Source organism: Gossypium hirsutum, chromosome A05 (genome assembly GCF_007990345.1).
Source record: "Gossypium hirsutum isolate 1008001.06 chromosome A05, Gossypium_hirsutum_v2.1, whole genome shotgun sequence".
Taxonomy (NCBI): Eukaryota; Viridiplantae; Streptophyta; class Magnoliopsida; order Malvales; family Malvaceae; genus Gossypium; species Gossypium hirsutum.
Genome location: NC_053428.1, coordinates 5,354,324 through 5,411,199, shown reverse-complemented (window position 1 = coordinate 5,411,199; position 56,876 = coordinate 5,354,324). Strand labels below are relative to the sequence as shown.

Sequence of the window (56,876 nt, the reverse complement as noted above, 5' to 3'; positions counted from 1 at the left end):
TTTCTTTTTTCCAATTTGACTCTTATTCTTTTTTTTTAGCTAAGTTTAGTTATTTATCTTTTTAAAAATAGTTAAATGTTTTTTTTATAATAAAAATGCTAACTAAAACATTAAATTTTTAACGATATTAGCATGATAATTCACATGATAATTTTTATGGCACATTCATATTGTGGGTGAAAAAATTATGTAATAAATATATTTATTAAAAATTATCATAAAATTAATTGATGCTCTAGCTACAATAATAATATTAATTGTTTATCACGCATAGTGTTCTCAACTTAAATTTTATTATAATAAATTTTTTATTGATTTATTATATATAAAAAAGCATTCTAATAAAAATATTAAACTTAATTTGTAAAGGACATTTAAATAATTTCATAACTTTTGCATCGTAAATCTAATATATTTTTATAAATTTAAAATACTTCCTTTTTAAAAAAAATTGATTTCTTTAACCACAAAAAAACTACCCGTATTAATGAGATTGAGAATAAAAGTGAAAAGTTTTCCATTGACATAGGCTGGCTGTCGGCAAAAATGAATACATTAGGGTAGCTTGCCACCGATGGGGATTTTGCATGGACATATACAAGGATGTTGATACTATGTCTCGAATCTCGAAGGATGATCAATGTAGCCACACGGCAAATAAACATCATTTCATGGGTATCTCACATGGACATACTGCTCTCATCTTCCAACCAATCTTACTTTTGGGTTTTCCTTGAATTTAGACATCAACTCGGGACTGGAAACACAGCAGTTGCTTTAAGTTGAGTTGCATGGGTTTTTGTCTTTTGCAGAGTTTAAGGTTAAAAATGCGTCATATATCACATGCACTCGGCTGATCGTGCATGTATATGGCAGCTTGTTGGGAATCCAATAAATTACCATGTGATGTATTCTCATCATATGTTTAAGTCCAATAACGGCATATTAAAAGTAAGTTATGGAGAAGAGTCAGGTTAATCGGTATAAACACCAATTAAGGAGGATGACTAAATAACTGGTTTTTCGAAATCGAAATCCAATTATTTGTTGTTTTTTATTTTATTTTATTTATTATGGACATGCAAATCTTTGACAACTCTTTTCTCAAAGATTTTACAACCAGTCAAACATCAAGAGAAATAGTCTTCTAAAACCGGACAGAAACATAGCACGTGAATAATCTCTCTTTAATTTATATTTAGAACCACCATGAAAATCCTTCTAGAATCTCAAATGAAGTCATACATAATTACTCATTGAATCATTTTATTTCTTTTTCTTTATCTGTTAATTTATATTCAAAACGAAAGGTTGATTGAATAATACAACATTATGATTTTGTTGTAATTTCAATATTTAGTTTTGAGTAACACAAAAATTCCATACCTCCGGAAACATATTTTCCATTTAAATTAAAAAAAAAATTGCATGGATCATGGTCGTGTCAAAATGACATCACAACTTGATCTAGAAAACTTTTAATGTAATTCAAACTAACAATGGGCCCAGTTATATTTTAAATCATCAGCACAACTAAAATAAAGATAAGTAAAACCCAGAAGATATATTTTATCTCATATATATACATAAAATATTCAATAGATGCAGAGCTAGTAGCGTTGAACCAGGCATGATTAGAAGGTCATACCGTTGGGGACTGAGGAGGGTGGGCTGATGGTAAACATATTGTTTTACTTGTCTTCAAAGAAAAGACTTTACCCCTCTTTTTTCCGTAGTGGATGTGTTTGAAAAAAATTAAAATAGAGATGGTACCATCAAAAAAAGTTATTGCATAAAAATAAGCATTAGGTAACCTTTTGAAACTTTCAAGTTTCAACTAATAGGATTATAAGTGTCCAGTTAACAACTATTAGCACTAATTTAACCCGGTTTTATAGTAGTGATCATCATAATGATCATATATGTATGTGTGTTGAATTTTGGTGTCAATTAGGTAAGGAAAATGTTAGTGGAACATCGTCTCAAATAGTTTACCTTTCGTTTTCAATTGAAAATGCTCTAATTTTATATGGTATGTTTGTTTAATTGAAAATAGTGTCCGAAAAATAATTTTTAAAAAATAATTTATTTTTTAAAAAAAGTTAATACTTTTTGGTGCTTTGATAAATTTTTGTAAAATATTTTTTGTTGTTTAACAGATTTCTTAAAAATATTTCATAAAACTGTTTTTAATGAAACAAACATACATTTGATATTTTCTTATTTTTTTCATTATTTAATTGAGTTTATTTTATATCTATAAGTTTATATTTCACATTGTTTAGGTTCTTTACAACGTCATTTTTTAGTTACATGACTTCCAAGTAAGTATTTTTTTAGTTAAAAGTGTGACATCAATAAAATTGACAAAAAAATTTAACAATGTCAACAATTGGACTTGATTTTCAAATATGAAAAGTAAACGGACTAAATTCTTGAAAGTAAAAAGTACAGAAACTAAATTAAATTTTTTTGAAGAGTACATAAAGTTATGATATATTTTAACTTTTATACTACAAAACATTTATTATTAATATATTTATAATTGAAATAAATATTTATTATTAAAATATTAATATTGAATATTTTCAATAATATGTAAAGAATATTAATTAAAATTATTATTTTTAAAATTTATTATTAAAATAAAATTAAAATATTAAATAATTTATTATATGACTAAATATTGAAAAATATAATATTTTATATTAATATTTTAATAATTTTAAATATTTTTAAAAGTAAAAATAAAATTTATTATCAATATAATAATATAAAATTTGATTTAAGTAATTTTACAAGAAAAGAAACTTATTTTATGTTGATCTATAAGTAATTTTCTATTAAACAAACTATTTTTTATAAAACAAACACAATAATAATAAAAATAATTTGAAACCTCTTCCATTAAGTTGAATATGTTTGATGTGTGGCCCAATGATTAAAAACGCCCAGACCTACTGACTCTTACTTAAGAGTTTGTTGCAAAGCCCAGTGCCCATAATTGAAGCACGTGACCGCAAGGTATCATTTGCGGAACTTAAAGCAAACATTTTCTTGAAGGCACGTGGATTCATCGTCAAACAAGGCTTAGCTTCTCTGTTGAATTGGTTACAAAAGACTAAACCGTGATTCGTGAATGGATATATGTTTTGATTGTAGTTAGTTTAACTCAGGGGTCGGATTCGCTGTCCGTGTTTGACGTGGCAATTAGGCTTTCTCAACTTCGTCTCCAATGAAAACTAGACAAGTAAGCCAAAAAAACCTACATCACGTGTCTACAAGACGGATTTATTTTCTTTCTTGACCGGCGACTGCGGCTTGATTAATTTTTCATTATAATAGCTTTTTTCTTTCCTTCCCCCTTACTCTCCAGACTCTGATACTATACTTAAATGTGTCGAATAACACGGATACAGTATTTGGTAAAAAAGAAATGATCATACATAGAGCAGCAAATTATGAAGATGTCCCCTCTACCAGCACCAACTCAGAACTGGATCAAACATGTTCCATCATAAATAAGATAGTCAAATGCATGAGACTTCTGAACCAAGTGTCCTCTGAATAAAGAGGCAAAGCAGGGAAATAAATAGCACTTTCCTTTGATGACATGTTGAGACACTCAAAATCTACCTGTTGAACTCCCAGCAAATCCCACTAAGGAAGTTTGATCTTTACTCAAAGGTTCAATCTTTGATCAACAGCTACTCTCATGAAAAAAATAAAGAAGCAAAAAGGTGGCAAATTTTACCTTGAAAGATGCCCAAGGTTCCTAATTGCAGACTCACATAGATTAAGCGACAAGAGTCGGTCGTTTTAAACCATGACGTTGAGAGAACCTCTGTTCCTAAACTTTTTAAAGACAAATTTAGATAAACAGAAAGGTTCATATTCTCCACCACATTCAAGGTTTTTAAACTTGAAACCAAGAAAAAAAGATTAGAATCTGACCCCACCATTGGCAGGAGACAGTAAACATCCTTCACAAACAGTAGCCACAAACCCACTACTTAATCCAAAGAAAAGGCAAAAGCAGTGCTCATCAGTCATCCATTCGTGATTTCGAGCCTTCCTAATTAGACCAAGTATGAAGGGTCCACATAACAGCCATCAAGAATATCGACCCCAAAATAATACTGGTTAGATTTTTGAACAGAGACCTTTGTCCCCTATTCATACAAACACTTTTTTCTTCAGATTTACATTTATTAGCATTTGGCCTACTTCTTAAATCAAATAAAATCAGGCATGTTGGCCACTGATAAGATTTTGCTTCTGCTAATAGATAAGTTTAAGAACTGGTGTTTAGAGAAAAACAGCCACTTTTCCTCCAGGATAATATTAAAGTCGACGTGTCACAACCACAACTAAGCAGAATTGATTACACAAATATTCTTAAGCTTTTTCCAGTTAACTGTTTTCAAGGGTGTGATTTTGCCGTATATATCATGGAGCAGACAGATGGAAAGATACATCAAAAGTGAACATCATAGGGTTATATTTCTACAAGCAGCAACATGGAAGACAACATTCTTTGTACGTTGCAGTTTCAAGAGTCTTGTCGGTCAGTTTGTTGGTGATTCCCTCATTTAACTCAACTCATTCAATATTGCAACTTACATTCTTGCAACATTTTAACACACTGCTCATTAACATATAACTTCAACTACAAAAAGATGGCGAAAATAAAAGGGGAAAGAGCTTCAGCAGATCATACTCACCAAGACAATGTCAATGGTCTAAAGGACGCTCTAGGATCCTACACGCTTCATTCTTCCAGTTAATTCGCTGCAAGGAAGCTTTGGTGACAAACAAAATTGCTGATCGACTGGTGAACCATAAATTGTCTTTCGCTTGCTCAATGTTGCATCTACATTCATATGTCCACCTTCAAGATTCCGTTCATTTGAATACGGGTTCAAGGGGGCATCTCTGTTGCTCCTGGGTAAGGAAGATAAACTTTCATCAATTGGGGGTGTCAGATAACTGATCTTGTTCCACTCTAGAAAGGTGGAATCGGTGTTTTCAATTTCCTTGTGCCTACTGTTTCCAGCACTCAGGCAAGGAGTTGAGAGAGGGCCCAGCCGCAGTGATAGGTCACAGGGAATTTCATGTGGGTTGTTAGAAGTATTTCTAACATCTGTTTGGTTCATCTTATTTGAGGAGTCCACATCAGGAGAGAAGAGACTATGAATGACACCCATCATGGCAGGCTCTATTTTGTTAGAAAATGACTTTGGTGAGATTCCATAACCATGCCGCTGTTCTTCAACTTTAAGGTGGTTTCCATAGAAAAGAGGATAAACTGAATAGGTATTTGGAGGATGCTTCTCTACATTACTAGCAAGAGGACTAGTGTTTGATGCAAAAGGAAACTTGTCAGTGCCACGGTTACTGTTCTGAGCAATGTGTTTCTGAGCTTCAGAGCCCATATCCGTCATGTTCATGGTTGTGTGTTTTAGGAAGCTGGAATAACTAGCCATGCAATGTGAATTAGTTATGAGATTTCCTTGAGTAGTGCCCTCTGCTTTTTGGTTAAGATAAGACCTTGGACTACAATTCCGTTGGCTCCGCAAAGTCCTTCTCGCAGTGCAGCCCAAATTAAGAGCAGCTAACCAACAATAAATAAATCACATATCAGGAAAAAAAGTACAATTTCTGAAGCAAGTGATGTTCATGATTGAAGTCATAAATTACCCCATAAGCAACAAAGAACCAATTGTAAATGTGCATATTTGGACTCAAACAGGGGAAATTAATCACAAAAGTGAAAGGGTACCTTCAATACAAGGTTGAAGAAGCTCTCCAGTTTCAGTGCTCTCATCACGTCTAATGATTGTGTTAATGGCATCATTTGTTCGATCCCAGAGGGTTTTAATGTCCATGTACTCAGCCTATGCAATAAGACAGATAAACAAAACCAATCTCATCCCCTCCCCTAAAGAAAAATAGTAATATGACATGTTTGGTTGGCTTCCTAAATATACAGCTAACTTGAAGGTGACGTATTATGAACGTTTTAACTCATCAATTAGCAAAACAACAGAAAATATCATGATCAAGGCTTGTACTTTTCATTTAAAACTTAACATAGCAGAGCATAGGAGGATATAAACAGTGGCCAAAAGGTGAAAAAATTTACCTCAGAATTGGCTTTGGAATACATAATTTCTTCTGCTTTTAAGACAACAACAGGGAGCTTCTCTTGCCATTCCTTGTTCTTCTTTGTTGCTGAGCTATGAATCTCATTTACAACTCTAAATAAATCAAATACATACATATAACACAAAAAACCAGTCACGACCGAAGTCTATAGAGCAGAAATACATTTAAATGAAAGAAAAACAAAGTAAGAGAGGGGAAAGACCTGAAAATTTCCCGAATGAGAGAACCCCTCATGGGTTGGTGTCTATCACTGTGCCAAGCTCTTCTCTCACAGACATAAGGTCTTGGACCAGGTCTAGGCATCTTCAATGATGAAGAAGAGAGAAAGAAGAATAAAAAAGAAACCCTTGGCTTCTTCGAAGAGAAGTAAAACAAAGGCTTTGCCAAGTCGGGCTGTATAGAAAAACTTGTTGGTAGCTCAACTGAAGCTCATGCTTTTTGGTTTTCCTTTTTCATTCACTGACCCCCAAAGCAAAATGCAGTACTGTAGCAACCAAAAACAACAGCAGTGAAAGAAAGAGAGAGAAATAAAAGAGACTGGGAGAGGGCTTCCTTTTTTTTATTTTCTTTTTTTTCTCCCTTCTGTCACAAACTCAATCATTTCAAGGAGGGTTTAATTGATGAGTCTTGGTGTGTCCCCCACTCATCCACATGCCTGCTTCCCCCAGCCCCAAGAGTCTCTCTCTCTTTCTTTCTTTCTTCCATTTTTTTTTTATAAATTGCTTTCTAATTGTTTTTTTTTGGCTCCTTTTTACTGTATCTGCTTGTCCTGACCATACATACAAATACAATGGTAGTGGTAGGGGGGTAGTAGAATTGATAAACATTGTCACTGTCGGTGGCATATATCTATGTAACCCCAACCTCTTGCACCCTTTGTCCTCCCTCTGTAAACATTTGCCTATCAACAGTCTGGCAAAATTTCCATCACAATTCACACGCCCTCAACACCAAAAAGATGGTGGCCTGCCCCTGGAGTCTGGACCCATACATAACCCTGCAAACATGTCTGCCCATTGTCGTGTCTCATGCTAGGCTTTGACCCCCCTCACTTCACCTAATCCATACAAAGTATGTAATTAACATGATATCCTTTTTGAGATAGTAATCTAGAACATTTCATGCCACTCAAACAATGATCACGTGTTTTCAGTCTCACCTTGCATACTTTTAACCTTTCTTGAGGTTTATAAATATAAATGGAAGTAACATGCGCCGGCAGACTTAACCATCAAAATATGCTGGTGAAAATCTTTAAAGAAACTTTATTCACCAAGGGCACCCACCTTCCACAAAAGTATTAACTATCATATTCATTTATGCTTTTCTTGGCAAACTAAAACTTTCAACCGGATAATTAAATTAAGGGCACTGTACCTTTCAACAACTTTATACTCAAATTATACATACATACATATATACATACATACATACATACATGACATATCTTGACATACTTATATATATATTCAACTATGTGCATGTTTTCTTTTTCTGTGAAGATGTAAAAACTAGTATAGGAAAGTGGTAAAGGAACCCACACTGTATAAAAGGATGAGGAGATCGATGTTTACTTTAAAATAGCTGATAAATGTCTCTGTTGCTGAAGGTAAAGGCACCTTCTATTTTTAGCTTTGTACTTTTGTAGTAGCAGTTACTGCCACCAGCACTTGTCGGCTCGACCCACTCCATCACCCCCTTTTGTTCCCTTTCCTTTACAATGGATTACTATTACCGTCCATAAAGCTTCTCAAGTGTGTGAAATGAAACCCATCATATTTCAGGATCAACATGTCGCATGTTTCAGGAGATGAATATTTATATTAGATATGCAAATTTCGCATCTCTTTGCTTATCTCAGACTTACAAATTGTAAGCTTTATCCAATCAACCAACATCGTCACAATCACTTTATTCATTCAAGAAGCTAAAAATCTTCTTGCCATGTCTCCGTCTCTCAAAAACAAAAAACAAAACATATTTTTCCAATTTCTGTCGAGTTTCATGTTTTCCGAAGTTGAACCCATTAGTATCAAAGTTCTTGGGCCTGGCTGTTAAAAGTACGAAATGGTAAAACAATATGGAAATTCACTCTGCTGCTTCTCCGGTTGAAATCCCATTGCATTGCGTTATTTTTTTTGTTCTTTTTTGGCAAAAATATCCATTTGATTCAAGAAATTAGGAAACGGAATTAAGGTCAGAGTTCGCTGAAAGTTTCTGTTTGTGAATGATCTTCCAAAATGTTGAAAGATGCTATGTTTATTGGGTGCCATTAAGTGGGAAAAATCACGTGTCCTTTAGTCCCAAAAGACCCACACACAACAAGAGCTGATTTCTACGTGTCTGATTAAGACAGGGTAAGTTAAAAGATGCCAATGAAATGGTGATTTTGCCTGGCTCTATTCTAAAGATTGTGGAAAATGCGGGTCATGCTCTTTAATGGGGGTGGGGGGGGGGTTAGGGAGAATATGTGGACTTGGTACCCTGGCTCGTCCTTTTCTACTGACCGTCCCAAACAAGGACAACATAGTTCTTTTCCAATGCTATTAACATCATGATTCTTGACTTCAACCACTGTTTTGATTTCAACTCCATTAGCTTGGCGGATGTTTGATTGCTGCTTTATTCACTTGATTTTTTGTTTATAAGCTCACGTTAACCATGGTCCCATGGAGCACCTAGGACACAACGGTCGACGGTGATGCCTCAATTCTGCGTGGACCAACACGTAAGTGTCAAATTTTGATTCCCCTCGATGATACTCAAACACAGGAGAATTTTACAAGTCAATGGGGGCTTAAAAGTTAAAAACTGTTTATATGCATTTAATGCCTCCCCTACTCCAAGATTTCCTCAGCTCCAAAGCCAGCACAACTAAGCAGTTGCAGTGAAAGGGAATGTTCCAGGTAGAACAAAGTCCTATCTATATTATAAATAACTACAACTACAACAGCCTTTTAACTACCAGGAGGAGGAGAAAACCCAGAATTCTAATTTACATTTCAATATATCATTGGGGATTTCAGGTCCTTTTCATTTTCTCTCTCACAATTATTGCCATGGTGACAATTTGTAAGGCTTGACTTCTACAATCAATTACCGGATTCTCATCACATGTCAATAGGATTTCCGGGCAGCTTAAGTTTAAATATTACTTACTTAAACAGAACATCTAAATTACAAAGTATTGAACTAAAAGCGATTAATATGGTCAACCATATCATCAGTCGAGTGTTAATCTAAGACAAACATATTCTACCAGCATAGCTTGTCATGTAAATGTATATGAAATTAGATGAAACATGAAAGCTGAGGAGTAGTATAGACAAGAATGTAAAGCCCACAAATACAAGCAGTAATCCAAAATAGCTTCCAGGATCAACAAATCAGGTATTCTGGTTTAGAAGCTTAAATATTGGTATAACGCATTACAAAACACAGATCTTCCGGATCCACAAAGAGGGCCATAAACAGATGCATGCATTAACATTGCAATAAACCCAAACCTCTCTCCCTCTTTTTTGGGTCAATTCACCAACTAAATTGAAACCAATGGCAGACCTAACCAGGAAGAAATGTTAAAAGTGGACATCATAATCTACAAACAGTGAGGAAGAGGAAAACATTTTGGTTAATCAAGCCCAACAAAGTTGAACAAGTTTTAAATTCAATTAATATCAAGTTATTTCAAATGTCTTAAGAAGAGAAAAAAAACATTAAAGACATGAATGTCAATAATATTCTAATATTACAAAGCAAAAAGAGACATTGTAGTCGGATCATGAATCTCCCCGCATCAAAAATCCCACAATAAGTATTTGAACCCAAGTCACCTCTCTCTTTTCTTCTGATTTTTTTGCACAACTTAAGGAACATCATATCATTTCAAAAGAAAAGCAGAGAAAGAAAACTAGAAAAGATAATACCAAAGTAGGCAAAGAACAGTCATTGTAAGAAAATCAGTAAGGTGTGTAGTAATACCCGGGCGGTGGCCCCATTCCATTAACAGGTGGCATTCCATAAGGCGTCACTGGCATCGGTCCAGGTCCATAATATCCAGGGTTGTTAATCTTGGCCAAACTAGATTGACCTTGCATTCCATCCTTTGAATATTGCTGCCATACCTGCTGTTCCTGGACAAGTAAATGTTGCTTCTTTTCCATGTCAGCCATTTGCACATATGAAGGAGGTGGAATGCTCAATGACGCAGCAAATGGGTCTTGATTGACATTCTGAACTGTTCCATCTGGTGCAGGAAGAGCTAAAACCGGTGTCTTCCCCGGCCCTGGCAATGCCACACTACTGGCACTCCCCCCACTTAACTGACCAGAGCTAACATGCTGCCTTACCATTCCCTGATCATACATGCCATTCAACAATAATGGATCAAGCCCACCACCCAAAGCTGCTTTTTGCCTCGACAAGTTACTAGCTGACTCAACCAAAGCCAATTCCCAATCTGCCTTCCCTGGTTCAGCAGCTGGGGTTTGCCAAGCAGATGTCACTTCAGGCTGCCCATTTGATGGGAATGCTTCCCATGATCCATTACCATTATTTGCTGCAGGACCACTAAACAAAGCCAAAGCAAATTTGTTTCCCTGATCATCGGCTGTGACAACATCATCCCTCAAATTCACTAAATCCTCCTGGGGTTCTGCAGGTTTAACAGGCTCCGGCTCTGATGGTGGCGGTGGTGGAGCATAATTCTCAGGTGCAGGTAGCGCCTTTATTTCATTCATATTTGGTTCAAGCTCTTCCTCTTTAGGTGGAGGAGGAAGCTCCTTTCTCTCTGGACTCGTTGGCTTTTTAGCTCTATCCCTCACAAATTCCTCCAATGTCTCCAACAACTTATCTGTAATCCTCTGCACCTCAGGATACTCCGATGACCTAGCCACACCGATATCCTTACACCAATTATAAAATGCAATCAACTCATCAATCTGCTTCGCTGCACTCGCATATGCATCAAATGCCTTAACACAATCTGGGTACTCCATATCAAAAAATCTATCAAGCAACACAGCCAAAACCTCACAAATATCTGCATATAACTGAAAACTTTCTTTCACAACAGGATACAAAGCAATCAAGATCATCCTACTATTCTTAGCCAACCCTGTAGGCCTACAAGACAAGAACCGATCCAACAACCTCTGTAAGTGACCCATCTTCCCAAAAATCCTCTCAGGCTTCATTTCCCTCAATGGGGTCACTGTTTTCTTCTCTTCTCTCCCATCTCTCCCAACTGCCTCATTCATGTCACCAAAAGACCTCGTTCTCCTGGTCATCCCATAATCACCATACCCGTTATTATCACCTCTGAAATCCCCATAATCATACTCATACTGCCTTGGTGGCGGTGACCGGAAATTGTCTCTCACGCTGTATCTATCATCACCATTTCCATGACTACTTCCCGCAGAACCACTGCCACTGCCTCTTTTCCTATCGAAAAGCATCAATTCAAGTATTTGATCTAAATACATAGCATAGGTTCTTACAAAAGCAGAATGATCCCAAGAACTCGAGTGAGCCTCATCTCTAAAATCCGACATATTCAACAACCTCGTACCTTTCCTTGTAGCATACAAGATCTCTTCTTGAAACACCGGATCTCCATCATTCATCAGCCTGTGAACAAGCACCAGTGCTTTGAGTGCCACGATCCAGTCACGTGTCTTCCCTAGCCTTTTCGACACAGCCGACACGCAAGCGTGAACGTATCCGCGTGAGTACGAGGTCAAATTCAAGATTTCTCGTATGTATTTCTCGTCAGCTGGATCGTCGTCGTGGCTCGTCGCCTTCACGACCGCCACCTCGAGGTCCGGCGCCATGTTGCTCGCTACCTTGGCTATTCCAATGCTCGTTTGGTCCTTAACGGCCCCGATCGCTTTCCGAATCGTGCTCGACGACATCTTTATCGTTTGGTTTCAACCAAAATCACCTCCCTCAAACTGATCTAGCGGTAAGTTTAGTTATATTTTCAACTTTCAACTCCAAAAGTTAAAAAAAAAATTCTAAACAAAATTAATTAACAAACTCTAATAAAGATTAATTAAACCGTCAATGAAGTCTAACTATAAACGAGAACTATAAACGAGGAAAAAAAGACGTTGTTTTACATAAAATACCTCCTAGATCTGCGGTGTAAGGAGAAGAAGAAAGCCGGTCAGTCAAAACGGCGACGAAGCAGTTGACTTCGTTCAGAGAAGAAGCACCAGAAAATCGGTGATGGATTCTTCTTATTGTAAGAAGAAGCAGTGGAGAGATGAAGACCGTTGAGATGGAAGTAATGGAAGAGATCTGGCCTCTATCTCGGCATCACGTCTAGTCTCGTATCTTGTGTGTGGTTGAACTTGGAGAGAAAACCGCAACGAGAGATTGGGTTTCGATTTTTAGATGGTTTTGCGGGAAATTATTTAACATTTGCAATTTGCAAATACTGTCTACGCGTACAGTTTACGGTGATACCGACATTTTTCCTTTTAAAGAAACTGTTGCTCCTTGGGAAGTGTCAAGTCGGGATCCGTATGGGTGTATATGGGAATTTCTTTATTTTGGTTCTGAACCCTGGAAGGGATTTGAATTTTGCAGAAACTTATCACTATGTTCATTCTATTTTGGTTTTCTAAAATGTGATCCAAATTTAATTAATAATCACAGTAAATGTATTATAAATTGGGAATTTAAAGATGTTCCATCCGCACTTTACTACTTTATTAAATAATTGGTGGAACCAACCATCTTTTCCTCTTTTTTTCTTTTTTTGTTGGAATACCAACAATTTTCTTTATAAAAACCATTGTTCCAATGAAAATGACAAGATAGATTTAAGTGCATCTAACATGCACTGTTTGGTGCATATACTTTTTAGTGAAAGAATTTATATTGATTCTTTAAAAATATAAAAAGAAATTATGGGTGATATCAATAGAGTAGTAATCTAACTTTTGTTGTTGGGCGTCCAAGGGGAGTTATACTTATGACCAAACTCAATCATTTCTTTTTCTCCATGTCGAATTGTTCATGAAAATAAGTAGTTTGCCCGGCCCAGTACTGTGATGATTCAAACACTTCATTTAAATTCAATTATAATTTATATATTGATAAAATATATTTTAATTTTATTTATTGAATACAATAATGAGATATATTTCTTTTTTTTTAAATAAATTTAAATATTAAAAATAATATTTTTAAAAAAATTATCACGAACCTTGAACATAAATCTATTAAATAATTATAAAAAATATCAAAATTTTTAATATTAGATAAATATTGAATTTAATAGAATTCAACTAAAAAGGTATATGATAAGGAAATAATGAAATCAAATCGCGATGCGGATAGATATATATATACACATCGGTTTAAAGTATTATTTGATAAGTTAGAAAAATTGAAAAGATAAAATTTTATAAATTTTAAATTTATATTATAAAATTGTTTTGTGTATCAATACTAATTTATGTTTCATACTTTACATTTTATTAATATAATATTTTATATTATTTTAAATAATTTTAAATAAAAGTTAAATATCATAATTTTAATATTTATTTAAAAATAAAATAATATGATTATTAAACGTATTTAGAAAATTAAATGACTGAAAAATTTTCAACAAAAATTATACTTTTATTTTTTAACATATTTATTTTTTTAAATATTAAATTATCTGACATTCATTGCAGACCTAAAATATAATTTTACTCTCACTTTATGATAATCAGAATATGGATCATCATTTACATTATCTTCTTTTAATTACCATATACAACGACACAAGGAATCTGTTGGAAAAAAATGAATTTTTTTCGAAACTTTGAATAATAGTAAATGTGGAGATTTGAATAATAAAATTATTATTTTATATTTTATTCTGTGAGATCTTTATAATAGTATATTATAAGCTTAAAATAATTGAGTGGTGAATGAAAAATAGATGCTTAAAGTAAACACTTATGAATTATGTTGAGGAAAATAGAAAACTTAATCCCACGTTAGTTAGATATTAAGTGTAAAATATGATTATACATGTGAACCAACTTAATAATTATTGAATGATTGGATTAATATTTTAGGGTGGTGCAAAACTAAACTTGTTGTAATAGCAATTATGAGTATAATATTTCAATCTAATTTTATTTTCTATTTTTTAATTTTTATATATATACATGCCTATATATTTATTCTGGTTGGATGTTATGATTTAAATAAATCTTTTATATAACTGTCATTTTACTAAGCAACACAATCCTCTTTGTTGTTAGTAGCAAAAACTTGTGTATCAGCTTGCCTAGAGAAAAGGCAAAAAGAATGTATATATATTAAAGAAGTGAAAATATAAAAAGCTTTCTTTAGATTTTTATGGAAGCTTCTGGTTTAAAACTTTAAATCCTTTAAAAGCAAAAGGAATTTAAAGGACCACCATTGTTAAAGTGAAAGACAAGACAAAAGGAGGGGCCCAAATATAAAACACGAAGCTAAACCCAGAAGTCTTATTTTGATTTTATTTTATTTACTTAAACAATATAAAAGTAATTAGGATATTTATTTTATACTAAACTACATCTAAAGTCATTAAATTATTAGTAAATTTATATTTTGATCATTTAATTTTAAAATGTTACAAATGATCATAAAATTATTCGAAACTTTTCATTTAAGCTACTAACTATTTGAAATTTTTTATCTTAGTTTTTTTTAAAGTCCATCTAACAAGGTCTAAGTGACAATTTGACAATTAATACGGTGAATTATTTCCCGTCAACAAGTAGAACATAACATAGATCAAAGTCGATCTAGTGATCAGTGTTGAAGATTGTAGAATAAAACTATTTGAATTTTGACTCATATATTCGTAACATACAAAATTATTTAATGAAAAAAAAACTAAACTGAAGAAGAGAATGGAAAGTCAGCTTTCGATTGGTGCAAATGGTATGAACAAAGAAGGTCATACAACAGTAATTTTAACAGTCTAGTAACTTAAATGAAAGCTTTTGAATAGTTCATTGCCCATTTTGTAATTTTTTGAAGTTGAGTGACCAAAACATAAATTTACTAATAGTTACCCAATAAGAAATTTCTTTATTAATATTCTTAAAAAAACAATTAGGGATGGCAATGGGGTAGGGTAGGGCGAGTTTTTTTGCCCGTCCTGATCCCGATCCCTACTCTTAAGAAAAAAATCCATCCCGAACCCGAATTCAAAATTTAATTAGATGACTCGATTCTGCCCCTAGCTCGAATTTAATTTAATTATTTTATTTTGAAGCAAATAGGATTAATTAATACATCATAACTTGATTTATTGAAAGCAAAAACTTAATATATATTAAGAGTATTTTTATAAAAATATAGGAACAGGACGAATTTACCTCAAACCCGACCCACTTACTTTTCTAATTTCATCTTACCCAATTTACCCCGAATACGATCTTTCAAAAAAAACAATTTATCATTTACTAAGGGTTTAAAATTATTCAATTTTAGCATAAAATGTATGCCCGAACTCAAGCATTTGATTCTATAAGCATTCCACTCTTGAAATGTGTAGGACTAAAGTAAATTCCTCCTCTTTTAAAAAGAACCCAAAAGACAAAGGAGAAAAGAAAAAAAAAAAAAAGAAGCACTCAAATAAAGATTCTAGTGGTACCCTTTTGAACAAACAAAGTGAGGATACAATCTTAATTAACATGAAATCTTGCTTAAGCTAAGCTCAATTAATACATCAAGTAAAAGCAAGCTAATTGGAATTAATTATTATGCTTCAATCATATCTTTGTTCTGCCTTGGCTAGCTTAGACTATTACAGTGATATATATATATGCTTTCACACTTCACTCATTTTACATGTTTTTTTCTTTTTTTTTTACAAACTACGTACTTATTAGAAAGAACAATTGATATTCAAAGTACTAAAGTTGGTATAAACTAGTAAATTTTGCTTATAAAAGTAGACTGCAAATCCCATCAAACTCCAATGTTCAACCCCAGTTTTTCACTATCTCCATTCGCTGCACACTCCTAACAAAATTTCTGCAAAACCAACATTAATTCATCCAAATTTAGACACCCTATTCATATATTCAATTTTAACCTTAACTTGCGTATGTATTTAAAATTCGGTCTAATATGTTGAGTTGATTAAAGTTATTTTTTATGTGAAGATAATATAAAGGATTGTAAATGTTTATAAATGCCACATAAATTTATGTTTTTTTTTCTTGTACTCCTTCCATGATTACTATTATTCGCAAAGGTTGCTTGTAGTAAGAAAACTAGAGTAAGGGACCAAGAAAAGGATGGAAAAATATTCTTACTGCCATGGAATATCGCCTGCAATCAGCCAATCTCCTTCTTTGTCCTGGTAGGTGAGAATATAATCATCTTCATTACATTTTTTGTCTGTTCATGACAGGAAAAAGAAAAAAAGCAAGCTGAATATTGAGATTTTTGGTGTTCTTTTATCTTTTGAGGAATTTATGTATATAATCAATGACTTTACCTTTGGTAAACATGGTGATCAAGGAGTTGGTAAGTGATTGATAAGAGTGATAAACCTTTATATCAATCTTTCTTGTTATTGCTACTCCTTCCATCTTCACCTTTACATAAATGGATCTACCATTTTCATTCTCTGCAACCCTGTTGTTCTCAGCCCTTCCAACTCGGGGCTGCTGCTGCTGCTGGAATATTTTCTTCCTCCATGTTTTAATGGGTGGCCACCCCACAACTTGATCATCTTCCTCTGCGTCGTTCCTAGTACAATCCAACACCCAAACTTAATTAATTAACTATTGATATAGTTCATGTCTTTTTGGGCGGTGGGAATCAATTAAAATAGATACTTACTCATCCGTGGTTGAAAAAGTTGCTTTCTTTTGATCCTTGTGATCTTCTTCTTCGTTTGGCTGACCACTCCAAAGAAGCAAAGGCTTTGTTCTACACTCTTCTGTAAAGTTTCCAAAAGCCTGCTCGAAACTGCGTTTACTTTTAACACAATCTTTGTCAGCGAAACAACCAGCAGCCTTGTTCCAAGCTTCCAAACCCCCCATTTCTTTGAGCTGATCAAGTCCGTGGTTGTTCAAGTCGAACCCCTTTAGCATGTTTGGAGTTGGGAGAGCAAGACCAAGTTGAAGCTCCATTTTGATATTGGATTCGGAAAATTTTAAAAAAAGAGAGAGTACAAATTAACAATGTTAAACCTATTAAAATATCAACAAAAGCTAGAGAGATGGGACTTAAAAGCGAATGGAGTTCCTGCTTCAAACTGGGGATGTATTTATATATATGGGAATGAGAGAAAAAGAAATTGACCTGTGTCTTGTGGAAGAGAGGAAGTTAGTGACAGCATGGAAGTTGGGTCGGCAAAAAGCCTAACATTGATCCGGACAGGTAAGGAAAGGATGCACCAACGTGCCAGAACCACCTAGCCCAATAGGTTACTTCCAAGTTTTCACCCTTTGTTTATGTCCCCACCAATTACCAAACTGACCTACCCTTCTCTCTGCATCTAACTGCTTAATTAACTGTAATCTAAACAGTGTTAAACCTAAAATTAAGTAGCATTTGCAGCATTGAAAGCCTTTAACCAGAGGAAACTATATATGCCTGTTGATTATTACCAATAAATTAATGATCCTTGATGATGATGTCTTTCAGATTAGAGCTCTTAATTCTTGGATTATGTCTCTTAACAGAATCACATTAAACCAGGCAATTTTGCAATCATTGTCATGTCTTTTATTAATATTATATTAGTAATTTTCTCAGTTCTGGTGAGATCATGTGCTTTTTTTTTTCTTTTTTTTTTTAATATTGAAGTGAACTTGAGAGTGGTTCATTTCTAAAATATAGTCCGTGCACATGAGTTCAGTTTCCAAGCATGTACCAACATGTCGGCAGACGATCCTGAAACATATCATGATGCATGAACTCTCTCATTTTCAAGAACATCCATGATAATGGGGGTGTTTTAAAACATTCTATTCATCGTCTTCTTGGTAATGATTTTGATATTAAACTCTTCTTCCCATTAAAATAATCTCGATTCTTTTTGTCGGAGTTTCATTCTACAATCGTAGATCAATAATAGGAGAGAGAGAGGAATGAACTTAGACAAGTTTGCCAACAGCATATTATACGTTTGGTATGTGTTTTTTTCATTTTCTTCGATCACATTTAGCCCATGGTGGGGTTGGAAAATGGGGGTGTGAAGGGCTTGTTTGCGGAACATATGGAAAGGGTTCCCTTGTGAAGTTCACGTGACGGCTACCATAGCGGCTCGACAAGTTAGCCCCCGCCACTGCTGTGCACAATACTTTGGCCTAATTTTAACACACTTCAAACCAGCTGCAATCCTATTTCTTCATGATCAGTCCCATCATGATTCAATCCCGTTTGGATCATGATGCTCGTGTGGTGGAACCCAAACCACCATATTGTACACCTAATTTACTGTCCCTTTAGCTGGCACATATATTCTCCTATAAATTTAAACGCGTTGTATTTCTAAACTCGGTGAAATTGTGTAGGATTTTGACCACCTTATGTTGGTTTTAGTTCATCAAAACCAAAAATATGTGCTGAACTGATTGGATGTTGTTTGAGCAAGTGGATTACAAAATGGTCAATGGCAAGCATCAACAAAAGTTTATTTAAACTCGCTTAACTAATAGTACTTTGTCAAGTCGATTGATTTGGTTAAATTAAGTTAAATCAGCCCCTTGTTCGTTATAAATTTTTATAAATATGCAGATTAATTGAACTGATTTTTTTTAATATATAATAAATAAATTTTTAATTCACTACTACTCATGATTTATTTTTCATACTTGCAACGAATTTAAGAGGGATAAATAGAGGTCTTAACTTCCCTCCTCAAATGAAAAAAATTATCATATAAGTACCTATTAAATGAGTAAATTAAAATTTAATTTATGATAAAATTACACTTAACCCTCTAAAATGAAGAAAATTATGTTTAATCCCTTAAAAAAATAATAAAATCATAAATTAATATATTGTAAAATTATGTTTTTTTCTCTCAAAATCTTATTACTCAATTCCATCTCCTAAAAATGGTTTTGGATTCACTCTTGCATACTCGAATGGAAACTAAAGGGAAAAGATCGGTTTAACCGGCTAAAATTACTAATGTTAAATCAATTTAATTAGATTGATTAAAGTAGACTAATTAATCAAAATACAAAGTTAATTTGTTAAATTTATTTTTTAATTGAACCAGTAAATTGCTCTCGTGAAAGAGCAAGTTTGGATTCCACCATTTGTGCAGCTTGCAGTCACTTAAACATCTACGATAAGAGTTAAGAGTTTACGTGAAAGAGTATAATTAATATTATATCAAGATATCAGAATAATTGTTTATCGAACTGTCCAATAAAATTATAAACACAATGAAATCGAGAAGAGGCAAAGGTCCACACGCTAGGAAAGCAACCATTTATGTTTGCTCATCACTCAAACAAGGTCCCCCTGCGAGAGATCAAAGCATCCCCTAACCAATAACAGCTATTTAAAGGAGAGAGACAAACCCTTTCATTTCATTTCGCTGTTCATAGTCACTCCAAGAAACCATGTCCCCTAATTTCCCTTCTAGACTCAACTATTTCGAAGGCACACGTGGGGGACGGCGGGGTCGCATTATCACCTTATCTTAAAGGGTACATTTCCATTGTTAAGGGTTAGTACTAGTGCCATTATCCATGCAGGCTGTAAGCATCCAATGTGCTATAAATGTGAAAGCGACCCTGCCTCTAGTCTTTACACTAGGTTTCGACTCACCCTTTTCTTAGCTCTGTTTAATTCAAAGTCAAGATTCAAAAAGATTAGGCAGTAAAAGAAAATTTTGAACTTCAATTTGCATCATTAGGGTGTTTGATCTTCGACAAGCAGCCGCAAAGAATGTCAATTCCTTGTGGGGGTGTTGGGATACAAAGCAAGAACAACATCATTCCATTTTTGTTTTTGAGTATGATTTGGTCCGTTTAGATTAATTTCGTGTTAATCTTGTTTACATTTACCCCTAATTACACTCCATCCTGCTTGGCTGCGCGAAAATATGAAAGAATGGAAATAGTATAAAGTATTAAGGAAAATAAATAAATTTTGAGTATCATCTAAAATTGAAAATTAAATAGGAAATTTTTCATTTCAATACACTAAAAATTTAAATGAGGAGAAGAAACGAAATGAAAAATATAAAAGTATGTAATTATAATATTATATAATTTTTAAAAAATTATTTTTTCCTCTCATTTTTTCAGTTCTACCAAATAAAAAAGAAATATACACTTTACATCTTTCCTACCAACAACCAAACAAATAACAATAAATTTTAAAAATCTTTTAATTCTTTTCCACTTCTTTTAATTTTTCATCTTTCAATTATTTTGATCAAACCTAAAAGTCAAATTTCTATTATAATTAGTGATCATTGATCATTCATTTTTTAAATATTCGATTAAATGCTCATATTCTGTGAATTTTCTGTTTTATTTTTCAGAAATTTAAACTTTTAATAGAATTGAAAAATAATTGGAGGTCAAAATTAAATTTTATATTTTTTTAATAATAAAAATATAATTCTATCATTTTAATAGTCTATAATTTTATAATTTTTTTAAATAAATTAAATTTTTATTATTTTTAAATGTCAAAATATAATTTTATCATTACTAATTTAAAATTTTATAATTTATAAAAAAATTAAAATGAAAAATTTTCGATTTTACAAGTATCCATCCAACCAGCCCTAACTTCGCCACTAAATTTTATTTATTTATTTAGTCAAGCAAGGCCAAAAGTTTGGAGGAGATAGGAAGGTAAGATTTCAAAGTAGAATGGCAATATAGGATGAATACAAGAGAAATGTTGTGAGATGCCTATTAGAACCCATGATCCATGAGAAAAAGTGGGTACATGTGGCTTCAATTCTAAGTTTTAGAACATTATGAGTTGACCAAAGGACTGCAGTCACAATGTAGATCTCTAATATATGTTTCCTGTATCATCCAGTTCCCTGTTAATAGATAATGGATATACAGAAAACAGAAGATATAACCTAGAGTGCCACTCATGAAAACTTTCCAAGTGGTCTCTAGCAAGTTCCCTTTAAAAAAAAAATGTTTTGGAAAGATTATTCAATGCAAAACCACAAATAAACTTAGCCACCTTCTAATTATTGATGTTTCATACGAATGCAATTATTTGTTGTAGTATAAACAAGCATATCCTCCAAAATATCACATAACAGAATCCACTGCTATTTTCTTTTTATTATTTTGTATCTCTTGATCAGCAGTTAGGAGGAATATGTTTACACACCTCAAATTCTGTAGACCCCACCACAAACAGTAAAAGTATTTGGAAAAGAATTTCGTTGATGAAACAATGCCAGATGATAAAGCCTGGGTGAAGATTCCAAAATCAAATGGAGGATTATCATCATTTTCATCAGCTGGGCACTTTTCATTAAGAACAGAATCTCGCATGCCCTTCCATATGTTGTAACCTTTCATTTGCTGATTCCCACAATACAAGAAATCTTTATTGCAGTCACTACCAATATCCTTGCATGCATTCTGCCAGCATGTATCATTTCGCTCTACAGCTACCAAGTACCAGAATGCCCCTACTATCTGAATCATTCATCCAACAAAAATACAGATCAAAACATGATTCTACAAGTAAGATTCATTGCCGAAGAACAAGGTTCAGACAGCATCATAACAAATAGGGAAGAGAATAGTTAACTAGTTCAATAAAGACACAAACACTTACATGACTGCAAAGCATATATAATAGCAAATAATATGCAGCTCCAGCCCATGCAGTTTCAGCAAAGACACCTGCTGTTCTTTTCATTTCTGATGTCAAGGGTAGAACTCTAAGAAACCTAGGGATGTACTGAAGCAAGACAACAAAAAACAAGGCCTGTTTTGTTGCTAGTACATCTGAACCATTGGAACTTTGAAGAAATCGCCAAACAACAATCTGTATTTATGCGCAAAAAAAAATGAGAAAGCTATAGATTTTCTGACCAGCCAAGTTGCAACTAGGATGCCATGCAACAATGATAGCTAATTGACATTATTTGCTCCACATTTAAAAAAAAAAATGCAGAGCACATATGCTCCATTAAAAATAAACCAAAAACTGCTCATGTGTTTCACACTTCAAATGATAGATTTACATGCAGTAAAGAGGGTATCAATGAGAAAAAAGTTGAAGCCTTTATAGCAAGAAAGTTTAGGGTTTAGGGTTTAGGGTCAACTAGGTAAAACAAGAAGAATGAAGGGAACAACTCTACAGCATTAGACATATTTATCACCCACAGAACTCATAAAGAAATACAACAGTGGCACACAAAACAAGGATACAAGAGAAGAAAAAAAAAATTATACACAATAACAAGAGAGCTAGATACATTAGAACAAGTGAAAATATGCAGCCATCAGCTATTGAATACTCGGGAAAGAAACTTTCAAACCTGCGGTAATGGAGCCACCGCAAGAAAATCAATGATGAAATATCGCTGCAAGTACCGCTTGGCTATTTGTGCAGGATCTATCACAAGTTCACCTCGTCCAAAGACCCGAGATGATGGAGCAATGTAAGCTGTACGAAACTGGAGGGTCATGCATATAAGATAGAAAGCATCTATAATGGTCCGCAGAGTCGTTGCACTGACTGCTAATTTTCTATCAATAGTTAGACACTTTTGCAAATCGTTAATAACTGGAAGATAAAAAAATAGAGGGTCCACTGATACTGCCAGAATACAAGATATGAAAAATAATTTATTGCATAGCAAGAGGAATTTATCCTGAGGATCAGAAATCTTCTTCTCTGAAACTTTAAGATCCTCTGGAAATACAACTCGTGAAACCCCAAATCCAAGGGAGCGACCAATTGACTTAAGTCCTTCAGATCCCTTTCTGATCCCTCTCTTAAAAGATCTTGATGTTGTATTGTTTGCATGGCCAGAGCGACCTAATCCATCAATGTTAAACCCACATTTTTTCAATCCTGTATCAGAGGATGATGATAATCTAGAGTCCAAGTCATCCAACCTGAAGAACATAGAAAGGAAACTAGAAGATTATGCCTTCGCTCATTAAAGAAAGAGGAACGTCCAAGAGCAGCGGCAGCATATTAGCCTTTAACTGTGACCGAAGGAGAGAAAGAAGTGGAGAAAAGAACATCTATAATACTGCTTTCAATACCTGACAAATTTCTCCCTCCGTCCACTCATATACTGAGCTTTATAACCACAATCAAGCATTTTCTACAATGGAGTATAAAAATACATCCTGCAAACCAAAAAGAAACAATTCAATCAAGTAAGAAATAATTAATACAGTTGCTTGGACAATCAGTCAAGCTCCAGCAGTTAAGCAGCTACAGTGCCAGAATATTGCAAGGTCTTTGGCCAAAGTTCTAACTATGCGAATAGATTGAGGAAGCACAAGACCTATGTCTCTTAAGACCAATCAGGTTTATAATGTCAAGAAGAAATATAATCGTATGCTGTGTCTCAAATTGTTTTAAAAGATTCCAACACCAAATTGGCCAAAAATTTTCAGACCATCGAATCCTTCCAATCCGAGTTGTACTTCCTGAGAAACAAATTCACACTTGACTCAATGCATGCCCTTGAAGATTCCCAACTTGTGCAGTTAGAATTTAGCAGTTTAATCCATAAAGCATCACTCAAAGCTTAATATTTCTCTACAGCATAAGTTAACCTCATTTTTCTTTTAATTCCAACAAGCTAAATGCCTCTGCTCTTGCTTTTTAGAAGCAAAGCCGAATTTTTTATTATCAAGGCAGCTTTTCTAAAAGTTACCAAAAGCCGCAAACTTCATTTCTTCTTCTACTAATCAAGTACCGACCATCATTTCAGTAAGTCTCCCCTTCCTAGTTCTTATCTCTTTAGAACTAAATTAGATAGAAATTGATTATATTCTCTAGCTATATTACAGGATCCCCAAAAATGGCTATTAACTTGATTCATTCATTCGCTTTCTCCATTCAAGAATCGTCAACATTTTCAGTATCCTAAAAATCAATTTAGTCCCATTAGTTGACCGATTAAACGAATGAAACATTCACTAAAACGCAATGAAAATACTAATTAGAGGGGGGGGGGAAGGGGACTTCTAGATCGGAAATTCTTTGTTCAAACTTCATCAAAACCAAACCAGATGAATGCGTAAGTTTTACAGTAAAGTGAAATAATCAGACAACTTTAAAAAGACAAAGCAAAATTTAAATGCAAAAAGAAAAAGGGCAGTAAAAACTTTCCAAGTATATCATTATGAACAAATATAAAAAAAAATTTAATCGAGAAAAAGAGAAAGCGAGACTCACAAAAAAATCCTTGAAGTTAACTTCAAAAATAAATTAAATAAATTACAGACGAACTAGTTAAAAGAACAAAAAAAAACACAATTAGGCGCCGTGCGACTAAAGAAGAAGGGGAAAAAAGAGAAAAATAAAACGAAGAAAAAGAAGGAAAATTGGAAAGGAAAATAGGGTGGTGAAATGAAAGTACCCTTTATCGAGAACGTCGGACATAAAACGAGAAAGTGCGTCAAATTGATTAATGACCAAAATATCCCTAATATGGCTGTTGTCGTCGTCGCTTTTGACACCCGCTAATTGTTGGATAGAGTATTAGGGTTTAAATATTACAAATTTTTAACTTTTATTTTCTAATTTTCCATGGATGGTTTAACCAAAATCAAAATCCAATCTCTTGATGAATCGAGATTTACAATGCAAAAACAACATCCACCAAATCTCTTATTTTTTTCAATCTTTTTTTTTTTAAATCCAATGTAAAGATCAATGTGGTCCAAAGGGATTAAGCCAACTAAGTTAGAGTTGGCTAACAATGCCTTACATTTGCTGAGACTTTGTAAACCACATTATCTTCGACCAGCCGCCGTGCCATTATAATATATATAAACAAAGACGTGAGATATGACCCCTTCACGGTTGTAAATTTATAGCCTCCAATTGCAAGTATCGTATGAGAAACTAATACATAATCTTAACCAAGTTTTATCAAGGGACAGCAAAATTTTGTGTTGGACTTTCCCATACAATATCTGGAAATGCAATACATGATATGAACAGAAACATTTTGATGCCAACTTCAAGCTGTAGTTTGGCCAACTCCATTGTTAAACTGTTAGCGTTGCGACCACATAAAATCATCTGCCACAAACACGGGATCCCTCCAAGTCTGTTACGTGTGAAATGGAAGCAACTAAAGCCAGTAACCGATCACATATTACTAAAACGGTGCTAATTTGGAATTATAAAACCTGCAGAGAGATGGTTCAACAAATAAGAAATCATATACTTCAAGGAGAAAAAACAATATATTGATGTCAAACACTTTTTGTCAATCTATTCACTAACTTCTGAAAGTACAACCTTGATCCAAATTCAACAGGGACTGAGTCGTCCCTTTTCTCGAAAGAAAAATATAAAAAGTTCTAAAACCAGAAAGATGGGGGGGGGGGAGGGGGGGAGGGGCTGCAAAATCATAAAATAACATAACAAGTACGACTAAGATGAAGGGTGACATTTTGTACCTTCCTACCACGTTCCTCAAATCAGCAATAAAGGATTAAGTATGAACCATAAAACCAAAAGATGTCACAGTGGCCACTTTCTCAGCCTCGAAGCTTAAGTGTATCTAAAATCGTGTTTCTAGCTATTTGGCGTAATATTTCAGGATCAGTTTCTTTGATCGGTTTATGAATAATAACTTTCACAGATCCTGAATTTACGACACCCTCCATTCCTGCAGGCATGATTCCGCCTGTGCCAATTAAGGTTATAGGAACGACAGGCACCCTAGTTTTTGCTGCAACACTGAATGCACCTTTCTGCCAATTTGAATCAAGATAAAACAGTTAGCTTTTAATAAGTAGTGGCATTATTACATCTTCCTTATTTCCGATAACAGCTTAATCAACCGAACATACAATAAGAATTCTAGTATGATCTCACCTTGAAATCACCTAACTTCCCATCCTTACTCCGTGTGCCTTCTGGAAAGAAAAAAACAGAGGCACCATTCCCGATAAGATCCATACATCTCTTAAGACACTCCTACATGCACAACAATAATAGAATTCAAACCCATACTACAGAAAAAAGAAATAAACCAAACCTGCGAAGGCCGAATCTAAAAGATAATATTACAATAGATTAATCCTATATTGCCATCTAAATACATGTTAAACAGATCGATCCTATATTGCAATCTAAAGAATGATAACAGAAAAGGTGAAAAGGGAATACCAACTGGCTTCTGCTGTCCATGCGCTTTAATGGAATAGTCCCCATCATAGACATGGCCCACCCAATAATGGGAAAAAGAAATATGGCAGTCTTGCTGATGAACTTGAAGCTTCTTCCAAGAGTTAGAAGTGTATAGATATCTAGAAAACTCTGGTGGTTGGAAACATATACGGCAGGAGCATCATGTGAAGGCAAATTCTCCAATCCTTCATACTCAATTTTAAAGAACGGAGCAACAGTTGCTGCAGCCCAAAGTTTGGCAACAAAATGCTGAGCTTTTCTTCTGTAGCGATCAAACAAGAGCACAAAGGGATGTGCCACTATCATAAACCCAATAAGTGAAATAGCTGCAATTGCCGTGACAGCATAAAAGCATACTCCTCTAACTTTCGAAGATAGTTTAACTTCTGCATTTTAAAAATTGATGATAATATAAAATTGTGAGGGGCATGAGCTAAAAAGAAGAAAACCAAAATAGATCAATGACTGAGTAGCTTTCCATGAAAACCTGATAAAGAATAGGAAGCATCAGGTGTCCCAGCCCCAGCAAGTTCAGATTTCGCTACAACATATCTGGACAATTTGTTCAGGTTATATAATTTACTAATGCAATATCTATTTAAACCCTCATTTGGGCTAAAATAACACCGAGGTTCGTGATCATGCGCCCTTGAAATATGCAAAAAGTTTTTTTGAGCAGCTGCCAAAATAAAAGAGGAAAAGCTAATAATGTAAAGATCCATAAGGAAAGAATACTTATATACACAATGAAATACCAACCTCCTAACTTGGCATCCACCACCAAATTATCATTTAAACGGGATTACAAGAACAATTTAAATCCAATAAAAGAATCCATTAATGTACCCCAAAAAGATTCTAAATGAACAAATAATCACTTTGCAAAAAATTTACAGTGCATCCACGCGTTGCAGCATCTATCAAGAATAAATAACATGGTCTTAGTAAAAATTATCTTACAGTTACATGAATTTCTCAAAGTTGCCCGTTTACGCACAGAGGAGCCAAAATAAGCTCTTGTCCGATCAGAAAACTGCATTAGACAATATATACTAAGAACACGGTCATAAAGCAAATCATTAAGGAATATAAAGGAAAAAAAGAAGAAAAAATCTCAAAAATTTTAAACTATGAAGAAAAAATCTCAAAAATTTTAAACTATCTCTAATTATAGCACACATATTTTCTCTTAAAGACGGAAAATTGATGAAATCATTTCAAATTGAAAACGATCAAGCAAATAAAAAGAATAGCTGATTAGTTCGGTGAAAAAGCTTATTTTCCCACAATTAAGAAATCGCGAAGTTCAGTCAACTTCGGTCAATACAATCAGCCTTTATTTTCAACGGAATCAAACAGATTGCACCCAAACCAAAAAAAAATGAAAATTACCGGCAAGAAAGACAAGGTAGAAGAACTACTGGGCTTTGGGTAACCTGGAAAATGAAAAAAAAATTAATACATACAAAGAATAATACAAATACGTAAATGGGAAACATAGAATTTCGTATTACAGAGAGGAAGCGGTGAAAGGGAATGGAGGGAAGAGAGCTCCATGATGAGTGAGAAAGAAAAGGAACTGAAAGGACTGGGGGAGATTTGGGTCGATCCGAATTATTTTGTTGATAGATTGCAAATTTCAAGGCCTATTGAAATTCCCAGTCTTATTTTATTCTTTTGCGCCTCTGATTCTTTCTTTCTTTCTTTCTTTTTTTTTCCTGTACGGTGCTATTGGAAGAAAGCTTAGTATTTTATCTGTTTATAAATCAAGTCTGAAATTGTTCGGGGCCCGGACCTTACTTAGCCCACGCCCCTGTAATTCTTCTAGGCTCCCGCAGTCCCCAAAGACTTAATTGCATCACACATCCCTAAATTACGACCCTTATTTTAAATTAGTCTTTAAACTTTAAAATATTTTAATTACATCCCCAATCTATTGAGGTTATATCAAGAAGGTTTTTCCTCTATTAAAATCGTCAATTTAACCGTTTAATGAGATGTTAGATTTTATGAAACATAAATTTTAAAGAAAAATGAATGTTGTAAAATTTTAATTTTGAAGTTTTTGAAGCTTTTATAGAAATTATTTTTTACTTTTTTTTACTTTACTTTTTAGTTTTTTATTTTAGAAATTATACAATAACATTTTAATTTTCTTTAAAATGTTTATTTTAAATATATCACATAAGATTTTATGTGTCATTTGATGGTTAAAATAATGGTTTCAATAATAGAATGACCTAATTGATATAAGATTAATAGTTTAAGATGTAATTAGAATGTTCTCAATTTTATAACCAGTTTAGAATGTGGTGCAATTAACTCGTCCCTGAAAGTATATTCCTATGGCTAAAATAATTTAAAACTCCTTGAAACTTTATTTTTTTATCTAGATAAGTTCTTATAGTTTTTTATACACTTAAATAAACTCTTATTTAAAGTGAAAGATGGATTTATCTTGAGAATTTGAAGCTTAAGGGCTTATTTGGGTATTAGTTAAAGGTTAAGGATTTATTAGAATACAAGAGAAACGGTGAAGGGCTTATAAATGGAAGGACTGAAATGTAAAAGAAATGAAAACATTAGATAGGTGGTAACCATTGTAATAGAATGAAAGGAATTTATCATCAAAAGGTCAAAACTCGTAGAATGATTTGGTGTTTTCAAAAGTAGAATTAATAAAAGAAAAAGAACATCCTGTATGCTACCTGTCAGGAACAACATACAAATCATTACATGTACATATACTGTTCTGTTCTCAATCCGTAAGGGATTACAATATGACCCTTTTAACCATACGAGAGATCAAATTAAGAAATTCGATAAAAAAATGTGGAAAATTAAGAAACAAAAAGAGGGGAAATATCGGTGCATGAATATTGCAGCTAAGGTTGGTTTTAAATACGATGAAACTAACGTGGTCGGGTGTTTCCAGGCTTGGAAACACCGGCTGTGACTTTTGCGACGTCCTTGGCAGAGGCTTCAGGTTTCTTATTGGAATACAAGGCAAAGTAACCAAGGGTAGCAACAATGGCAACGCCACCAATGGCCATTTTCATTGAACGTGGTCCTTTTTTTGTCTGGTTAAGTACTTCCGTTGAATGTTGCGCTGTCTGGTCCTGCCATCTTCTGCTTCTTTCTATCTCTTGTTTTTTTTTTTTTACTTGTTTTCATGATTGTTTCCTTTCTCTTCTGGATATGGGGAAATTTAAAGGGAAACATGAGGGTGGCAAAGTGAGCACGTTGAAGTATTACCACAAGTTATGGGGGCATAAGCCTTTGGTTTTCAGGCATGTGTCAAATTTACCGGTTTGCTATATAAATCCTTTTACCTTTTTACGTATTTTTATGGATATATATAAATCTTCTTTTTATATAAAAAGATTATTATTTTATTGATGACATTTAAATAATCCATTTAATCGACTTTAAGTTCGACCTTCAACGACTTCTCTTTATAATCTGAAAAATAAACAATATATATTTCGACAAGGATGGCAAGCCGTTAAGACAATTCTCCATAGTTTCTAGCAAAAAAGACAGTTGAATTTTCAAGTTTCAACTTTTTACGGTAAAAATTAGATGGATAGAGTTCATTGTTTTCTCTGCGCCTTCATTTCTTCCATGTGATTGATTTTTGTGCTAAAAAATATCCTCTTTTTTTCATAAGAAATATTAAATGCCTGTTATTTAAATAAAATGAAATGTTATAAATTAATATATTGTTTTTGTAACTGAAACTTTATGAAAATAATATTAATTTATACTAAATTGAAATTTTCTTGTTAAATTTTATAAATATTAAATTTATATTAAAAAATTGTTTGATAAATTAGTAAATATAAATATTGATTTTTTTAAAAAAATTAAATTTAATATTATTAATATAATATTTTATATTATTTTGGATAATTTTAAATAAAAATACATATGGATATTTGGATATTTCATTTTTTAAGAAATGATTTTTTTAATTTTTAATAAAATAAAATCAGCTCAATATTTTCTACTATCTACTTATTTATCTTATTCAACAAATTTTTGTTGAAAATTTTATATCAAGTAAAAAATTAAAATGATTATCAAACACATTTAAAATATTAAATGTTGAAAAATTTCAATTTCAATAAAAAATTTCTATAATCTATCAAATACACCCTAAGTGTTAAATTTAAGTTATAAAATTTATTTGATATATAATTTAAAATTAAATTTAGAATATAATTAAATAAAATAAAATAAAAATCATTCTATTATCTATTAAGAGTATTTATCATTTTATACATTTTTTTTAGAAAATTTTTCTGTAGTCGTTTTTCGTGGTTATTAAATGTATATTAATTTTCATTGAATTTTTTCAACATCTTATTAAATAAAGTCAAACTATTTAAAAATATCGATTTATGAGTACCCTAATATTATTTTATTTTGCTCATTAATAAAATAAGGAAATGTTATTCTTCAACCAAGTAGAAAACCCACGCCAAATACAATCCCATAATAATAATCCAATAAATCCTACAAAACAGATGATAATTAACTAATTAATTACTACTATAACTATCCTATTCATATCTGTCTTCCATCTTTCTATCAAACGGAAGTAAAAGCAAAAGCTAACCCTAGCAAAGACGTTAGAGCCAAGAAGGTGCCATCCTTGTATGCAAGTGCCTTGTTGGGGCTAGTTTTGGCTGGTTCAGGCGCCGGAGCAATTGCTGGTTTTGGAGAGAAAGCAGGGGGATTATCATGATGCCGATGTTTTTCAGATATGACAGTAACTTCAAGCTTCTGTCCCTTCTGACAATGGCCATCAGCTCCACTGATGAAGTAAAATGGACCCGATTTATTCAGTTTCACCGTAGTGTTGTTACCGTTTTTGTATTCCTTGATTGGTTTTGATGTGTTGCAGCTTTCGTAGTTCTTCTCTGTCACTTGAAGCACTGAATCGGCCTTGCCATTGTACTTGAAATCTACGTAAAAGAGAAGTACACCACACAAAATAAAAAATGAGACTATAAGAATAATAATTATATTTATGCTAGAGTAATACCTCGTGCTTGGTAAATGAAAACCAAGATGGATTTTCACTCGACAAAAAGAAAAATGAAAAAAAAAAAACCATATAATATGAAGAATGTGGTTGTATGTATGAGATATTACTGAGGAAATCGCCAACTTTGAAGCGGTGTTTCCTAGCCCACTGATCCAAAGAATCCGAGGCGTTCTTTGGGATTTTCCATGCATCTTCACTGCCTCCAACTAGAATATCCTTGCCTTCACCTACCCTAAACAACACAAAAGCCAACGCTGAAAACCAAACCAAAGTTCTCAAAAACGCCATTGCCGAAAACCTAAGACGCAAAGAGCAAATCAAATAGTATATTAGTTGTACTACGTACAGTTGATCCCTGTAGCTCTAAGGCTCCTCGGCAACTTAAATAGTGGTCGGGTTCTATTTGCAACATGCGTCTGAAGCATTAAATGGAGGACACGTGTGAGCCCATACTTGCAGAGTTCATTGAAACTGAAATTTCCTCAAAATGTTCTCATTGTGAAGTTTCAAGCAAGGAACCATTTGGGTTTATCGTAATCTCCGCGATACGATTGATTCTTAGACGTTTGTAGAAATAGCAGCATAACATTGATTTTTTTTCCCAATATAATGCAGAAGTCGGCAATTATGAAACAAAAGGAGTATGGTACGTTTAGTTATAACTTTTGTTTCTGTTAATATTCAGAGTTGTGCACATGCATGTCCAGTTATTTTCCTTTTATAATTGGACTTTAATTCAAGTCGGGGCACAATAATTACGAAGATTACGCTATAAGAAGAATATAAAAATAATTAAAATACAAAATAAATTACTATATACAATGTTACAAAAAGAAACGACTGATACGAACATGAAAAGACTACATTGTTATCACTAACACTATACATGTTCGATATTCGATGAATTTGAACATGTATTGACAGTTATATTTTTGGAAAAACAGTTTAAATGCAAGCTTATTTAGCTATTTAACTTATTTGGAATTTAGCAAATTCACAAAAATTTGTACATTCTTAATTCAGTATTTGCAGCTATTAAAATTTGACACACACGTTAGTGAAAGTAGTGGTTGATTTAATGTCAAAAATAACATCAGTGGAACAAGTACAAATTGCATCTTTATAAGTTCTGTAAACATTCGACATTGTTATGCAACATAGCATTTTTGATACATTGGACCTAGGGTTTCAAGTAACATATATAGTGTTTCTACTTAGCATATTGTTAAGTAACATACTGTTTAAACTTACAAATCCATGGAAGGATGCATGCACTGTACCATCATATTTCCATTTTGGAATGTGCAATACGACCTTGAAGTTGAACAGATATTTTTAAGTCATCAAGGCATTTTAGAATAAAAAGTGTGAGTTCCATCAGAAAACTAAAACCACAACGCAGTTTCATGGTAAAAAGCATATATATGAGCATTTTCTGCATTGATTTGTATACAAAAATTGAAAGCTCATCCAGGTGTTGACTGGTGGAGATTTGACCATCGTTTAATCCCTTGCTAAGCTCCCATCGGGGACCAGTTGGGAGATCATTGTTGCTTTAATCCCTCACCAAGACCTTGTGGCATTCCTAAGCTTTGCGCAAGATCGCTCATCCTTTCTTTCATGGCCTGAGACAAATGGACAAAAAGAAAAGCATAAGTAGATTTGATTGTGAAAAAGGTTTTACCTCTTGAAATTATGAGATTATCACCTGGACACTCTTTTGATGTGCATCCTTGTATGCTTCATTAACTAAAAATGATAGCTTCTGCACGTATGAAGTTTCAGAAAATAAATTAGCACGTCGATACGAGAATCAAGGAAAACTGCACACAACAAGTTTTAAATTCTTCTGAATGCCTTAATACTCGCATCCTAACATGGGACATTATTGGGATCCAACTTAAACCAAGTGGAAGTTTCGAAAATGCTCACTAAGATATGGCTATAATGCACGAGTCATCTAAAATAATCTGGTGGAAAATAGTTTAATAATTGCTACTTACTTCTGCACCAAGTTCCATTGCTGCCTCAGTAATCTCTATGCGTATAGGCTGCTGGTTTCCAGATAATGTTGCCTGAAAAAGTAATATTTTCAGTCAGAATATCTGTAAAATACAATAGAAAGATACGGTGTTGAGACAAGAACAAGTAAAAGTTCATAAGACAAAGTGAAAGCTAAATGAAACGTCAGAACCATTCTTCATGCAAGGCATCTTTTATATTGTTACTAAACAACTGAATGAATGCAATTGAAGCAAAAAAAAATGGGAAGTTATCATGTGGAACTGAAAGTTGTAAAGGAAATTGGAACATAAAAATAAATCACCACGTTTATCAGCTAAAGACACTACCAGAACTAGAGAGAGAGATAGTGAGAGAGAGATTTCTAATAACCTACCTTTATCAGCTCACCTTCACAATAGCCATCAAATTCTGCTCTGCAATAAAGAATAAACCCGAATGGAAATCATGAACAGAAGCTAAAGTTCAGATACTAAGAGGGTAATGAAAGATCCATACGCAGCTAGTTCTTTTTGCACCTTCACAGCCTCAACCTGGACAACCATTTGTGCTTTCTTCACCGTCTCATAGAGATTTTGCATATTTCCGAAAATTCCTGCCTATAAAATCAATTCAGTAGGACAGCAGCATTAGTTTAGGAGGGAGAGACAGTCAATAATCGTGCAGACTTCAGTGCTCTAACTATCATGTGCAATTGTCAAAGATGATTAAGCTTGTGTGGTAATCAAGTTAAGCATAATAATGCTCGGTCACATGACTCGAGCAGTCAATCAATTTCAGTACGTTGAAACAAAGTTTTTTAAATATAGTGACAAGACAGAGGAGTGGAGTCACACAAGCACAGTGGCTGTCTCAATTCCCTCTCTCTCCATGTATGATATATAGGAGTAATAAAGTGAAAAAGAACCACAAGATAAACTTCGCTAGCATATAATTGACTAGGAATACCATCAAAATGGTGATTTATGCCAGGCCTTCTAGCCCGACATCCAGCAGTTCAGTAAAATCACATTTCACACAGAGTAGATAATATGATTTCACCCAGATACTTGCTACGACAGTTTTGCAAACCACCTCAATACATTTGCTTCACTTATGGATTGATGCATGAGTGGCCTATGCATAAGCAGAAACTCCTTCAGTGCTTGCCACCTTAAATATGGAGAACAAACAAAGGCATAGAATAAACATGCATCCAATGCATGGTCATGGAGCGAAAATATAGCTTATTTTGACATGGAGCATATAATATGATACAACAAAGACCAGGTACAGTGCTCCACTATGATCTACCCAACCACCAATACCAAACTCCTCCAATAGATGTTTCACTTTCTCATGAATTGCTAATGGAAACAAGTAAAACATGTATAACAATCAAAGGTATAACTTGAATCATCATTTTCAATCCTAGATAAGGCTACGACCATTGGTATTAGCTACGAGTCTAAACAATGGGAATCGATTATAAAAATATAATAAAGAGGCTAATATCCCCATAATCTACACTCCATGCTAGATCCTACTAATGCGAAAGATCAATGCAGCCATTTATGAAGAACAGTTGAAAAAATCATGCACTTGAACTAGATGCCAAGGTTACCATAACTGACCTTGGAAGGTGCACCATCACCCTCGTCACCATTTTCCTTTTTTCCTCCAAACAGCCCATACACACGGAGAGACTTATAATTATGCCCAGTTTTTCGACGAAATGTCGATGATAAAAGCTGCTTACAAGCTAGATTTGAATTCAAATTAAAGTTACCTGAAAAGCATCGACAGAAAAACAAATTACAAGATACAACCCACTCTTTAAGATCATATATTGGAGGAAACTAATAAAGATAAACACCCACTGCAAAATAGAGAAGAATAAAAGAAAAGCACACAGAAAAAGCAAACAATCCTCAGTTTGGTTACTGGGAAATTTCTGATTCTACTTAATAAAAACTGAAAAGGGGAATTCAAAGTCCATACCTTACTATTAAAATAAAACCTATCAAATGAGAACCAATACAATTATTTCAGCCATGCTGACACTCCATCTCTTCTAAAAACAACCACAAAAACAAACCCACAAAACAAAATCAAAACTTCGCATGGTCGATTCTCTATTTTCTCATCAACTAAACACAGACAGAGAGAAAGAAAGTTACCAAGGGAGGGTGAATGGATGGCCTTCTTCCAATTAGTGGCTCCATGTAGATTTGATATTTGAGCAGTCACGGCACCTGTTGAAGCCATTGCGTTTGCAGTTTCTCTTCACCCAGAAATTTTATAAAAAAATCAAATATTTCTACAGATTGAAAGTGAGAGATCTCACAAGATAAGGTGGTTTTTTACAGGTGATTCCAAGAGGACCAATAAGAGGACGACACATTGTCCTGTCTGGGATATGTTACTCGTTTTGCTAGGTGGAACGTGGAAGCAAGAATGAAAGGAAAATTTGTTCAAGTTAAAGAAAAAGGCTCATAATTCAACACTGGAAAATGGAAAATTTTCTATAAGAATGTTATTGTGATTGTCAGGCCCAATTTGTTTCTTGGGCCTATTACATGGTTTCTACTTCAAAGTCTGGTTTCTGTATCACATGTTGATTCGACTTAAAATATTCAATCACTTGAACTATGAGTTAGTATAATAAAGAAGTTCATACATTCATGTTATAAGTACCTGTTAATGCACTTCGTACAAGCTTTTTTCAGTCATTTGCCTTTAGCATTTTTTTCAATGTTTGCTGTCAGTTTGAGCTCCTACTTGTTCCAAAGTACAGAAAAAGTTCAAACAAAATCGTCATGGTTCTGTTCTAATTTGTAAACAGTAATAACAGTAATAATCACTACAAGTCGTCAATTGTGGAAGTGACCCCTTCGCTTCTGCTTCTGTCACTTCATGAATGGTCCACTTGCTCATAAGCAAAGTTGCTGGTACTTGATTGTAGCCGAAAACAAAAAGACGGGTTTGAAAAGTGCCTGCTTACGAGCCTAGTGCTTTGAACAGTTCAATAAAGGAAAGCAATAAATCAGCTTAAACAGTTGAGCCAATAAGAGAAACATAAGCACATTATTTTCAAGGTTTTTGGTTATCCACTTGTTTACTTTTGACATATTGGAAAGTGGGTTTGTTTCACATGGAAAAGGCCTTACTCAAAACTGAACTAAAAATAAATAAAAAAAGGCACCAGAACTCTCTATTAAAGAAATTAGGTTGCCACCGAACAGTGATGATGATGGAGAGCCAATGCCATAAGTGATAAGCTCATATATTTTATTTCATTGACAGATGGGGTATCAAGCTTAACCTTCAAGGGAAAAAAACTTCCCAAATGGAAGAATTTTATGGAAATTTGTTCCATTTCACTCTCACATGTCCATATTATGCAGGGAATCAATGATTAATGTAGATGAAATGAGAAAGACAAAGAGACAAGAGTTAAATATGACTATATGATATTGTTCACTGCACTCTCACATTTAAAATGAACAAACAGTAAGAACCGGTCACCGACAGTGCTATTACAGAAGGGAAACAAACTTCAAGAGAGTACCCCCACAAACCCGCTTTTTTCCTATTTTATTTTTTCACCATGCCATCAGCTATTCACTAATGGTGGGTACTAGTCATACCTTTATATGAAATGAAGCTTGTTTTACCAAGATACCCTCTTTCATTTCTATGAAAAAAGGGAACTTAAATGACGATTTTAAGTTTATCAGATTTGGAAATCATCAATGTCAACCAAGCTACATCATAGTAGAGAAAATTTTGGAAATAGGGTCGGGATCCTAAGTCACCAACTTTGTTCGTTTCCACTTTCCAGCATGAATTTTCTGCTAGTTGTGATGAGGCTGATGGCTAATAAGATAGGTTGGTATCCTTACAGGGTTAGGTTAGGTTAGGTTAGGTGGGTAAATCTGTAGATATATGGATGATGAGTTTTATTCAAATTGGGTGTCTGATATTACTAGTTTAACCTAATATGGGGAATTGAATAGCAGAAAAACTAGACAGCCTGCAACTCATGTTTGATCCTATCCATTCATACAGGTTGTCTAGCAAAGGAGTTCCTAGCTTGAAACCAGATGGGGGACTTGCAAGGTTAAAGGGTTTTTTTCCCACGGAAACTATAGTTACTGATAAGACCACAAGCCAAAGGCAAACAAGTGAAACACCAGCCAGGCACGTACCAGCTACAATAACAACACACAAGAAAACAGCATCGTCCTGTTTTATCCTCTTGCCTTTTTCAGAACCCCCCCTTTTTTTTACAAAGCCTACATCTTTCTCTCTCTAGAAGAAAAAAAAAAAGGAAAAGAACTTGCTTTCCTTTCTCTGTCTACTCAAGGGAAAAACATGGGAACTCCACGCACCCCCATCAAAACCACCCACTCTCTCTTTCTTCTTCAATGGCCCAGCTGGACCAAAATTTATGTACAAGGAAAACAAAAAAGAAAGGAAAGAATAGATAGAGAGAGAACGGTGAAAGCAAGAGAAGATAAGTTATCTTCAGATGTCCCCCAATCACAAAACTCTCTCTGTTTACCGGAAATACCCTTCTGAAAATCCGCCCCAAAAATCCCATCTTCATCTCTTTCTCAATCCTCAAAACAAACAATTGTTTTTTTTCCCCGAGTTATTCGGGCTTCTTTGGGTTTTCATTGTTTCGGTCAGAGTTTTCACAGGGTAAACAGGGAGACCAGAACCTTCCTCTATAACTTTCCCTTGACTTATCGATAAATACTCTACTTTCTCCCCCTTTGTCTCCCTCTTCCTCCATATTTCCTTGTTTTGGCCTTTGGGGTTTTTTTCTTTGTGACCTAAAATATGAAGAAGATTAAAGGGGTTGCTGCTGCTGCAGCCGTCATGGCTTATTCTCCATATGATATGTATGATGACCAAAGAGCTACGTTCAGGTATCCAATTCATATGGAAGATATTGAGGACTTGCACAAGGTAATAACTTTTTAGCGGATTGTTTAGATTTTGAGTTATTTCCTGTCAAATTTCATTAAATCTCGATGTTTGTTAATCTTCTGGGTTTTCTTGATTTATGTTCTTATCTTCAATCTTTGGTTGGCGATAAGAAGAGCACACCGTTGTTTGGATTTATGTTTTGTGTTTTGTATAGTGGCATTTTATTCCTCTTTGCGTTTCGTCGAATGCCTTTGTTTCTGTTTTTGATCAAATAAAAGATGGAGGAAATAAGAAGTTCTGGATGTTTGTTTGTTAATATTTCCCATCTTGCTATTCAACACTTATCTACCTTTGTATCTAATCAACTATGGCACGTTAAGAACTTACCAATCCATAAGCCCCCACCATACTCTTAACGAATATTTAGTTGCTTTATGTTCCTTCAGGAAACAGAGTTCATGAGGAAGAAATTGCAGATGATGAAAGAACAAAGATTGACCCTGTTGGCAGAAGTCAAGTATGATCATGTTCTTCCATAAATTTGTGGGATTTTCATAATTTTAGAATCATTATTATTGATAAAGATTCAACATTTTTGTTGTTAGGTTTTTGAAAAGGAGGCACAAGTTCCTGATGCAAAACCAATCAAAACCCCCAGCAGAACGACATTTTTTGCAACCACAGGATATGGTGATTAGAAGCAAATCAAATATGAAAGCAAAGAAATCCACTGGAAAGGGTACTTCGTCGAACCGAGCTATGGCTTTTCATCTGAACCAAAAGGGAAAGACAAATGGTGTAAAGGGAACCTGTTTCACTCATCCTGCCCTTATGTTGGACGTAAACCGGAAGCAGAAGAAAATTTCCAGGGGAAAGGTGGAAGTTACTTTGCGAAGTTCTGTTTCGGTTCTCGACTTGAACCAGAGGGATAGGCTTTATGGTGGAAAAGAGGCCACTGCTCAAAGCATAAAACCGATTTTTGACCTAAACCAGATTTCGGTAAATCTGTTATTATCATAAAAATTTGCATGCTATAATCTTTTTATCATGAGATAATCTCCCTGACATCTCATTCAATGCAGAGAGAGGAAGAAGAACTAGAAGCTCTAACTAATTCAGTGAGAATTGAGGAATTTAAAAGAAGTTCAACCAGAATCGGAAGTGATGAGCAGCACCATGATGCTAAAATATCAGCCTGCAGGAACACTGGAAATGGGCCAAACAGAACAGGAAAAAGAAAGATCTCATGGCAAGATCAGGTGGCATTGAGGGCTTAACTCTCTTGCCCGTTATAGAGGTGCTCACTGATTAGTTTGAGGGATTCGGAATAATAGTCAGTTTAGCTTGCCTCCCTCCCTCCCACGCCCCCCCCCCTTTTTTCTTAATTGCTCCATGTTCTGTCTTTTTCTCTCGTATGTAAAGAAAAACAATCTTATTATAGACTCGTTGTGATCTTGAAATTATATAATAATGGAAACAGCAACCTTAGTCGCCATCTCTATATCTGGTTTATTGGTTTACTTAAAGAGATCCATTCCAGGAACATGGGGACTAATTGAAGTAATAATACTTCAATTGAGATAATGAAAAATCATTTCATTTTTTTAGTTAGAATTTTAGGTGGTTCTCGAAAAAGGATAGTGAAAAAATTATCACTAGACTAGATACTAAGAGAAATGTATAAACCAATGTTTCCATAAATTTGATCGTGATTTACAATTATAGCTTTCGTACCTGTTTATTTTCGTACATGTTTATCTGGAATCATCTCCCAAATAAAATAAAGAAAGAACAAGAATCAAAGAAAAAGCAGAGATTTAAATCAAGATTTTTTTCAATAGCCTATGACAAATCACAAATAAAAGTAGAAACGAAAAATAACAAAGCAATCTTGCATCAGACTATTTGTTTTCTTGTAGTTGGATCTCCAAGTTTTTGGAATGCTTCAAATTCCACTTGAGCATCCAAATCTGGATCAATACCGGCAAAAACATCTTTTAACAGGGTTCTAGCAACATGCCAAATGTGTCTGAAGAATAAAAGCAAGGCAAACGAAACATGCACAAAAGTAAACCAACCCTTGGACTGTTACAAAAAAACACCATCAGATTTTAAAGTAGCACGATCTAATTCAAAAATTTCAGCCAATTGAGCACGTCTAGCATCTTTTTTCACAGTAGCAGGATCACTATAACTCACTCCATTGAGTTTGCTGCCATAGAACTCAACGGTTACACCTACTTGCTTGACACTATACTTTGATTGTGCCCTTCTCCCCCCCTCCTTTTTTTCTTAATTGCTCCGTGTTCTTACTTTTATCTTTTTATCTCTTATGTAAAGAAAATATAGTTGCAACTGTTGGATTTATAAAGATAAATATAATAATTGCTACTTGGGAATTAGATACATGCTTACTGAAAATGTAGCTTACTCGCATCATATTATTCATGACTCATGGTTGTTGCTCTGCTCCGCTTTGGTCCGTGGGAGTAATCGAGAAGCAAGTTTCATGTCTTGCAATTATTTGTGATGTAAATGATTGTTGAAAGGTTCCAAATTTTGTTCCTTAAGTTTCGTTTGCTAAGCAATGGAAGATGATCTTGGCACATGATATCAAAGGCTTAGTGTGGGTCCTAAAGCAAATGCAAACACATAATTATACAGTAAGTGTAACGTCCCTAACCGTATACCGTCGCCAGAATAGGGTTACGAGACATTATCAGTTAGTATAGTCCAATTCCAGTTATTAATTAAAATAAATATTCACACTCATCCTAGTTTTAAGATGTCGTCCATTTAATGGGCCCTCGCGGTCCAATATGAACAGTAAATTCAATTCGGGACTAATTTAGAATTACTACGAATTTTTAGTAAATTTCAAAATTCATATTATATACCGTTGCCAACCATAATTTACTCATTTCATCAATACTTCTACAACCTAAATAACTCTCATAAAACATCCTAGGTACATGCCATTACCAATACTCAACATACTTTACCTCATTGAATTCGGGATTGGCCTGGGATGCTGATTCAACAGTCTAGCCTTAACTTAACCTGCGCACGGAAACAAACCGTACGCTGAGTATACACTCAGTGGTATTTCTATAATCTGAACACTTAAACAATTATAAAACATATTAATTTTTATATATTGAACTATTCAAACTCAATGAGAATTCAAACATTCACTTTCCAACCAATGTTTTGGTCTACTTTAAATTTCAAATCATTTATTATTTTTCAATAGCAATTAATCAATCAGTAATGCTCATTAACACTCAGAACAATTATTTATTCAATAATAGTCAATTATTCGGTAACAATCAATTATTCAATAATAACCAGTTATTCAGTATCGATCAATTGATCGGTTATCCAGTAACAGTCAATTATTCAGTAAAATCAGATATTCAGTAACAATTAAGTTATTCAGTAACAGTAATTCATTCAGTGACAATCAATTATTCAGTAATGATCAATTATTCAGTAATATTCAATTATTTAGTAACAGTTTAATATCCAGTAACAGTCAATTATCCGGTAACAGTAAATTATTCAGTAATAATCAGTTATTTTATACCTTTATTTACCCCTATTAACACGACTCGGACTTAGACGGATACACGAATCCAACCAACACACCAGTACGGCACATAGTGCCTCATCGGCTGAAGCCAGAACAGTAACAGTAACAGTAACAGTAGCAGTACGGTACACAGAGTACCTCATCGGAACAAATCCGGAACAGTAACAGTAGTCGGCACATAAGTGCCTGATCAGTAAGCCGGCAAAAACCCGTACTCTTTCATATCCTATGGCATGCCAACTATATTCGACTAGCCCGACTAGTTAATAGGGTATTTAATTCACTTTTCAGTTTCCAATTAATTCATATTTTAATTAATTAACTATATATTTTTTCAATTCAATATAATTCCATTCACTTTTCACTAATAAATATTCAATTTCACAATAATCACAATTTTCTATCAATTTCATCACACTTCCAACTTCATATATTTTCCAATATAACAAATATTTATTATTCAATTTCCACATCAATATTCATTTCAATTCAAACATTCACATATATTCATAAATTAATTCAATATAATCAATATTCAATCCAATTCAAATAATCATCTCAAAACACCTACTACATATATATATTAAATAATAAATCCAACAATTTAAGTATTAAGTTCGGATTATAGAAATACAAACCGTAATTTCCGAGCTAACTCCCGTTGACTTTGTCTTGTCCTTTCTTAGCCGAGATTTCCGGTACCACATTGAGTACAAAATTAATACAATTCATAATCATTAATACATTACTAATTTATATTTTAAATTATAGAATTCTAAATTAAGATCTGCTAATTTCTCCTGAAACTAGACTCACAAATCTTCATATCATAAAATTTTCAGAATTTTTCATTTAGCCATTAAGTACATTTTATTCTTTAAATTCACCACTGTTCTGCTGTCTGACAGTTCTGACCCTTTTTCACTAAAAATTAATTATCTCACAGTACAAAACTCAGATAATATTCCATTGATTTCTCCTAAAAATAGACTCATTATGGATTCTAAACATATAACTTTAAGCCTCTAATTATTTTTCTCCAATTTTTGGTGATTTTCCAAAGTCAGAATAGGGGAACCCGAATTCATTCTGACCTTGTCTCACTAAACTCATTATATCTCATAATATACAATTCAATTGCTTACACCGTTTCTTTTATAAGAAATTAGACTTAATAAGCTTTAATTATATATTTTATTCATCCTATAATTCAATTTCTATAATTTTTGGTGATTTTTCAAACTTAAACTACTGCTGCTGTCCCAAACAGTCTTAATGCAAAATGTTGATTTTCTACTTTAATTTCAATTTAATCCTAACTAAATTCACTTACTTTTCTATCTTAATTCATACTTTATTTCTACTCAATTTTTAACCAAACTTAGACATAATTATCTATTCTTCATCATAAAACCATAATTTCAAAATTCTTTCAATTTAGTCCTTAAAGCATAAAACTTATGAATCACTTTACAATTCAATCCTTATTTCATTTCTAACTTGAATTTCTATCAATTTAGCCCTTAGTTCATCTTTGTGTTCAACAAGAACAATGTCTTATAATCAACTATCTTACAATATATCAACTTAACTTCATCAAAACCTTGTTCTAAAGTTTCTAAAACATAAAAATTAAGTAAAAAGGGCTAAATTAACTTACCTATTTAAGCTTCAAGCATCAAACCCCAAATTTTCCCTTTTTCTTTCTTTCCTTTCTTTTCCTTCTTTCCTTCCCTTATTTCGTCCCTGCTCGCTGTTCTTGATCTCCTTTCTTTTTCTTTTGTTTCTTTATTTCGTTTACTTTACTGTAATAATTCTTATATTATAAGTAATTATATAATTGAATTACACATGTATATTTTATTACCATACATTTGTCAACTTGTAATTTATTTCATAATAAATATCAATTTAATAAAAATAACATTAATAAATATTAAATGTAAAACCATAATAAATAATAATAATAATTTAATATACATATTTATGCATAAAAATCTTTGATTTTTATGCATTTGTCGCCTCACTTAGGACAAATGACATAATTTTGGTCCTCTTTATTTTCTTTTAATCTACAATTAAACTTTCACACTTTATTTAATTTGGTCCTTTTACTTAATTACTCTTAATTAAATTAAATTCACTTAATTAAACTCTAATTAACCACTCATTTTACTTCGTAAATTTTTTTAATAAATATTTACGAATCCGTTTTTCAGAAACAGAGACCCGAAAATATACTTTTCGGTAACAGTAAAATTTGAGTCATTACAGTAAGTGTAAGGTGATATTAGCTCGAATGTCACAAAAAATATGGGAGCTTGAATGACTATTTCCAAGTCCCAATTCATGGACCCTCCAGTATCACATTGTTTTTCTACAAAGAATGTTAGTTTCTATCAATCATTCCATGGCGCCTTACTCTATAGTTTTAATGTTGAACTAATGGCATTTTCACTCTAAATCCTTGGTATCTAAGCAATTAATAAGCCTTGGCCTCTTACCTTTACCTTATTAAATTTGGGATTTCAGCAAAACACCAACTTCTAACCAAACAACGATTTTCAGACGGCTCAAAACAAGTCTTGGAGAGTAGGTTTTGAGTTTTGACAATCAATTTAGAAGAGGAGATGGATTTAACTATAAAGAAGCTTCTCATTTGCTTTCCTTGGTCACCACATGATCAATGGCATATGGTGATGCAGGAAACAAAAATCTGCCGTATTTTACCCTTAAGAAGAAATAAAAAATCTCCTTCTATTTTGGGCATTTAGGTCTTATGGACTATAGATAACGTATCAAATATCAATTCAATAATTTTAATACGTCCAACCAAATGTGGGTCAGCACGTGATCACACTTTGGGGTAATCATGATCGTTTATTTAACTATATTGACTAAAATGAACGGTTTAGATCTAATAAGTTCCTTTTTTTTCCCTTGAAATTTCCTCTCTTGTTTTTTTGTCCATTAAGAAAACCGAATCTCAAAAAGTCTTGGACACCTTTATTTCTGGTTTGTTAGTTGACCCACTTTCTAATCTTCACATCAACAACAACATGCCTAGTCGCTGCGAAATTCTGTGTGAACTTTTGATCGCGATTTTGATCCCTCCTTTGGGAGTTTGCTTCAGGCACGGTTGTTGCAGCGTGAGTCGATATTTTATCTTCTACATCTCTCTGAGTTGAGGTTTTCATGTTTTGTTCTAATGAATTCTGGGTTTGGTTGTTTTTTTCAGGTTGAGTTCTGGATTTGTGTGCTGTTAACTATTCTGGGTTACGTTCCTGGGATTATTTATGCTCTCTACGCTATTGTTTTTGTGGATCGTGATGAGTACTTCGACGAGTACAGGCGTCCACTTTATTACTCTGCTTAGTTCTCTTTTATGATCTCTCTCTTTTTCTGTAAAGTGGTGATCCTGAAACTGTTTGCATTTGTTTTTAATTGAACTCGATATTGATGTGCTTCTACTCTTTAATTGATCTTGACATTGTGCGATTGTAAATTTGTAATGTTTCTTTGATCTTGTTTGGATTTCAGACAAATGTTTGATTTTAACTTAAAGTGAGTTCATTTTTATATGTGAAATTATGCATGTAGAAACGTGATGAAATATTTGATCGACTGCATAACCAGAAGTTGAATTATGGTATTGTTGTTAGAATGAGGAGATATGGGAGATTAGGATCATGAACTCAAACCCTGTCTAAACGTAGTTATTGTTCTGCTGTTGTTTTAGATTTGTCACTTAGAAGTAGAAGTACTTTGTATTATGTCACAAGCTGCCATTTGAAACATGGGACTGTTTTTCCTTTGAATTGATACATGTGACAGAGGTATGTAGAATGTCCTAAATTCTTATTTTCGTGTAATTTTTGAAATGGTGGGAACTTGGCTGAACTTGCAAACTCGAAGTTGTCAATCTGCTTCTTCCTCATATCTCACCTTTGAGCTTTATTTTCCTTGTTATGTGTGTCCTCTGTGAACTGTGAGCAGAATTGCTGCAAATATTCGAGAAAACTAGGCTGAAGTAGATATGTAATCCAAGAAGGCAAGGCTCTTGAAGTTTAGTTTCATATTAAGCTTTTAGAATCTACTTACCTCTTTCTGAATGCCCATCCACAATTAAATTCTCATTTTCTACTCTTTTGATTGGTTGAGTTAGCTACATTATGTTCCTTTTTCAGCCGTATAAACGAACTTTATCTTCTTATTGTTGTCACCTATTGACACTTTGTCAATTTTGTCAGATACGGTTACAACTACCGTCTTCATCTTTGTTTCAGTCATTTGTTTGCATTGGCTCATCCCTCTTATGATGTAACAATTTATCACTGTCTGAACCCTTGTTTATTGCAATTAGCCTCCTTTTGATTCAAAATTTGCATCAGAGAGATGCTGAAAAGTAGATGGTAATTAATAGGGAAAACAGTGATAGCTGCTATCGGCATTATCTTGATGCTTTGCTGGTATACTATCTTTGCTGAATTTCTGGTCCTGAATATAGTGTTGGATACTGTGCGAACTGCAACTCCCTTATTTCGTGTCCTATAAGGTAAAGTCTGTTGGAACCACGTATGGTGAAGGTGAACAATGGATATGTCCTATCAGGAATTGAGTTGTTGTTGGTATGAAATTATGAGTGAACAAAAAAAGGTTATGGAACACGTAAGTGGATGTGAATGTTGTATACAGGCAAATGTTTAATATGGATATGTTCAGTTTTTTGAAGTTTTTTCCATGTATTTGAGCCATGCCTTAGTACATGTATCTAAATAAATGTTAGATACGAATGTCAAAGTTGAAGCAACATAAATTTATATGTGACAGTGAATTGAACCTCAAGCAATCCAATATTGGTTACGCATTTCAAGAGAAAATTTAATCAAATGACTAAATTTTCCACACATCAAAAACATCTACTTACCAAACGTTCTAACATGGAGTGCGAAGGATTCAAACAAAAATATGTCTAGCTAGCCTAGGATGACATGCAGTGCTTCAAATTAGAGAATAGGGAATTTAGGTGGTAATATTTAATAAACAACAAATGTGTTTAGTTAGAGGAAACAGACTATTGATAGAGAGTAAGAACAACTAATATCGAGCCTTTTTGTTATCAAATGACATCAAGCCTTGGTATAGATGTTCCTCGAAGGGTTTCATATGAGGGGTCTGTAGGCATGCTACCTATGACAAGCTCCCATCATCAGTTGTAATTGGTATTAGGAATATTTTTCCTTCACTGACAACGTTTGCTGGTCCCGTGTATAATGGACGACCCCAGCCAAAATCAGCATCATGCAAAGGCAGTCGACTCCATTTGTTGATAAATAGGCTTGGACATTGGTAAGTTTCTGGTTTTCCCCTGGCAGTGTTTCTAGGTAGTCAATAACTGATCTTAGATACTCATTGTCCATCCTTGCCAATGCTCCATGTACTCGCCCTAGGGTATTTACAAACGGCTCTGGTTGGAGGTTTCCAGATAGAGCAATTGGTGAAGCCATGAAAATTACATTGCCCAGGTAGCTTGACGGGAGGGGAGGATGTAGTCTGGGGCGTCCATTAGTTGGCATCAGTAACCTGGTTGGTTGATCATATGAGAGGCCCCGAGCTTTCGTTGCACAGCGCCATATGTATGCAGCTAGAATGGTGTAGATGCTGTAGTTGGTTTTGTTTTCATATTCCCGTGACTTGGCTTTTAGGATATTAAGTTGATTTTGTGTGATCTTAAAAACAGATACAGACAAGGGTGTAGGATTATTAGGCCAAGTAAGGAAGGAGGTGGATTATATTCAAGATGGTGAAATCTAGGGGTTGGTGGCACTCTTGCTCGGAGAAGGGTTCGGTCAATAAGTGGTGGCATGCTAATTTGGGACAAGCCTCTTGCCATTTCAGACCAACTATTTATGAAATGAAGGACAGTTGTGCCATCACACACAGTGTGGAGAGTTGTAACTCCAAGACAGACTCCACCGCATCTGAAACTAGTTAACTAGCAAAACATACAAACAACTAACCTTTTCTCTTAGCTGAGAGCATAGTGTTAAGGATGGTTTAACAGTTATTATATATGGTAAGATAATAGTTTTCTAGTCTCTCATTCACGAACCTGGGCCATAAAAAGCGGGTAAGAAGTGGTATCTCCAGAGCAATCAAGTGCGGGAACTAGTTTCTGCAGTTGGGAGCAGGGAGTAAAACCGGCAAGATCGTCGATTACCGATGAAGTTTCAGCTTCTATCCACAGGACTCCCTCTGCGTTGCATGTTATCTGGAATCTACCATTTTCATCACATCCCAACCTCCCAGCCATTGGATAGAATGGCACCAGAGTCTTGCTCAAAGCCTCCTTAAGCACTTAGGGTTGAGGTGAACCATATGGTTTGTAGAAGAAGAGCAAAGGGACATGAAATGTTGCCTGCACCATGTCCAAATTAGAAATCCAATGTGTTACTTTTGGAGTATGTTGAGCAGGGAATATCATGTTGGATCCCTTTACAGTAACCTCCATCTCGAACTCTGATCTGATGCACACCAGTTTCTGATCTTACCTTTGCTCTCTCAGAAAATGAACTAATGAAGAAGTTTTGAAGAAAATGGATAGATTTAAATGAAAATTCATTTCTCGCTGTCTGAAAATAAAAACAAATCTGTGAATGAATAGGACAGATTGAGCAAAAGATGTTTGAATTTTAAAAAAAATGCCACTCAAATGAAAACGAAATGATAAATTGTTTTGTAAGTTATAGTACCATAATTGAATTTGTAATCCATGGTTAGTTTACCATAATTAAATTTGTAATCCATGGTTAATTTTTTTTTATGGTACCATAATTTAATTTTTTTTATGTTTTTAATTTAGAACGGTAATGCAAATTTTTCTCAAAAAATCTCACGGCCTAAAAATTATTTTAACTCTGATCGATTTGAAAAAAAAATAGGCTTGGGGAAATTATTTTTCTGGAAATAGATCTACTTTGAACCGATTTTTAGACCTATAAACAAATTTAGTAGCATTATAAATCTTGGAATTTGTGAAGAAAAAAATAACACTATGCTTGAAGATGATAAAAGCAGTTGGAGTTAGAATATGATAAAAGGTTTAATGATAAATTTAGTTAGTAACGTTTACATATTTTGTTAAAATAGATATAGAATTTTATGTGTGGAATTTTTTTAATAAGATGTAATTTATTATTTAAATAACTCAATAAGATAATTACATGTGAAAAATAAATAAATAATACATTAAATTAAAAAAATAACTCTTAATTTAAAGAAAATAAATATAATTATCTAAAAAAATTTAACCCAATAGAAAAATTTCTCAATAAACAAACATGTGAAAGATTGAAATCTTTTTAAAGAAAAGAGAGATTGAAATATTGAATTTATTCATTAAATCTAGTGAATTTATTCATTAAATCTATTAGAAAATGTAGTTTGAAAAAAAAATCAAAAGTGGATAGTCAAAAAAGACTAAAAAATACAATTAAGACCATTTCAGTAAAACATGTGAACCTTAGTGGCCAAATTTATCATTAAACCTATAATAAAATGGTGGAAGCTTTGTACAAGGAAACAATCAATTTTTTTTTTGTGTTCGGTTGATAAGAAAATGTAAAAAAAATTGGTAAAAATTATTTGATGGGAAGAAAATATAAGAAAACATGATAAAATTAACACTATTATATTAAAAATTGCTGTAAAATAAATAAAAGTCTACAAGTTGTGATTGACTATTTTTTTTAACGGGACTAACAGTTGGATTAAAATAAGTGACGATTTAATAGTTTAGGTATCAATTCAGACCAAAAAAGTTTAGATAGCAATTGAGGAAACCCGTACAGTTTAGGTATCATTTTATTGTTTAAGCCTTTTAAGTATAACTTAAAGATATGCGTCAATTTCTCAATCTCTGAGTTAACAATTTGCACCTCAAATGTCTTTAGTTTTATTTTGGTCACTTGACTATTAATATTTTTGATTTAGTGGTTTAACTTTTCAAAATTAAATATTTTATTCACTGTGATGGAAAATTGACCTGGACACTTTATTGATCTACATCAGTTTTTCGTCACTCATCTAATGACAAGTAATAAAAAAATTATTAAAATGTTTAATTTTGAAAAGCTTAATAATTTAAACAAAATACATAATTGTTGAGGTTATTAAAAGATAAATGTTTATGGGACGGGAATGAAAGTATTAAAATTTCCTTTATATGGAAAAAGAACTAATAAATTTTTAGAGTTTGGATTATTGGAAAGAAAATCAAAATAATTTATATTAGAAAAAATAAAGCAAAAGCGATCTAACGCTTTTCCCATAAATTACTATTTTATCCGATTCGTTATCCACAAGTTCGCGAATTATAGTTTTTACAGCAGAGGGAAACAATAGTTGCTGCTTCCCAAAAGGATCGTTTTCTAACATGGAGTGCAAAGAAGGAACCGGGGAAACTGATGCTGAGTCTGTACTCATCTCCGATTGGGCCGAGTTAACCCACGAGTGCCTCCTCAACATCCTTTCCCGATTCACTTTCGAGCAGCGATGGACCGGTCCTATGTTTGTCTGCAAACCATGGCTCAACGCCTGCAAGGATCCCTCTCTCAACTCCGTCTTCGATCTCGAAACTCGCTTCGATTCCTCCTCCGAGTCAACCCGCTGGTGGACCCCCGAATTCGAAAGACGAATCGACTCCATGCTCCGATCGGTCATCACCTGGAGCAACGGTAACCTAACCCAGATCCTTACCCGTCACTGCTCCGATCTCTCTCTCAATTTCGCCGCTCAAAGGTATTTCATCTGCGACGCCGTATCCCAGTTTTACATTTTTTTCCTCAAATTTCCATAACTGATTTTCAATTTTGTTTTCAAGGTGTCCAAATCTCCAAGTTCTTTCCATAAAAAGCTCTCCTCGCGTGACCGATGCGTCGATGGCTCAAATAGCGTATCATTGTCGGAACCTTAAACAGCTCGACATCAGTTACTGCTACGAAATCTCACACGAATCTTTATCGTTAATTGGTCGGAATTGTCCCAATTTGAAGATCCTAAAACGGAATTTGATGAATTGGTTGGACCCATCGCAACACGTGGGAATTGTTCCAGATGAGTATCTAAATGCTTGTCCGCAAGATGGAGATACAGAGGCTGCTGTTATTGCGAAATTTATGCCTCAATTGGAACATCTTGAAATCAGATTCTCGAAATTGTCAGCTAAAGGATTAGGTTCCATTTGTGAAGGGTGTTCGCAACTGGAGCATCTTGATCTGTCTGGATGTGCTAACTTAACCAGTCGGGACATTCTGAACGCGACATCAAATCTGAAGGATTTGAAGGAAGTGAAGAAGCCAAATTTCTATATACCCAGGTCAGTTTTTCACACTGAGAGATATGGGCATTGGAGGTTGTATGATGAGAGGTTTCAAACTGATGTTTTTCGAATCTAGGAGAAGGAAAAAAAACAGGAACCTGATTTATGTTCCTTGGCTTTACTATTTGCGTGTTAAGATGTTATCAATCATATATTTATGTCTGCTTGTATGATGGATTGGTTTTCTTTTTGCTCAATTTGTGTTAATATAGCACTTGTTTTCCTATTACTAATTTCTCCTTCCTCCATTGTTTACGTCTGAAACAGTAAAAAGAACATAGCAAATGAGCCTGTTTGGAATTGTCACTGTTTTCTGGGTTCATTTGTTAGAAGTTGTTTTTCTTCTCAAGGCTTGAGTTTGTCAATGCATTATCCACAGAAGGTTAAAGTTAAATTGTTTAGTATATGAAATATATCTAGCTAGGTTAGGATGATACGCAGTGCTTCAAATTAGAGATGGGGAATCCAGGTGGTAAAATTCTTTCTTTCTTTCTTTTTTTTTAAAAAAAAAGTCAGAAAGCGGAACATAACATAATTAAACAAAGGTACGGTACAAAATGATCCCACAGGCATGAGCATCACAGCCTTCAAAACAGGCTCAATACAGACCGGTGGACGATTATGAATACCCAGGCCCCCTAATCATATCGTATTATAACTACTGCTACTCCCCTACCTGGATTACCAATAAAAGACCCGTCCATATTTAATTATACCACCCTTCTAGGGGTTGGTTTCCAACTTTTCATGTCACACCTAGAAAGTTTGGTAGGAAAATATTCCTAGATAAAACTGTTGTGGCCATATTGAATTCCCTCCTTCCTTCATCAAATATCATAGAGTTTCTATACAGCCATCTTTCCCACAAGAGAAAACACAGAAGAATTTTCCATCGTATACGATGAATGTGGTGAACACTCATAGACATGTGCCTGTGGAACATCACTTCCCCAACAAAGTCCTAACCCCATAATTTATCGGCTTCCATCAACATCCGCCAGGCCAGCTTAGGTGGTAAATTTCAAATAAACAGGATTCAAACAAAAAGTTTTAGTTAAAGAAAAAGAAACAACAAATATTGATAGAGAGAACAAACAACTAATATCGAGCTTTTATTTTGTCAAATGACATCAAGCCTTCGTATAGATGTTTCTCGAAGAGTTTTATATGAGCAGTTTGTAGGCATGCTACCAGTGACAAGCTCCCATCATCGGTTGGACTTGGTAGTAGGTATATTTTTCCTTCATGGACAATGTTTGCTGGACCCATGTATATTGGTCGACCCCATCCAAAATCTGCATCGTGTATAGACAGTCGTATCCAATTGATGATATTTAGGTTTGGGCACTGGAAAGTGTCTGGTGCTCTCCTGGCAGCTGTTATATCTGGCAGTGTTTCTAGGTAGTCAAGAGCTGATCTTAGATACTCATTGTCCATCCTTCTCAATGTTCCATGAACTCGCTCTAGGGTATTTACAAACGATTCTGATTGGAGATTTCCAGATAGAGCAATTAATGAAGCCGTGAACATTGCATTGCCCACGTACCTTGATGGGAGGGGAGGATGTAGTCTGAGGCGTCCATTAGTTGGCATGTATAACTTGGTTGGTTGATCATATGAGAGGCCCCGAGCTTTAGTTGCACAGCGCCATATGTATACACACAACAATAAAGCTTTTAAGCTTTCCAGTTTCCAATTGCCTATATAGCATAATACACACACAAATAACCTTTTTGAAGCAAAATATATTAACTTCTTAGCCGATAGTTTTTCTTGTGCTTTAACTTTATTAATTATCATCAGGCTGTTTGAGTTTTTTCTGAGCTTATCCTTGATCTCCTACTACAACTAATAGTTGTCATCTATAATACGATAATAGTTTTTCATTCACTCATTCACTTACCTGGGCCATAACAAGCGGATAAGAACTGATATCTGCAGAGTAATCAACCGTGGGAACCAGTTTCCGCAGTTTTGAGCTGGGAGTAAAACCTTCAAGATCATCCATGGCCGATGTAGTTTCAGTTCTACCCACAGAACACCCTCTGTGTTGCATAATATCTCGAGCCTACCATTTTCATCAAGTCCCAACCTCCCAGCCATAGGATAGAATGGCACAAGAGTCTTGCTTAAAGCCTCCTTAAGCACTTGAGGCTTAAAGAAATCAGAGGAACCATTTGGTTTGTAGAAAAAAAGCAAAGGTACATGGTATGTTGTTATCACCATGTCCAGATTTGAAATCCATTGCCTTTCTTTAGGAGTATCTTGAGAAGGGCGTATCATGCTGGATCCCTTTACAGTAACATCCATCTCTTCAAATATCTCAAAATATGATGATATGATGTTCAAGTAAGAGGCAAACCTGTTCCTGATACTATCTCTTAAAAATCAATCATAATTTGGAGATATGGGTTTTGGTTCTGTTGACGAAAAACATGTGTATAAAAAGGAAAAACCGACAGAAGGGAAAGACAGAAAGCATCCATCTATCGTAAGCAAAGGCTAGGTTATTTTCTCTGTTGGGAGGCAGCGGATGGGCGACATCTGTCTGCTAATGTTTCTTTTATGGCTTCAAGGTAATAATTGTTGTTATCAATGTCACACAAACTGCGGTTATTTTTAAAATAGCTAACAAAATGGACCAGTAAGATAATCACACAAAATAATAATTTTTTAAAACCATTCATATAAAGAGAAAAATGGTTCCGACCTCCTCCTTTAGAATTTGGTTTAAAATTGAAGTTAAAAAAGGAAAAAAGCTTCAACTGAACCCTCAGTATGACGCCGGGAATTCGTTTTAAATCGGGAAACCAGTTATCAGCTATGATGTCATAGCCGTCATCATTCCCGGTTATTTCTATGGCGGTTTCAGTTGAAATACATGTCCAAATATTCTCTCATATTATCATCTTCATAATTACTATTTACTTGTCTCTTTCAATCACCCAGTTATTTTAATTTAACTTAGAATAAGAAAAATGAACCTAAATAATTTAAAAATACACATGTCATTAGTTCACTGGCCCATTCTATCAGCTATCTTAAAAAACAAACCTCGTTTGTCTTAGGTCCCTGAGGATTGACAACAGTTAAGGATCAATCAAATCCAAAAAGGAAATTAAAATTCTAATATGAGAAAATTTGTCAAAGACCTAATTAATATTGAGCCTTCTTTTATTAAAAAAAATGTGGTTTTAGAATATTTAAGATTTAATAATTTTAGGCGGCCGCGTAAAAATAATGGACAACATTTGAATTTTGAAGTCCAAGTTAAAAAGTACCTTTTGCTCGCAATAATCGTAATTTAGGTTTTTTTTTTAAGTGAAATTATTAAGATATTCTTATTTATATTAAATTTTATCATACTTACTATTAGAAAAATAAATTATATTAAAAATATTTTTTAAAAATTTATTTAATAATAAATATATATGAGTGACAATGAATTTATATCTTAATACTAATAAATACAAGTTCGATCATTAAATTTTTAATCATTTTACACAAAAAAATGATATAAAAGTATGAAAAAAATTAAAATGTCATTATAATAATATTAATTATTTTTTTAAATATTTCTATAATTTTATAACTGAATTGGTGACTCAATTAAAGGTGAACTAATTCAGTAAAATGTTTAAATAAATGTATTATAATTAGGTTAAAAGATATATAAAATATTAGATTAATTTATATTTTATGTATAATTATATTATATTTAAATTTCTAAAATATTTAATGTATAATTAATTATTTAAAAGGAATTTAAGATATATATTTCATATAAAATTATTTAAATATCATATATCTTAACTAATTTTTTGTATCCTCTATCATAATCTAAAAAAACATTTTAACTTCCAACTATATATTTTTTTAATAATATCACATTTTCCATATATTTTTCAAAAGCATTTTCATGTGCCTACTTACCCAAAAGTAAGAGCTGCTAGGAAAGATACTGGATATGTGAGACAAGAAAAGGGCGGCTGCTGTTGGTAGTTTGAAGATCTTTTATTTGGATTATTATCTTGATAGTAATTTTCATAAATTGATTCCATTTATTTTTGAAGTGTATAAATAATTTAAAATTTTGTATATTCTTTAATTGATTTGTAATTTTATCCTATTTATTTTTTATTTTAAATTTTTTACAAACATAAATGTTTGAATAGGTACAACCAAATCAAAAAGAATGTCCAGTTATTATGGATGAACTTTAATTTGGTCATATGTAGTCTTTATATTTTTTTAAATTTTAAAATATGAGCTAAATTTATAATTGTATGTATAGTAAAAAAATTAATAATTGAATTTAACGAAACGAATTTAATTGCTACTATTTGGGTCAAAGCTAAAAATTTAAAATGAAAAAAAGTATAAGAACTGATCAAATTAAAATACAATAACTAAATCTATAACTTGCGAAAAAAAAGGACTAATAGAAGAATTTAACATTAGAATCCATGGGCCTAAAATGAGGCACCAAAACCCAACCCCAATCAACTTTGTTTGTTTAATAATCTTGGGTCAAAATGACATGGAAGGTAGCTTTTGGTAGAAAATGTACAGTAATTCATCCATTCATTTTCATGGCTTTGAATCTTGAGTAAAATTTGATCAAGGAAGTAGTTGTAGGCAAACTTTATATTTCTTTGATTCCTGGACTTCCCTTTTTTAATTCCAGTACCCTATTTCTCTTATTCAAGTCAAACTCAGAGATACGTGGCCCATAAATATTAAGCCCAAAGAGAACTACATTCAAACCCACGAGTTGGGTTTTTGGGTGAAGATCCAATGCTTCTAAGCTGAGGGCTTAGATTGTTGTTGGAAATTTATTTATTGAAGTGATGCATTTGATTTTAGTTAAAACCGATATATAAATTGACTTCACCAATTTAACCCATTTTAGTATATATTTTTTATTTAAATTTATTTATAATATATAGTCATAATTTAGATTTAGCCTAAGTTATATATGTTAAGTTGGTTCAAAACTGGTATTACTTCCTTGAATCTGCCTCTGCTCCCTCCCGGACCACCTTGTTGAATTATGAAGGGGGCATAAACTTTCCCCATACTGCCTCATAGCATTGATTTCCACCGCCACCGTGATTCACAGATTTGCCCCTGCTTGTCACTGCAGAGTCCATGAACTGGGGAATTTGCAACCACGCAACTTTACTCTCTTGTATTAGGCAAGTGAGCTGCTAATTTAAGTAATTGATTTGAATAAGAACGGCCTTGTATACCAGTCATTATTCAAAATGTATTCATCTCCTAAATTGATGTGATAGAATAGTCTAAAGATGTAGTTGCTTTCTCAATGATGTTAGTCCAGGAAAAATAATCTGGAAACAAGCACAGCCCTT

The 56,876-nt window shown here is 33.7% G+C and overlaps 11 protein-coding genes and 1 pseudogene across 22 annotated transcripts; 3 read left to right on the top strand and 9 right to left on the bottom strand.

Annotated features, from left to right (window-relative positions):
• Positions 1-4,473: 4,473 nt before the first annotated feature.
• Positions 4,474-7,083, bottom strand: LOC107958950 (uncharacterized). Its single transcript, XM_016894874.2, has 4 exons — positions 6,371-7,083; positions 6,146-6,260; positions 5,783-5,897; positions 4,474-5,614 (listed from the first exon to the last, which is right to left on the bottom strand). The coding sequence occupies exons 1-4, from the start codon at positions 6,469-6,471 to the stop codon at positions 4,755-4,757; spliced, it is 1,191 nt and encodes a 396-aa protein (XP_016750363.1). The 5' UTR covers positions 6,472-7,083; the 3' UTR covers positions 4,474-4,754.
• A 1,309-nt stretch (positions 7,084-8,392) lies between these two features.
• LOC107958949 (putative clathrin assembly protein At2g25430) lies at positions 8,393-12,843 on the bottom strand. 5 transcript variants are annotated; one of them, XM_041112973.1, is made up of 3 exons: positions 12,300-12,843; positions 10,150-12,127; positions 8,393-8,880 (listed from the first exon to the last, which is right to left on the bottom strand). In XM_041112973.1, the coding sequence occupies exons 2-3, from the start codon at positions 12,081-12,083 to the stop codon at positions 8,847-8,849; spliced, it is 1,968 nt and encodes a 655-aa protein (XP_040968907.1). In that variant the 5' UTR covers positions 12,084-12,127; positions 12,300-12,843; the 3' UTR covers positions 8,393-8,846. The 5 variants fall into 5 exon arrangements, with proteins under 5 accessions (XP_040968907.1, XP_016750362.1, XP_016750359.1 ...); XM_016894873.2 differs by having other exon boundaries at positions 10,150-12,122; positions 12,300-12,824; XM_016894870.2 differs by lacking the exon at positions 8,393-8,880 and adding an exon at positions 9,440-9,729 and having other exon boundaries at positions 10,150-12,122; positions 12,300-12,824.
• A 3,066-nt stretch (positions 12,844-15,909) lies between these two features.
• Positions 15,910-17,534, bottom strand: LOC107958946 (auxin-responsive protein IAA29). Of its 2 annotated transcripts, none has more exons than XM_016894867.2 (4): positions 17,029-17,534; positions 16,682-16,935; positions 16,497-16,581; positions 15,910-16,212 (listed from the first exon to the last, which is right to left on the bottom strand). In XM_016894867.2, the coding sequence occupies exons 1-4, from the start codon at positions 17,319-17,321 to the stop codon at positions 16,161-16,163; spliced, it is 684 nt and encodes a 227-aa protein (XP_016750356.1). In that variant the 5' UTR covers positions 17,322-17,534; the 3' UTR covers positions 15,910-16,160. The 2 variants fall into 2 exon arrangements, with proteins under 2 accessions (XP_016750356.1, XP_040968906.1); XM_041112972.1 differs by having other exon boundaries at positions 16,497-16,540.
• Positions 17,535-21,356: 3,822 nt separating this feature from the next.
• Positions 21,357-24,944, bottom strand: LOC107958944 (probable cyclic nucleotide-gated ion channel 5). Of its 3 annotated transcripts, none has more exons than XM_016894861.2 (5): positions 24,755-24,944; positions 23,424-23,510; positions 22,688-23,270; positions 21,979-22,191; positions 21,357-21,836 (listed from the first exon to the last, which is right to left on the bottom strand). In XM_016894861.2, exons 2-5 carry the CDS (start codon positions 23,480-23,482, stop codon positions 21,441-21,443), a joined length of 1,251 nt encoding a protein of 416 aa, XP_016750350.2. In that variant the 5' UTR covers positions 23,483-23,510; positions 24,755-24,944; the 3' UTR covers positions 21,357-21,440. The 3 variants fall into 3 exon arrangements, with proteins under 3 accessions (XP_016750350.2, XP_016750349.2, XP_016750351.2); XM_016894860.2 differs by having other exon boundaries at positions 24,571-24,757; XM_016894862.2 differs by lacking the exons at positions 21,979-22,191; positions 24,755-24,944 and adding an exon at positions 24,571-24,740.
• A 256-nt stretch (positions 24,945-25,200) lies between these two features.
• On the bottom strand, positions 25,201-28,310 carry LOC107958945 (1-acyl-sn-glycerol-3-phosphate acyltransferase BAT2, chloroplastic). 4 transcript variants are annotated; one of them, XM_016894864.2, is made up of 8 exons: positions 28,056-28,310; positions 27,934-27,977; positions 27,502-27,574; positions 27,029-27,220; positions 26,521-26,927; positions 26,227-26,328; positions 25,806-26,102; positions 25,201-25,532 (listed from the first exon to the last, which is right to left on the bottom strand). In XM_016894864.2, the coding sequence occupies exons 1-7, from the start codon at positions 28,096-28,098 to the stop codon at positions 25,887-25,889; spliced, it is 1,077 nt and encodes a 358-aa protein (XP_016750353.1). In that variant the 5' UTR covers positions 28,099-28,310; the 3' UTR covers positions 25,201-25,532; positions 25,806-25,886. The 4 variants fall into 4 exon arrangements, with proteins under 4 accessions (XP_016750353.1, XP_016750352.1, XP_016750354.1 ...); XM_016894863.2 differs by having other exon boundaries at positions 27,020-27,220; positions 28,056-28,306; XM_016894865.2 differs by lacking the exon at positions 27,502-27,574 and having other exon boundaries at positions 27,020-27,093; positions 27,934-28,300.
• Positions 28,311-30,971: 2,661 nt separating this feature from the next.
• On the bottom strand, positions 30,972-31,964 carry LOC107960822 (early nodulin-like protein 1). Its single transcript, XM_016897095.2, has 2 exons — positions 31,702-31,964; positions 30,972-31,511 (listed from the first exon to the last, which is right to left on the bottom strand). The coding sequence occupies exons 1-2, from the start codon at positions 31,880-31,882 to the stop codon at positions 31,135-31,137; spliced, it is 558 nt and encodes a 185-aa protein (XP_016752584.2). The 5' UTR covers positions 31,883-31,964; the 3' UTR covers positions 30,972-31,134.
• A 727-nt stretch (positions 31,965-32,691) lies between these two features.
• On the bottom strand, positions 32,692-36,095 carry LOC107958943 (nucleoid-associated protein At2g24020, chloroplastic). The gene is made up of 7 exons (XM_016894859.2): positions 35,776-36,095; positions 35,230-35,384; positions 34,115-34,215; positions 33,993-34,032; positions 33,598-33,669; positions 33,303-33,359; positions 32,692-33,219 (listed from the first exon to the last, which is right to left on the bottom strand). Exons 1-7 carry the CDS (start codon positions 35,861-35,863, stop codon positions 33,139-33,141), a joined length of 594 nt encoding a protein of 197 aa, XP_016750348.2. The 5' UTR covers positions 35,864-36,095; the 3' UTR covers positions 32,692-33,138.
• A 1,234-nt stretch (positions 36,096-37,329) lies between these two features.
• Positions 37,330-40,028, top strand: LOC107958942 (uncharacterized). 2 transcript variants are annotated; one of them, XM_016894857.2, is made up of 4 exons: positions 37,330-38,572; positions 38,980-39,050; positions 39,139-39,532; positions 39,616-40,028. In XM_016894857.2, the coding sequence occupies exons 1-4, from the start codon at positions 38,444-38,446 to the stop codon at positions 39,808-39,810; spliced, it is 789 nt and encodes a 262-aa protein (XP_016750346.2). In that variant the 5' UTR covers positions 37,330-38,443; the 3' UTR covers positions 39,811-40,028. The 2 variants fall into 2 exon arrangements, with proteins under 2 accessions (XP_016750346.2, XP_040968903.1); XM_041112969.1 differs by having other exon boundaries at positions 37,358-38,572; positions 38,961-39,050.
• Positions 40,029-45,079: 5,051 nt separating this feature from the next.
• LOC107958941 (UPF0057 membrane protein At4g30660) lies at positions 45,080-45,683 on the top strand. Its single transcript, XM_016894856.2, has 2 exons — positions 45,080-45,274; positions 45,364-45,683. Exons 1-2 carry the CDS (start codon positions 45,185-45,187, stop codon positions 45,499-45,501), a joined length of 228 nt encoding a protein of 75 aa, XP_016750345.1. The 5' UTR covers positions 45,080-45,184; the 3' UTR covers positions 45,502-45,683.
• Positions 45,684-47,156: 1,473 nt separating this feature from the next.
• On the bottom strand, positions 47,157-48,899 carry LOC121229539 (shikimate O-hydroxycinnamoyltransferase). The gene is made up of 3 exons (XM_041114139.1): positions 48,878-48,899; positions 48,229-48,482; positions 47,157-47,914 (listed from the first exon to the last, which is right to left on the bottom strand). The coding sequence occupies exons 1-3, from the start codon at positions 48,897-48,899 to the stop codon at positions 47,351-47,353; spliced, it is 840 nt and encodes a 279-aa protein (XP_040970073.1). The 3' UTR covers positions 47,157-47,350.
• Positions 48,900-50,374: 1,475 nt separating this feature from the next.
• Positions 50,375-51,733, top strand: LOC107958937 (F-box protein SKIP1). Its single transcript, XM_016894855.2, has 2 exons — positions 50,375-50,924; positions 51,007-51,733. Exons 1-2 carry the CDS (start codon positions 50,560-50,562, stop codon positions 51,578-51,580), a joined length of 939 nt encoding a protein of 312 aa, XP_016750344.1. The 5' UTR covers positions 50,375-50,559; the 3' UTR covers positions 51,581-51,733.
• A 241-nt stretch (positions 51,734-51,974) lies between these two features.
• On the bottom strand, positions 51,975-54,137 carry LOC107958938 (shikimate O-hydroxycinnamoyltransferase-like; annotated as a pseudogene).
• Between the last annotated feature and the right edge of the window lie 2,739 nt (positions 54,138-56,876).

Coding starts and splice junctions, on each gene's coding strand:
- LOC107958949 (XM_016894870.2), bottom strand. CDS start 12,083: ATGTCGTCGAGCACGATTCGGAAAGCGATCGGGGCCGTTAAGGACCAA. Junction 9,730..10,149: donor GGAATGGGGCCACCGCCCGG/GTATTACTACAC, acceptor CTTCCTGGTTAG/GTCTGCCATTGGTTTCAATT.
- LOC107958943 (XM_016894859.2), bottom strand. CDS start 35,863: ATGGCTTCAACAGGTGCCGTGACTGCTCAAATATCAAATCTACATGGA. Junction 34,033..34,114: donor GTGCAAAAAGAACTAGCTGC/GTATGGATCTTT, acceptor TCTTTATTGCAG/AGCAGAATTTGATGGCTATT. Junction 33,220..33,302: donor CACATCAAAAGAGTGTCCAG/GTGATAATCTCA, acceptor CATTTGTCTCAG/GCCATGAAAGAAAGGATGAG.
- LOC107958941 (XM_016894856.2), top strand. CDS start 45,185: ATGCCTAGTCGCTGCGAAATTCTGTGTGAACTTTTGATCGCGATTTTG. Junction 45,275..45,363: donor TCAGGCACGGTTGTTGCAGC/GTGAGTCGATAT, acceptor TGTTTTTTTCAG/GTTGAGTTCTGGATTTGTGT.
- LOC107958950 (XM_016894874.2), bottom strand. CDS start 6,471: ATGCCTAGACCTGGTCCAAGACCTTATGTCTGTGAGAGAAGAGCTTGG. Junction 6,261..6,370: donor CTCATTCGGGAAATTTTCAG/GTCTTTCCCCTC, acceptor TGATTTATTTAG/AGTTGTAAATGAGATTCATA. Junction 5,898..6,145: donor ATTCCAAAGCCAATTCTGAG/GTAAATTTTTTC, acceptor CTTATTGCATAG/GCTGAGTACATGGACATTAA.
- LOC107958946 (XM_016894867.2), bottom strand. CDS start 17,321: ATGGAGCTTCAACTTGGTCTTGCTCTCCCAACTCCAAACATGCTAAAG. Junction 16,582..16,681: donor GATCACCATGTTTACCAAAG/GTAAAGTCATTG, acceptor TGTCATGAACAG/ACAAAAAATGTAATGAAGAT. Junction 16,213..16,496: donor GCAGGCGATATTCCATGGCA/GTAAGAATATTT, acceptor TTGGTTTTGCAG/AAATTTTGTTAGGAGTGTGC.
- LOC121229539 (XM_041114139.1), bottom strand. CDS start 48,899: ATGGATTACAAATTCAATTATG. Junction 48,483..48,877: donor GGATTACAAATTCAATTATG/GTACTATAACTT, acceptor CTCAACCCTAAG/TGCTTAAGGAGGCTTTGAGC. Junction 47,915..48,228: donor TTATGGCCCAGGTTCGTGAA/TGAGAGACTAGA, acceptor TCTTGAATATAA/TCCACCTCCTTCCTTACTTG.
- LOC107958942 (XM_016894857.2), top strand. CDS start 38,444: ATGAAGAAGATTAAAGGGGTTGCTGCTGCTGCAGCCGTCATGGCTTAT. Junction 38,573..38,979: donor ATATTGAGGACTTGCACAAG/GTAATAACTTTT, acceptor ATGTTCCTTCAG/GAAACAGAGTTCATGAGGAA. Junction 39,051..39,138: donor ACCCTGTTGGCAGAAGTCAA/GTATGATCATGT, acceptor TTTTGTTGTTAG/GTTTTTGAAAAGGAGGCACA.
- LOC107958937 (XM_016894855.2), top strand. CDS start 50,560: ATGGAGTGCAAAGAAGGAACCGGGGAAACTGATGCTGAGTCTGTACTC. Junction 50,925..51,006: donor CTCAATTTCGCCGCTCAAAG/GTATTTCATCTG, acceptor TTTGTTTTCAAG/GTGTCCAAATCTCCAAGTTC.
- LOC107958944 (XM_016894861.2), bottom strand. CDS start 23,482: ATGCTTGATTGTGGTTATAAAGCTCAGTATATGAGTGGACGGAGGGAG. Junction 23,271..23,423: donor CGGAGGGAGAAATTTGTCAG/GTATTGAAAGCA, acceptor TATGTTCTTCAG/GTTGGATGACTTGGACTCTA. Junction 21,837..21,978: donor TATATATGCTTTGCAGTCAT/GTAAGTGTTTGT, acceptor TGAATGATTCAG/ATAGTAGGGGCATTCTGGTA.
- LOC107958945 (XM_016894863.2), bottom strand. CDS start 28,098: ATGGAGCTCTCTTCCCTCCATTCCCTTTCACCGCTTCCTCTCT. Junction 27,978..28,055: donor CCTTTCACCGCTTCCTCTCT/GTAATACGAAAT, acceptor TTCATTTTCCAG/GTTACCCAAAGCCCAGTAGT. Junction 26,103..26,226: donor GGAAGTTAGGTGATTTCAAG/GTGAGATCATAC, acceptor TCAAATTGGCAG/AAAGGTGCATTCAGTGTTGC.
- LOC107960822 (XM_016897095.2), bottom strand. CDS start 31,882: ATGGCGTTTTTGAGAACTTTGGTTTGGTTTTCAGCGTTGGCTTTTGTG. Junction 31,512..31,701: donor CAAAGTTGGCGATTTCCTCA/GTAATATCTCAT, acceptor TCTTTTACGTAG/ATTTCAAGTACAATGGCAAG.